The following is a 54,096-nucleotide window of genomic DNA, read 5'->3' on the forward strand; positions in this document are numbered from 1 at the left end:
ACGCTCTTGGCTGAAAATACAGCTCTGTCTGCCACCTCCCAGCACCAGCCCCTCCCTCTGAGGCTGACACCGCGGAGGCTTGTAGCTCAGGAGCAGGAGTGAGAACAATAGTAATATACTGAAAATGATGATCACAGAAGTAGAACAACTGACTGCTTACTAAACGCTAACGACCTGCCAGGCACTGCTTAAGCGCAGCACTGTGCTTGCTTTGCACAGCAGCAGGTTTCAGTTACCACCGTGTTGTTTAATAGCGTCAGCCTCTCAACAACACACGTGAAACGTGTTACCACAGGATAACTGTAATTTCCCCTCCCTCTCTCCCTCCCTCCCTTTTTCTTTCTTTTTAAAAAATATATCTTCATTGATTTCAGAGAGAGGAAGGGACAGGGAGAGAGAGATGGAAACATCAGTGATGAGAGTCATGGATCGGCTGCCTCCTGCACGCCCCCCACTGGGGGTCGAGCCCACAAACCAGGCATGTGCCCTGACCGGGAATCGACGCGCGATCTCCCGGATCCTGGGTTGACGTTCAATAGCCGAGCCACGCCAGCCGGCCTGTAATTTCATAAGTACAAACTTCGCAGCTAGCTTTTTCCAGTCCACAGAATATCCATGCAAATCGCAGACCTACGTCAAGACCAGTGACCACTTGTGTCACTTCTTGGACCCGGCGTCTGTTGGCGACTGGTCACTGGGATCTGTTGTTCCCTTTAGGCACAGAGAGCAAAGCATGTGGTTGCACTGCCCCCTTACCACCCAGTGATCAACCCATGCGCTATTTACAAAAATAGGTAACAGAGAGAACCGGCCGACGAAGATGACAGTAAACAGAACGGGATCCCAGAGGGAGTGAAGTTCAAAGCAAAGGTAAGCGGAGGTAGAGAGGCGGCTGGCGCGGGGGCAATGATTCTGCTCTAGACGGGCAGCCAGAGGAAGTTAGTAAAAGTGAACTTATGAACATAAATAAGGAAAGTGGTGGCGATGAAAGAGACGCAGATGTTCCGAGTGAGCAAACATTCACCCTAAAGGGAGTCTCGGAGATGTTGTGTGACACTGAAAGTATGAAGCATGAACAACGGGCAGGTGCCCCAAACCGACAGGAGCGCGGCCGTTCGCCAAGGCGCAGGGAAGACGCTTGCTCTGAGCCGTGAGTTATAAAGAAGGTACTCTTGGTAAGTTTTACACGAAAATTAAAAAACACTTCATTCTCGATGTTTCTAGTGTTTTAAATTACAGTATGAGAAATAGATATTAGGTCTACTAATTTTTCATTTCCCTAGACATTTAAAACCTGTTAAGAGAGTTTTAAATATTTTGACAAAGATTTTAAAGGTCACAGAACTACTGTGATTTTTCCCCTGAGAATTAAGGCCACTTTGCAGCCTTAGGCGGTTTGGCTCTGTGGCGAGAGCGTTGGCTGAAGGGTCCCGGGTTCAATTCCAGCCAAGGGCACAGGCCTCAGTTGCAGGCTCGATCCCCAGCCCCAGTGGGGCGCGTGTGGGAGGCAACCAACTGGTGTCTCTCTCACATTGATGTCTCTCTCTCTCTCCCCCCCTCCACCTTCTCTCTGAAAAACAATGAAAAAAATATCCTCAGGTGAGAGGATATTTTTTTTTAAAAAAAGACCACTTTCCAGTGTTTCAGTTTGCATGGTCATTTTTTTTGTTGTTAATCTTCACCAAAGGATATTTTTTCCATTGTTTTTCAGACAGAGCGAAAGGGAAGGGGGGGGAGAGAGAAACATCACTGTGAGAAGACACATCAACTGGTTGCCTCCCATGCTCGGCCCAACCGGGGCAGCCCAAGTACGTGCCCTTGACTAGGAAGCGAACCTGCGCACTGCGCAGGCCAACGGTCTAACCTCTGAGCCGCACCGGCCAGGGTCTGCGTGGTCGTTGTTACAGAACTGCACTGCCATGCAAAGCAAGGACTGCCTGTGTTTTACATATATTCTCTCATTTGATCTTTAAAATAACCCTCAGCAATAGATGCTATTCTCTTCCCCACTTTATAAAGAATCTGAGGCTCAAAGACGACAAATAATTTGACCCAGGCCACACAGCTAGTACAAGGCTGCACCTGCTGGATTCTAAGCCCCATGATCGTAACCCCTGTGCTGTACTGTGAGCCCGGGCGCGTGATGGATACTGGAGACGCGGGAGAGGCGTGGAGGGGAGAAAGTGGTGAGAGGTGAAGGCACCTTCTCCAATGTAACCTAAAAAGGCTAGAACAGCATTTTCCAAAAGAGCTTTCTGTTCTCTATATTTATAGGATAGAAATACTTAATTTATAATGATTATGCAGAAATATAATATATCCAGCCTTAGTATGCATGTAAACCTACATGTACTTCTTTATCTTTTCTTGGTCTTCCAGGATCTTGCTCCATTAAGTTTCAGCTCTTCCTGAGGCAGGCCCAGTTGGTTAGCTCAGTCTGCTCTCATTTCCAACCTTCTTCCTTGCCTGCTTCTCATGACTGAGGCTGAAAACAAACAAAAAACCAAACCAACTTCCTCCTTCCCTCCCTCCCTCCCTCCCACCTTTTGTAAGATGACCCCTAGAGTCTGCTCTCTTCTTCTTTCTCTGTAAGAGAACCTTGAATATTACCTGGGCAAATGGCCAATCTAAATAAAAACTACATTTCCCGGCCCTGGCTGGTGTGGCTCTGTTGGCTGGAACGCAGTCCCCGTACACCAGAAGGTCGCAGGTTCAAGTCCTGCTATACCCAGGTTGTGGGTTCAATCCCCGGTCGGGGTGTATACAGGAGACAACCAATCGATGTTGCTCTCTCTCCCTCTCCCTTCTTCTCTAAAAAAAAAAAAAAAAAAAAAAAAAATTAAACTAATAAAAACATCTTCAGGCAAGGACCTAAAAAACAAGCAAACTATGTTTCCCAACTTCTTCTACTAGCCTTTTGACTAAATATTGGCTTATGAGATATAAACAGAAAAAACATGTATAATTCCAGGATGTGCCCCGGAGAGGGGGATGCTCCTTTCCCTCACTGCTTCCTGCCGGCTGGACTGTGGGTGCAATGGCTTGAGCTGGAGCAGCCACCTGGGGCCATGAGTTAGGAGGAGGCACTCCAAGCCATAAAATCCACAAGTTCCTGAGGACTTGGTGAAGCAGAGCGGCCATGCCGTCTTCGGACTGCCACCTCCAAAATTTCTTTACATGGGTGAAACATCAACTTTTTTTGTTTTTTAAAAATATATCTATTGATTTCAGAGAGAAGAAGGGAGAGGGAGAGAGAGAGAAACATCAATGATGAGAGAGTCATTGATCGGCTACCTCCTGCATGCCCCCAGCTGGGGAACTGGGCCTGCAACCTGGGCATGTGCCCTGACAGGGAATCGAACAGCCATCTCCTGGATCCCAGGTCAATGCTCAAGCTCTGAGCCACGCTGGCCGGGTGAAACATCAACTTTTAAAGCCATTATTATTTTGGTATTTCTGTCGCCTCAGCTAACGTAATCTTAATGTACCAGTTCTGAAATGAGGGGCTCTGGGTGGCTTCTGGGCAAGATGCTTTTCCTCCCTGTAACAGGAGGGTTCTGTTTCCCCATCCTGGCTGTCCTCTTGCTTCATGCCTTTGGCCATGGCTGTGAGGACACAATGCCCAGAGCTGCAGCAGCCCTCTGATGACCACAAAGGAGAAGTCAAAGCAGTTACCCACAACCATGACACCACCGAACGGCCGAACTAACCCTGGGCCCACCTGCCCCAGATTTCTTCTGCAAGATCATCACGAGCCTTATCATTCAGTGACTATGTGTTGGATATTCTATTTGTGGCAGAAAGCATTTCCAGATGACATTTCTCTTGCTATGTTCTGAAATGTTTGGGTCCCTCTACAAAGTCGTATGTTGAAAGCCTCTAACATTACCCCTAAGGTCATGTTATCAGTAGGCGGGGTCTTTGGTATTTTGGGGCCTAGGTGATGAGGATGGTGTCCTCACGGATGAGATTAGTGCCCTTATCAAAGAGACCCGAGAGACCTCCCTGGCCCCTGCCGCCGTGTAAAAATACAGGGAGAAGTCAGCCGTGTGCCGGCTGCAGACCCTGCCCATGCTGGCACCCTCCCCTTGGACTGCCAGCCTCCGTAACTGTGAGAAATGAACGTCTGTTGTTTATAAGCCACCGAGTCTGCAGTATTTTGTAATAGCCGCTCAAACAGAATAGGGTATCTTGGTTGCTCCTTCAGTCTTTTTTCAACTGGATCCTTCTCTGGGGCGACAATCAAGTCTCATTTATGCAAAATAATACGAACAGTCTGCCCTGTACCCATTTCTCCCCTCCCATGGGCAAGTCTCTGTAAAAAGCGGACTATAAGTGTTGTTTGCACCTCTGCACTTGTTGTTCATTCTTCGATCTCCTCTGCCTCCCTCCCGCCCCCTCCCCTGAGAATTTTAACCTAGGCCACTAACAACCTCCTGATTTTCAAATCAAATAGGTACTTCTTTGTCGCCTTCCTCTCTGACCTCTCTGTGCCTTCTGGCTTTGACAACCACTTCCGCCTCTGTGAAGTCCCCTTCGCGGCGGCTTCCCTGACATCACCTCGCCCGGTTCCCCTGTGACCTCTCTGGTCCTCCTGCTCGGTTCCTCCTCGAGTGCGGCCTCCTGTCTGTGCCTCTCACGGGCCGGCTTCCTCAGCGTGCTCTCCTCTCTCACCCTTCCCTTCCTGCGCTCTCCTCCTAGGGGCTAACTTCTGTTCCTGTAGATTCCAAGGCCGAAGGCAGCTTTTTGAGAACTGGGGACCTAGTCTGGGTGTCTCACGTAAGCAGAGTTGAGTCAAAGCTGCTCTGGTAGAATAGCCTCCCCGCTGGAGTTGAGTCAAAGCTGCTCTGGTAGAATAGCCTCCCCGCTGGAGTTGAGTCAAAGCTGCTCTGGTAGAATAGCCTCCCCGCTGGAGCCAGCACTGAGTCAGGGTTGAGCTGTGTACCCCCAGAAGGTATGTTAAAGTCCTAACACCCAGCCCCTGTGGACGCCGCCTTACTTGGACGTAGGGTTTGTGTAGAGGTAATCAAGCTAAGATGAGGTCATTAGCATGGGCCTTAATCCAGTACGACTGGTGGACTTCTAAGAAGGCAAGAGACGCAGACGCACGCGGACAATACCCTGCGATGGTGGAGGCAGAGACCGGGGTGCGGCAGCCACGAGCCAAAGGATGCCCAGGACTGACGGGCACCGCCAGCAGCTGGTCACGGACGCACTCTCCCCGATGGGTTTCAGAGGGACGGCCCTGCTGGCACCCTGGTTCTGGGTTTCTAGTCTCCCCAGAGCTGAGAGACAGCCAGAGCCTGTCGGTTCAAGCCACCCGGCGGGCGGTCCTTTGTTGCAGCCGCCCGAGGAGACAGATACATACTTTCCCCGCCGCCCTGCAGCCACTTATCACCTGCAATCGCTTTTGTCTTAAGGCTACACTTTCCCTTCATCTTCCTCCTAGTCCAGGCATTTTCGGACTTTCAAGTATCATAGGCCAGTTTTGTTTGCTTAACTTAAATACCAACACTGGGTGTGCAACTTTATAATTCTGCCCTTCATCTTTTTCTGTAAACAAACAAAACCAAAACAAGTATTAAAACCGTTGCCATCTATTTACAGCATCTTTCATAGAAGTTAGGACGTTCTAACACGAAATACTCTCAGAATACAGTACAGGTCTTTAAATACTTTTAAGTTTTATGAAAAACTCACTGCTGCAGCCCGACGTCTCCATAAAAACTTTGTAACAGAAACCTGTGTATGTGACACGGCCAATTACTACGCAAGTATTCCTGCCCTCCTGTTTCTAGCCTTCCCGTTCAGTTCCCGAATGTTCTTTGACCATGTTTTGAAACTGGGGTAATAGAGCGAGAACTTGAGAAACAGGAGTTGGGAAAAAAAAAAAAATAGAGAAAACCCCTTTTAGGAAGGCAGAGGGTCACCCGTGAGAAGGCGGAGGCGGCGGGCTCGGCTCGGGGGCGCGGACTGAGCCAGGCCGGGAGGCACTGACAATGGTAAAAGGTGAGGAAAAGGGGACTTGAGGAAACTGGATGCATGCTGTGTGTACCCCTCCTTGAGAGTGTGCGGCAGGGACTTAAACTGCTTTCAACTGTTGTTCTCCGGGCTTGGCTGTGTCTCGGGGAGCCGGCGGGCCGCTCGCGGGCAGCTGAGGCTCGCGGGCTGCGCGGGGCCCGGCGGAGGCGGCTCCGCGCGGGGGGGGCCCCCGGGACCAGCACCTCACTTCTCCGGCCTCGCCTCCCCGTCCACGGAAAGCAGGTACCAGCTCCCAGGCCGCCGGCTCGCTCGGCCCGAGGGAGCCAGGGCCCCGCGGGGCAGCGGGAGGACGCCCGGCGCTCGGTCGCGAGCAGACACCTGGGAAGCCCTCACCTGCTTACTCGGGACGGAACGGAAGCCCCGCCGCGGCGCACCGCTCCTCAGCCGCCGCACGGCCCCGGGCCCCCTCGGCCGTCGGGCTCGGCGCCGAGGCTCCCGGGCGTCCCCGCCGCAGCCCGCCCCGCGCAGGTCCCCCCTCCCGCGTCCCGCACCGCCAAGCCCTCCACGCGAGCTTTCCTCCCAGTGTTGTCATTGCTGAAGGGCCCGCCTCCCCCGCACACCGTAGACGCTCTAAGTGGCCGGAGGGGAAACGCTGTACCTTCTCTCGCAAACTCAAAACCCAGGGCTCTGGGTGGGGAGGGGAGACCTGGTCGGGAGGAAATGTCCCCCCCCCCCGCAAAAAAAACAAAACACAAACCCGTCGCCTCAGGCGCGGGGGCGGGCCACAGGGCCCGGGGGTGGGGCGGGACTCCCAGCCGGGCCCCGGGCTCCCCGCCGGCCTCCGGCCGCGCCCGAGGCGACCGCGGTCACGTGACAACCCTCCCTCTACCCCCTCCGGGCCCCCCCGCGCACAGCTGGAGGCGGGTCCCGCCCTCCCCCGGGAGCCGGGCGCCCGAGCGGGCGCGCTGCATTGTGGGCAGAGGGGCGGGGGTTGGGAAGATGGCGGCTCCCAGCCTCCTCAACTGGAGGCGGGTATCTTCCTTCACGGGGCCGGTCCCCCGCGCCCGGCACGGACACCGGGCCGTGGCCATCCGGGAGCTGATGATCATCTTCGGTGGGGGCAACGAGGGCATCGCGGACGAGCTGCACGTCTACAACACCGGTAGGCGCGGCGGCGGAGGCGGCGGCGGCGGCGCCCCGGCCCCGCCTGTGGGAGCTGCGGAGGGGGAGGGGAGGCGAGGCGGCGGCCGGGGCCCTGACAGCTGTCACCGCCGGGTCAGCGCCTCCTTCCGCGGGCGGCGAGGGGCGCGGCTCGGCCGGGCGGCCCGGGTCCCACAGTGTCCCGGGAGCAGCTTCGTGTGCCCGGTGCCCGCGGGGCGGAACCGGCCCCGAGCGGGACGCGCCGGCCCCGCAGCAAGCGGTCCCGAACCTCCGGCCGCATCCCCGGCGGACGTGGGCTCGCGAGCGAGACTGTTTCTAACGGCCCGGCCCGGGGCTCCGAGATCCCTCTCCTGTCAAACCCCCACCCTGCTCCAAACCAACGCGCCTCCTTTCCCTCCTCAGGACGGAGAGAATCTAGGGGCCGGGGTGCGGAGGGACAAGCAGAGGCGCCTGGGCTTCCACTCCAGGACAGCCGCGCCTCCGGCAGGTGGCCGTTTAGCGTTGTCCCCGTTGGTAACCCTGTTAACCGTCGGGGAAGTGGTTGGTGGGTGAGACCGGCGCCCGCCTCGGCGCCGCTGGCTGCGCGCGGCTCGTCCCCGAGGCCGGCCCGGCGGCCGCGGCCCGGCTGAGGCGCCAGCGCCCCCGGCCCGAGGCCCTGCCCCCGAGCACCTGCGTGCGCTGGGGACGACGCTGGGACTTCACGTTTCCACCTGTGAACGCGCCAGCGTCGCGCGCAGCCTCGTTTCCTCGGCGCCAGGCTAATGACTGAAGGTTGGGTCTGCACCGCCACAACTCTTCTTTGACCCAACAACTGGATCGTGGTGGTCGTTTAGAGGTTAATAAAAGAGGGGAGTAGGGGAAGTTTTTATCTTTTCACCCTCTCTCCTCCTCCTGGGCACCCTGCCCTATAAAGTTAAAAAGCTATTTGGTAATTTGGTGTCGTATAAAGTCCTAGCTTTGGAATAAGTTAGACCTGGTTCGAGTTTTCTCCTGCCGGTTTCCCAGGATCGGCCAGTGCTGTGTGTCAGACTTTTCACTTGTAAAATGGAGATGCTGGTATCCAGCGGGGTTTTTGTAACAACCAAATGATACAGATCAGGGTTTTTCAACAGCGGCGCTGTTGACGTTGGTGGAGGGGGCTGCGCTGCACTCCGCTGTAGGTTTGGCAGGACCCACAGCCTCTACCCACCCACTGGTAGGCAGTAGCCATCCCCCGCCCTTCCGTTATGACAACTAGAAAAGTTTAGTTTGCCCCGCGGGGGAAAATCATCCCCGGTTAAGAACCACTGGTACAGATGATACATGTAAAGTACATATTCATAGTTTGTGATAACTGTTTATCATCATTGTTTTTAGGCCCTGTCCAGGTAGCTCAGTTGGTTAGAGCATGCAGATCAAAGTTGCAGGTTTGATACCTGGTCAGGGCATATACAAGAAGCAACCAATGAATGCCTGAATAAGTGGAACAACAAACCTCCTTCCTCCCCCACCCCCCAAAAAAATCAATGAATAAAAAAATAATGACTTTTAATTTTATTTTGGCAACTAGTTACAAATCAGTGGTTTCTACCAGCTGTTCGAGGAGACATCCCTCCAGGCTGCGCTGCCCATGGATTTGTCTGTGATGGTACCAGAATATTAGTATTTGGGGGAATGGTTGAATATGGAAGATACAGCAATGAGTTATATGAGTTACAAGTAAGTGTATTTCAGATTTACTATTTCAGTCTGAAGCTGTAATAATGGTATCGCTCATAATTCTTCAAAAGATTGCAAAATATTTCGTTAACATACTTAAAATAGTGTGTGTCACCTTTAATAGTTTAGAAGAAATTGTTTCCACTTCACTAAAAAACTAATGTAAGTTTTTTCCCAATGCAATGGAACATTTGTAACATTAAGATATCTGTTACTTACCATCATTGTACATGTGATATGTTTAGACTTTTCTATTTTAGTTCAGTTCTTCAACTTCAGCCCCCAACAGAAGCACCTGGAGAGCTTGTGAAAACATTGCTGGGCCCTGCCTCCAGAATTTCTGATCTATATTGTCTGTAGTGGGCCCTCCCTATTTGCATTCCTACAAAGTTCCCACCTACTGCTGCTGGTCCTCAGACAATACTTTGAAAACCTTTGCCTTTAGTTATAGAAATTGTTACCCTCACACTAATAATCTTTTTTTCCCCCCAGCGAGACATACAAAAGAGGAATAGCAGTTTTATATATCCTTTCTAAATTTGACTCTCAACCAAACCAGGCGCAGAGCCCTCTGTGACAGCCTTAATTGACTTTTTTTCCTGAACTGTGCCAATGTTCTCAGGGCTGTTGACCTATGTTTTAACAGCCCTCCTGTTGCTTCTTTTGGGGGCTGAAGTTGAAAAACTGCTCTAAAATACAAAAGCCTAAACATATAACACGAGAGCATCTGGTAATTGTCAGATGTAGGTGGATTATACCTATTTACAAACAACTCATTTAAAAAATAGTTTTAGGTAAAGAAAGCATCTATAGCCAGAGACTAGGTTTTGGAGTTTGGTTTGTTAAATGACCTTTGTGCTTCTTTAAAGGTTAAACTATGTACCATTACCTAATTTCAGAAAGTAAAACTACACAAGTTACATTTAATCTTAAAGCTATATATAATATTTAATTTTTCATTTGGAAAATATTTTAGGACTGTTAGTGTGTATTATTATAAGCTTAGTTTGCTGTAGTGGAAAGTTGCGAATATGGAAGACTAGACTGGATTTCTATTGAATCATTTATTTTCATTCCAGAAGTTATCTGCTTAATTGTCATTTGTCCCCAAAGTACCTTTTTGGAGCCTTCTGATTGGATATAGATTTAAATGCATTATATTAGTATGATGTTACACTATTAGCAATATAGGAATTCTTTCCTGATTTTGTCTGAGTGTATTTATGCTATTTTTTAGGCAAGTCGTTGGTTATGGAAAAAAGTGAAGCCCCATGCCCCTTCTTCTGGTTTACCTCCTTGCCCTCGGCTTGGACATAGCTTTTCTTTGTATGGGAATAAATGCTATTTGTTTGGTGGCCTGGCAAATGAAAGTGAAGATTCAAACAATAATGTTCCCAGGTATGCCTACCCTTTTTCAGACCAAATGCTTATTTTATGATTTAGATTGACATTTAATTTCTTCCATCTTTAATTATTAAAATAGATGAATCTTAGCCTTTTTTGCACTTAAACTTAACAGAGAAGAAATTTTGTGTGCATTTGTGGTTTCCTTAGTGCCTGAAGTATATGTTTTCGAAACTATGCCTTTTCTAATCAGAAACCCTTATGAAACTGTTACTAATATAACTGCTTGTAACAATATATTTGTATCCTTTGAGCCTGCTAATGTATTTTAGTTGTCATAAGTGATCATGAAAAGTAACAAATGGTTATTTTCACATTCGGTTTCTCTGGGAATTTGGTGACAAAAATCTGACTATAAAACGAAGGCCATCGTTTCCATTTTTCATACAGGAAGCTATTAGAGTGGTTCACACAAGCGAATACTTTTTGAATCAACCCTTTCTTTTTCCAAACAGAATGAATCACTACTTCTTTTCTTTCCACATAGTGTTTTGATCACATTGTCATTATAGTTCTCAGGATTTGGAGATTTAGAATCCAAAAGGCTGTTTTCTGACTCACTGCTTACTATGTGTGCCCTTTAGTAGAAGTAATCTAAGCCCGTTTTCCTTCACTGAAATCACAGTGATTAAATGCCTACCTTTCAGTGTCATTGTGATGGCTAAATAAGGTCATTGACATAACTTTCAAAGCACTTTAAGGTTGCCACCAAGTATATAGTACAGTAGTTATTATTACCATGATAATGTATCTTTTTACTACATTAAATTAACGACAGAGTCTTAATTTTTTTCAAAATTTTAAAACTAACATTTACTAAAACATGGAAATTTTGGAAACCGGAGAAGAGGAAAAATAACTTATCCTACCACACTAATGCAGATATTTTTACTTTTAGCATGTCTTTTTTCATTTTTCTATTAAACAGATTTTTTTAGAGACTAATAAAAATTAGAGAGTATATAAAGTTCTTTCTCATGGCATCACTGTCCCTGACATAGGCAAATGCATAATTCAATTTGATATGTATCTTTTGGACCTTTTTCATGTAACATATTGTATTAGTCAGCTTTTCTTAGGTTATTGTATATAATGGGCAAGCTTCTCAAGTTTATGCTACTGGAGGGTGCAAATAGATACATTCAGTGCTTTTCAAAGCCTCTGATTAAAGCTAGTACATTCATTTCTGTTCACATTCCATTGGTCTAAGCAAGCCATGGGCCAAGCCCTCAGTAATGATCCAAGGATAAAAGTTCTGCTTACTGGGAGAGGAAAGTTGGGAACATTAATCTGATCCAACACAGACGTGTTTTCTTTTACAGAAGTGGAATCTTTCTTTTTGCTTTGCAACTTTGGGTGTTTACTTGTTTGTTTTTGTTGTTTTATCCCTTTAAGGGTGTATCTTGGAGCTCTTTTCCTGGCAGTAGGTATATATTGACCTTATTTTTTTAAAGGCTGAAAAGTAGTCTGAATTATTCAGATAACCATTCCCCTACTGATGGACATTTATTTTTTTTATTTATTTATTTTTTTAATATATCTTTATTGATTTCAGAGAGAGGAACGGAGAGGGAGGGAGAGAGATAGAAACATCAATGATGAGAGAGTCATTGATCAAGCCCACAACCGGGCATGTGCCCTGACTGGGAATCGAACCCTGATCGCCTGGATCCTAGGTCGATGCTCAACCGCTGAGCCACACCCAGCCGGGCGCGGATGGACATTTAAATATTTCCTTTTTTCTTTTCTTCTTCTTTTTTTTTTTTTTTTTTTTTGCACTTAGTCTTTGCACATGTATAAATATTTTTGTAAGATTGATACTTATAAGTGTAATTTGGAGTGGTGCCAAGGAGTATTTACATTTTTTTTTTTTTAAATGTATCTTTATTGATATCAGAGAGAGGGAAGGAGAGGGAGAGAGAGAGAGATAGGAACATCAATGATGAGTCATTGATCGGCTGCAGCCCAAAACCTGGGCATGTGCCCTGGCTGGGAATCGAACCCTGATCGCCAGGATCCAAGGTCGACACTCAACCGCTGAGCCACGCCCAGCCGGGCAGGAGTATTTACATTTAAGTTAAGTTTATTAGGTACTTCTGAAGACTCTTCTACCCCAAAACTATAAAAACAATTTTTCAGGTATTTTCTTCTAGTACATTCACAGCTTTGTTATTTGTTTAAAACATTAATACATTTAGAATGTATTTTTGTGACTACTGTGAGGCTTTTTACTTTTCTTCCTAATGGATTTACAATTCTCTCACCACCATTTATTAAATAAGCCATTTTTTCTTGTTAATTTGAAGCCCCATCTTGGTCATATCTTTATCCTCATATAAATGAGGCTCTTTAGACCAGGGGTTAAAAACTATACTTACTCTGTGAGACAAATTTGGCCTGCTGCCTGTTTTTGTTAATAAAGTTTTATTGGAACATAGCCATGCCCATTCATTTACATATTATCTCTGACTGCTTTCTATTGAAAGAGCAGAGTTGAATAGTTGTGACAGAGTTTATGACCTACAAAGCCTAAAATATTTATTATCTGACCCTTTACAGAAAAAGCTTGTCAACTCTTGTTCTAGACTCTATTCTGTTTTATTAATAACATATTTACCTTTTTATCATTAATTGTGAGGTTTCTTGTATATGTCTTTAATCAGATTAAGGTAGTTTTCTTAAAAATCATTGGGGAATAGATTACTATCTTTAACTTTAGGCTTTTTTTTTTTCTTACCTCCTTTTTCTGTATGTTCCATATATTCTTGAATCTTATTTTAGATTAAAATAATGTTAAGAAAATTCTTTTGGTCAGTCTTTCTTAGTAATTATTTACACCTCACAACCACAATTACCAACATCATTTTATTTTATTTATTCATTTTTTAAAATCCTCACCTGAGGATATTTTCCATTGATTTCTAGAGAGAGTGGGAGGGAGGATGGGGGGCGGAGAGAGAGAGAAACATTGACGTGAGAGAGACACATCAATTGGTTGCCTCCTGCATGCACCCTGACCAGGGACGGGCTACCTGCAACCGAGGTACGTGCCCTTGACCAGGAATTGAACCTGCGACCCTTCAGTTCTCGGGCTGATTCTCTGACCACTGAGCCAAACCAGCCAGGGCTCAACATCAATTTAAATGTAATTATAAATTACTATTTAATTTACAGTACCATTTCTCTTACTCAATGTATTTTTTCTTGGATTTCTTTTTATTTTTCTTGATTGACATCTAGTCACTTTTCCCCAAAACAATTATATGGCTAAACTTTGAAGTTTTATATACCCTCAAATGTTTTCATTTAGCTCTTATACTTGAGTAGTAATTTGATAGGAAATAGGTTTCTGTAAATGTCATTTTGCCGAGAACATTGAAAACATCCATGTGACAGATAAGTTTATGACAGATTCTAGAGTAAAAAAGTTATATAGGAAGGACATTGTTACGATATTATAGAGTGAACATTTAGAAAGAAAGAGAACTTGCAAAGCAACATTTTTAGTATTCCTCATTTATACATATGTGGATATTCAGAGAGAGAGTGAGGTCTTACCAATTATGGTCAATAGTGATTTTTCTGGTAATCTCGTACTGTGTTATAAACTGCCCCAAAAGTTAGTGATGCAGAATAACAACCATTTAATTATGCTCATGGATTCTGTGCATTAGGAATTCAGACAGAATATAGCAATAATGACTAGGCCCTCAGATGGGAATCTGTGAATGGTCACTTGCATGTATGATGCCTCAGATGAGATGGCTGAAGGATGGACTCAGCTGGGACTGTCATCCTATGTACCTGCATATGGCTTCTCTGTGGTGGTTTTGTGATAGCCAGACTTACACTGTGGTTCAGGATTCCATAATGAAGCTGCATTGGCCTTCTGTGACAGCCTCAGAAGTCACAGTGTCATTTTATCATACACTATTGGCCAAAGTAGTCACATACCTGACCAGAATCAAGAGAGAGGACATAGACCCTGCCTCCTGGTGGAAAGAGTGTCACAGAATTTATGACTGTGTTTTGAAACCATCATGGTGGTTGTCATGGATGAGAGTGTTGGCTAAATGATGGCAGAAATTTTTTAGATCTCTTCTGTTCTACTTGTCCCCAGAAGGGTACCCTGGTACACAGTAGTGTTTGGTAAATATGTGTTGAATGAATTAGGTATGGGGTCTCTGCTCTCATAATGCCTTTCTGTACTATATGAATTTTTCATAGTAAGCATTTATTATCTTTATAGACAGAAACAAAAAAATAAAAGGTATATATTATGCTATTTTTTTCATTTGTTTCATGATATCCTAGATATTTAAATGATTTCTATGAGTTGGAGCTACAGCATGGTTCAGGCGTTGTGGGTTGGAGCATTCCAGTGACTAAAGGGATTGTGCCTTCTCCAAGAGAATCCCACACAGCTGTTATATATTGCAAAAAAGATTCTGGGAGTCCTAAAATGTATGTTTTTGGTGGAATGTGTGGTGCTCGCCTGGATGACCTATGGCAACTTGACATAGGTAAGCTTAACTTGATTCAGGTTCAGAAATTGGTTATGATTGATAAAGGCAAATATAAAAATTGCTTTGAAAAATATTTTTGATTACAGTATTTATTGAGTTGCACTTAGATTTATAATTAGCACTATGGCCATCACAGGGGCAGCGGAGTGTGATGTGAATGGTTGTTGATCATTCAGGTTGAACAAATGAATGTTTGCTTTATGACAGTAACTCTCCTGTACTTCCTGTAAGTGGGATCAACATGTGTCCTGGTTCATGCTTGTCGTCCCACATAGTTATCAATAGTATCCACTTTCACTCTATAAAGTGTCCCAATTGAGGATGAACAAATTTATATGGTTACTCTATCTACAGGAAATATAGCATTAGTAATGTTATTGCTGGTCAGTGAAAAACCCTTGGGTAGCTCTTTTTTTTTTAAATCATCACCCGAGGATATGCTCTTTACTGAGTTTAGGGAGGGAGGGAGGGAAGGAGAGACAGAGGGGGAGAGAGAGAGAGAAACATTGATGTGAGAGAAACATTAATCGGTTGCCTTCTCACACTCACCCCAACCAGGAATCAACCTGAGACCTTTCTGTGCGCAGGGCGACAGATCCTCCAACCGAGCCACACCAGCCAGGGTTTGGGTAGCTCTTTTTAAAAGAGACCTAGGAATGAATAATTGGAGAGTAGGTGTGCCTGTCACTTTTGACTATCTTCTGCATGGTGAACTCTTACTTAAAATGTTAAAATCCCTAATCTGGTCTCAATTCAAAATTGATGGCACTCTAAATTCACCTCTCTATTATTACAAGTACTGACATTCTAGTGTAAATAAATTTCTGTGACTGGCAATTTATGTTAGTTGGAAATGTTTATTTTAAGATGAAATTCAAGTAACAGTTTTGAAACATTTTTGCTTTATTTTAGTAAGTTCTTTGTGGTTTTAATTTTTAAAATTCTGCAAGTTGAGGTAATTTGCTGTTATTAGATCAAGTTACTAATATAACTTATTTTTACTTTTAGAAACTATGTCATGGTCAAAACCAGAAACTAAAGGGACAGTGCCACTTCCACGAAGCCTTCACACGGCCAGTGTTATAGGAAACAAGTATGGTGGTTTTTTGTTTTTACTTTTTAAAAACTAACTTAAGAAAGATACACACAAAGAGAAGTGATGCTACCAGTTTCTTGGAGATGTATTACTGAATTTAATAAGTTTATACTTACTGAAACTGAAAACACAGGCCTACAGAGGTTAAAATGCCTGATGTGCCATTTTCTTATCATGCCGCCTTGTATACTTCTTTGCGTTCCCTACAGTGCCGTGCACAGAGTAGGTACTGCACGGGTGCAATGCAGCATTCAGACTGGTCTGTCTCCATTGACAGACCTGATGCACCTCACTGTTTCTTTTTACATATTTTTGGGAGTGCTTGATTCGTACTCAGGTATATACTCAGTATGTACACTCAGTGTACACTCAGTGGCTATACTTTTAAAAAAATATATATCTTTATTGATTTCACAGAGAGGAAGAGAGAGGGAGAGAGAGAGAGAGATAGAAACATCAGTGGTGAGAGAGTCATTGATGGGCTGCCTCCTGCACGTCCCCTACTGGGGACTGGGTCTGCAACCAGGGCTTGTGCCCTGACAGAATCAAACCAATATCTCCTGGATTATAGATCAGTGCTCTACCACTGAGCCAGGCCAGTTGGGCTCAGTGGCTATACTTTTGATGGGGTTATGGTTAGACTACAGACTCTGTAACCAGATTACCTGTTTTGTTGTTTGTCCTCTATGACCTTGGGGCAAGGAGACTTAACCTGTCTGTACCTCAGTTTCCTGAAATATAAAATGCCAATAATAATAAAGTCTACTTCACAAAGTTGTCAGGAGGGTTAAATGGGCTAATACATATAAAATGCTTCAAACAGTGCCTGAAACATAGAGAGCACTCCTTAATGGTTAGCTATTTCTATCAAGTTCCCTTATTTATGTAACACAGGGCCAGAATTAGGAGTATTTTTTAAAATATAATTTAATTAATTATTTACTTTACTGTAAAAGTAATGTTTTAGGAAACAACTAGTTATAATTTAGAACTTCATGAGTTCTTTTTTTAAAAAAATTTATTAAATTTATTGGAGTGACATTGGTTAGTAAAATTGTATAGATTTCAAGTATATAATTCTGTAATACATCATCTGTATATTATTGCATTGTGTGTTCACCACCCAAAGTCAACTCTCCTGTCACCATATTTATTAGTTCTTTTTTTAAAAATAGAAAAACACAATATAATGTTTTAGGAAAAAACTAGTTGTAATTTATAAATTTTTAAAAAATAAATATATCTTTATTGATTTCAGAGAGAGGAAGGGAGAGGGGAGGAGAGATAGAAACACCAATGATGAGAGTCATTGATCGGCTGCCTCCTGCATGCCCCCTGCTGGGGATCGAGCCCGCTGACCAGGAATCGAACCCTGATCGCCTGGATCCTAGGTCGATGCTCAGCCGCTGAGCCACGCCTGGCCAGGCAATAGTTGTAATTTAGAACCTGATTAGTTCTTTTTATTTTTTAATTTTTATGTATTGATTTGAGAGAGAGAGAGAAAGAGAAACATCTGTTTGCTGTTCCACCCATTTATGCATTCATTGGTTGATGCTTGTATGTGCCCTGACCAGGGATCGAACCAGAAACCCTGGTGCAACGGGATGATGCTCTAACCATCTGAGCTATCTGGCCAGGGCTCATTAGTTCTTTTCAAAAAATAGACATAAACAAACATTTTTTAAAACAGCAGAACCCTTTTATAAACTGCAGCTTTTAAAAATAATATATTTTAAATATATCTTTATTGATTTCAGAGAGAAGAAGGGAGAAGTAGAGAGAGAGATAGAAATATCAATGATGAGAGAGTCATTGATAGGCTGCCTCCTGCTCGCCCTACTGGGGATGGAGCTGAAACCTGGCCATGTGCCCCTGATCGGGAATCGAATTGTGACCACCTGGTTCATGGCAACAAAGCTCAACCAACTGAGCCACAAAGGCTGAGCTAAAATGCAGCTTTTAATTGGAACTCTTATATAGAGCTGCTCTGGTTATCTTGAGGTCACGTGGACCCTAAGCTCTACCAGATGAGCCTTTCTCCTTTAGTCGCCATTAGGTATGACTCAGGAACCACTGGGGCCCTGAGGCACATAAATTTTTTTATTTGATCTCAGTGACCAGTTATATGAAACTTAATCCTCTTTGGTTACTGTATGCGTACAATTCTGAATTTGACTTTGAATGTCATGGATCATTTGAGTATCTTTCTGACCGAGATACCCTTAGTATATTACATGCAATATTGATTTTCAAATGTATAATAATCGACATATACCCCACTTCAAATAATTTGCCAGAGAGAAACAATTTTGGTTCTTTATTACTTCATAAAATTGCAAACTCTTGAAAGAAGACCACTTTATTCATTATCCTATTTCAATTACCTTGAGATTGACAAGTGAGGGAATAGTCCTGTAGCTTGGCATCAACAAACAAGACATTTAGTCTACTGTTAGCATTTTAAATCTAAAACATAAAGCTCTAGGGGAAAAATCAGGTACTTTATGTCCCCTTTTTTGGTTTGTTTTTTTAGGATGTACATTTTTGGAGGATGGGTTCCACATAAGGGGGAAAATACTGAGACTTCACCTCATGATTGTGAATGGAAATGTACCAGTTCATTTTCTTACCTAAATCTAGGTGAGTCTTTTAAGAGTTACTTGTTGAAATAAAATGTGTTAGCAAAAGAATTTTTGTTTTGTTTAAGAATAACAGATTAGTCATGGGTATTTCTATCATTTTAGATACAGTAGAGTGGACCACCCTAGTATCAGATTCTCAGGAAGATAAGAAAAATTCAAGACCAAGACCAAGAGCTGGGCACTGTGCTGTTGCAATTGGCACTCGATTGTATTTTTGGAGTGGAAGAGATGGCTACAAAAAAGCACTGAATAGTCAAGTTTGCTGCAAGGATCTTTGGTATCTTGATACTGGTAGGTAAGAGTATTTAACAGATACAATTTTCCCTTTAGGTAAATAAGTATTCAAATAATGTCTGTTTTTTGAGACTTACTGTAAATGACACTCCTTGTCTTTCCCGTAATTAAAAATACATGGGAGATGGGTGGAGGAGGGTAGAAGGCAGGAAATGGGGGACATTTGTAATACTGTCAACAATAAAAAAATTCAAAAAATAGAAATACATGGAAGAGTCCCGGCCAGTGTGGCTCAGTTGGTTGGAGCGCCGTCCCATATACTGAAAGGTTGCTGGTTTGGTTCCTGGTCAGGGCACATATTAGGTTGTGGGTTCGATTCCTGGTCAGGGCATGTATGGGAGGCATCCAGTGTCCTCTCTCTCATCAGTGTTTCTCTCTCTGTCTCTCCTTCTCTCTGTCTCTCTCTCTTCTACTCCCTCTCTCTCCCGTCCCTTCTATCTAAAATCAATAAGCATGTCCTTGGGAGAGGATTAAAAAAATGCCTGGCCCGGCTGGGCATGGCTCAGCGGTTGAGCATCGACCTAGGATCCAGGCGATCGGGGTTCGATTCCCGGTCAGGGCACATGCCCAGTTGCAGGCTTGATCAATGACTCTCTCATCATTGATGTTTCTAGCTCTCTTTCTCCCTCTCCTTTCCTCTCTGAAATCAATAAAGATATATTTAAAAAAAAAAATGCCTGGAAGGAATAATATATGTGGATACTCCCTACTCCTGGAGAGTTTCTTAATTTCCCTCTCCTTGAGAGACTAGATTTAGTGACTCCCTTCCAAAGAATAGAGTATGGAAAGAGAAAAACAGAAGCTTTATAGTGGAGAAACCTAGCAAACAGCACCTTAATCAAGCAATCAAGGTCAGCATCACTAGTGACAAGTCATGTGGATATCATTTACCCCTGCCTCCCATTGTGATAAGAAACGTCACCTTTGTGGTACGCTTCCTAAAAATGCATTACTGGGCTCTAACTGTGAGAACATGTCAGGCAAACCCAAATTGAGGGACATTCTAGACATTCTACAGTCTGTGTGAACAGTACTATTCAAATTTTCAAAGTGATGGAAAACAAGGAAAGAGTGAGAAATATTCACAGATTGGAGGAGACTAAGGAGACATGAAGACTAAATGCAAGGTGTTACCTTAGATTGGATCCTGGAACAGAAAAGACATTAATTGAAAAACTGGTGAAATCTGAATAGTCTGTAGTTTAGTTAATAGTATTACTCCAATGTTAACTTCTTTTTTTTAAATTGATTTTTTAGAGACAGAGAGGAAGGTGGGGGGAGAGAAACATCGACTTGTCACACTTAGTTATGCATTCATTGGTTGATTCTTGCATGTGCTCTGACGGGATTGAACGCGTAACGATGCCCCAACCAACTGAACTACCTGGCCAGGGCCTCCAATGTTAATTTCTTAGTTTTAACAAATGTGTTAGTATTAGTGGGAAATAGAGTATATGGGAATTCTTTGCAATTTTTCTATAAATCTAAAATTATTCCAAAATAAAAAGATTTTTTTAAAAAGTATTACAACACCAAAAAAATTTTTAAATATGGAACATCCATCTATTTTTTCAATAAATATTTATTGATTGACAGCTCTGTACCAGAAATTGTTCCAAATGCTAAAAATACAGTGGTGAACAAGCTGACAATGTCCCTGCTTTCAAAGAACTTATATTCTAAGAGACTGGGAGGGCAGGGAGATAACAACAATAATCACACAAGTTAACAAAATAACTTCAGTTTCTTGTGAGAATGTGAAGACAGTAAGAGGGAACAATGAGGGTGGTGGGGTGGTTCAGGGAATGAAGGGGGGAGAGGGCCATTTTGGGATGGGTCACAGGAAAGGATGCGATGGCGTTTGAGGTGTAATCAAGTGATGAAGGATGCTGTCCACGTGAAAAGCTGGAGGAAAACTGCAGAGGAGTGAGTGACCAGCAAGTGCAAGGTCCTTGAGATGGGAATACTTGGCAGTTTGGGAGCAGACATGAGCTGAGGGAAAGTGGAGAGAGCAGGAATGGAGGTGAGAGGTGGACCATAGGACAGATCATGTGGGGCCTCCAGCGTGGTAGTAGAGTTTAAATGGTTTTCAGAGTACAGTGGTAAGTTATTTATTAGTTTGAAGGAGAAGCATGCCATGATCTATTGAACATTTTGGGACAGTCACTGCCCTTGTGTGGAAAATAAATTATAGGGGTCAAAAGTGCACTCAGGGGAAACAAGTTAGGAGGCTTTGCAGTAGTCAAGGATGTCTTAGACGATAGTGGTGACAGTGGAGATGAGGAGAGAGGGATAAATTAAGAACATATTTTGGAGTTCTGGTTGACAGAACTGGCTGATGAATTGGCTGCGGAAGACGACAGAAAGAAAGGAGTGGGGGATGAAGTTTCCAGCATGAAAAATTTGTGGTATTTCCATTTACTGAGATGGGGAAGACTGGTGAGAAATCAGGCTTTTGGGGAAAATTGAGTTCCATTTAGGCTGTGCTAAGGCCATGAAATAACAAGACCAAGTAGGCAGGTTAGTGAATAAAGGAGTTTGAAGGCCAGTAGAAAAATCAGATCTGGAGATATAATATGTATTGTTATATGAGAAAAGCAGATGATAAAACACACCTATGATTCTAGTTTTTTAAGGGTATAAACAGAAAAATCTTGAAGGATACACTGTACCAAAGTATTATCTAAGGAGTGAGATCATACATTGTTTTAGAAGTTTTTTTCTCTTATGTTTATTTTTTTTAATAGCATGCATTACTTGGGTAATGTAAAAACAGTTTAATTTTAAAATTAAGATAATTGAAAAAATAATAAAAGGAACAAAGTTAGAGACTATAAAAGAAGCACATACTAACAAGCAGGGGGAAAATACAGAAAATCCAAGGTCCTGATTCATCTTTGAAATTGGGAATTATAACTGAAGTCCAAGGATAAGCTTTGGTCTCAGAGATTGGAAGAAAAATTGTGCATATAAATTTTCCTCAGGAGCAAATACGTCACTTTAAGCAGAGCCTCTAAAGGATCTGTGACTTTTTAAAAAATTTATTTTTATTTACTTATTGATTATAGAGAGAGAGAGGAAGGGGGAGAGAGAAAGAGAGGGAAACATTGGCTTGTTGTTCCACTTACTTATGCATCATTCATTGATTCTTGTATGTGCCCTGCCCTGAGATTGAACCCACAACCTCAGCACACCAGGACGGCACTCTAACCAGCTGAGCTACCCAGCTTGGCCCTGGATCTGTGACTTTTAAAAGGATAAAAGTCATTGGCTTTAAATGGCCAGTTTTTCCATAAATCTTTCCATTAAAGGCATTAGACATGAATATCTGAAAGTAATTGTGGCCACTACCATAAGGGCTATTTTGCTTTTCCTTTTGATAAGTTCACATCAGTTTTGTGTGTGGGAATGAGAGCTCTTCATCTTACCTTTTTTCACTTTCAAACTTTGTGCGTTTGATAATATTTAAAATAGCAATGCTATTCTATAAGGCTTTTTTATGAATAGTGGTCTTTGGCTCCCACTCCCCTCGCATTTCCCTTGCTTCACAAGCATCTGCCTTTAACTGTTAAACAATTCTTTTGGTATTTACTTCCATATGTATAACATGAATACTTCGATTTTTTTTCAGTTTAGGAATAATATGCTCACTTTCTACTATGGAAGTTAAGGATTTATCTTTACCCACCATTCCCTACTTCCTGTTCTCTCAATATAAGTACACCATAATTTTGCTAGACGAATATTCAATGTTTACGTCATGACTATATAAACGCTGTTCACAGGTGCACCATGTAGGATACTGTGAATACCTTCCTTGTACCATTTTTAATTTGCTATGGATTAGTAATTGTCACTTTTGTTTGTTTTAGATTTATATGTATTTACTACTGATTCAGTCCATACTCTGCTATTTGCTTAAAATTTCTCTCATCTCATTATGGTTAGATGCATCAGATGTTCTATCAAAGTTCATCATCTTGAAGAGATTACTTCTGCTCCAATCTGGGATGATTGCCCTCCACAAATTGAGCACAGCTATCATCTTGGAGTCTCCCTTCATCATCTTCCTGGGGATGTGTTTTGCATCTCACTTGTGCCGGATTCCCTGTTTCCTGGATCCCATATTTTCCCCTATCTTAGTTTACTTCCTCATTTTTTATGGAGCACATCCCAGGAAAAGGGTGCATAGGTGACAAATTTATTTTGAGATCTTGCATTGTTTGAAAATATGTTTAGTCTTCCTTCCCACTTAATTGGCGGTTTGCATGGAAATAGAATTCTACATTAGAAGTCATTACCCAGAAGAGTTTTGAAAACGTTGTTATATTGTATTCAAGCTTCTAGTGTTTGTGTTGAGAAATCCAAACCACTTCTAATTTTTGGTCATTTTAAATGTGACCTTTCCCCTCACTACTGATAACTTTTAGGATCTTTTTCTCCCGCCCCCCCCGCCCCCACTTGTTCTTAATTTTCATGATGATGTGCGTGTTGTGTGTCTGTTTTTAATCCATTGTGTTGAGTACTCAGTGGGCCCTTTCATTGTGGTATTTCATGGTCTTCAGTTCTGGGAGTTTTCTTGATTTATTTTATTGATTTGCACCCTGCTGTTTTCTCTCTTCTCCTGTCATTTAAGTTCTATTACATGGGTGGTGTACCTCCTGGACTTGTCTTATTGTTTGCTTTTGTACAGGTTGCCTTACTTTGAGTAACATAAATAAACTGGATTGTGAAAAGGTCATGGAGGAATTTACATGGGAATAGTTAAAGGATCTAGGCTTAATTATCCTCTAAAACAGGACCATCAAATTTTTTCTGTAAAGGTCCAAGTAATAAATATTTTAGACTGCAGGCCATAATGGTCTCTGTTATAACTACTCAGTTCTGCTGTTGTAGCATGAAAGCAGTCATGGACAGTACATAAACAAATGAGCATACCTTTGTTTCAATAAAACTTTATTTACAAAACATGCACATGAGCCATAATTTGCTGACCCGTACTCTAAAAGAGACGAAGAGATAGCTATTAGATGTGTTCTATAAGGATTAAATTATATTTTATAGATTTCAGTTCACTGGAAGAATAAACTTTCTAATGTACCTGCAAAGATGTGATGTACTACCTCTGGAATTGTGAGTTCTGTGGTTTGGTAGGTAAACTAAAATAAGGGAAGGATATCGTAGAAATAACCTCAGGTACTTTGTCCTAGTTCTAAGAGACTGTGATTGTTACTTGTTTTGAAAATGTTGGTAATATTTTATACCAATGTAATTACCCATTTTGGATAGTACAAGTTTTCATAAATGGTATTAACTTCAAAGAGGTTACATTTTTCCAAAATATCATATTCAAATCACCTAGCATTAACAGTATTTCTAACATATATATTGTTGCCTATAATTTGGCTCATAAAATTAAAAACTTAGAGAAGGTAAAATTATGTAGCTATAACTATATTAATACTTGGTTTCCCCTCACTTCTAGGATTAAACATTTTTTTCTGACTCTGATGACTCAAATAGCTTGAAACTACATTATTTATATGTATTTATATAAGAATTAAGTAAGTAAATAGAATGAGAACCCCAAACTATTTTCATTTAATTACCATAGCTGTGTTTTTCTGAGTAAATTTTCTCCCTCTTGGTAAACAGATGAAATATTCATTGCTGCCATTTTCAGAGCTCCAGGTCTACACAAACTTTGTAGGCAAACTAGTGATACATTTGAAGCTTGTAATATCAATATCAATATCAATATCAATATCAATATCAATATTCTTCTTTAGAGAAACCACCAGCGCCATCTCAAGTACAACTGATCAAAGCCACTACCAACTCTTTTCATGTCAAATGGGACGAAGTGCCTACAGTTGAGGGCTATCTTTTGCAGTTGAACACCGACTTGCCATACCAAGCTGCGTTGTCAGATACTTCAGCAGCACCAAATATGCAAGGTAACATAATTTTCACCCTTAAAATTTGTATGCTGATATGTGTGTGTGTGTTTTGAAAAGATACTGCAGAAAAAAGCCTGTGACTAAGCCGGGTTTAAGAAATTTTATATGATGTTTCTTGCCTGGTAAATCAAATACGTTGTGTTTCAACTCTGAAACTTCACTGCTGAACAATTATGATGTAGTGGAACTCAGATATTGAGGGTAGACTGTTTCTCCTGCAGTTCATTTTGATGGACTTTCTTAATTTGACAAGCTACTTGGCTTCAGGAGATGATTTTAATTTGCTTTCATAAAAAATATTTTGGCTTTCTTTCAAAAATATTTTTAACAGGCACTTGGAAAGTAAAAGCAAATTTAATTTTACATGCTCTTCCAGAAAGGATTTTAGTCAGTTATTAAGAAAACAGATAAACTTTGATAAAGATACTACTTTTTAACCGTTAATGTGTAACTTTTAAGATTTTTTATTGTAATATATTTTATTGAAGCTAATTTAGAGTATATCAGTCTGAACGTTCTTATTCTTACAGGAGTCAGGATGGACCCTCACAGACAAGACAGTAATAGCATCATTCCTAACAGTGTAAGTTTAAAAAAATTAGGATGGTGAATGAATGTTTATGGTTATAGCCATTTTTTAAATTAATATTATTAGCATATTACATTAGGACAGGAGTTCTCAATCCTGGCTACACATCAGAATCACCTCTGAGATTAAAAAGCAAGCACACAGCCCTGGCCAGTGTGGCTCTGTGGTTAGAGCATTGGTCTTTGTGCCAAAGGGTTGCAGGTCAGATTACTGGTCAAGGGCGCGTACCTGGGTTGCAGGTTTGATCCCTGGCCCTGGTTGGGGTGTGTGCGGAAGGCAACCAATCGATGTGTCACTCTCTCTCTCTTCCCCACCACCCTGTCCCTCCCTTTCACTCTCTCTAAAAATCAATGGGGAAAAAAATATCCTCAGGTGAGGATCAAAAACACACACACAAAAACCCCACACAGATTCCCAAGCCTTTCCCCAGATCTAGTAGTAGCAGAATCTTTAGGATGATGCCCAGGTAGTTCTGTTACTAAAAAAAGCTCCATAGATTATTGTGACAGTAGCCTAAACTAAAAACCCCTAGCCCCGAGATTGAAGTCTAGCCTCATTACACATAGCATGAGAGGGTAATCAATTATTTATACTTACAGTATCTTGAAATCTAAATTTTGACATTTCTAAATATACACATTTTAAATGTTTCCTTTTTGTCCCCAGTATTCTAAAATTTCAACAGTGATGTTCCTGTGTCTTCCTTCATTCATTGTGCTGAGCACTCTGCAGATCCCATCATTCTGGAAACTCATGGCTTTTATTACTGATTATTTCTTCCCTCCATTTTCTCATTTTTTAAACTCCTGCTAATTATTGAATGATGGCCCTCTTGAACTAATCCTCTGATTTTACATTCTATTTCCTATGTTCTATCTTTCTATTCTGCCTTCTGAAAATTTTCTTCACTTATATTATAAATCTATCTGTTTTTTAAATATATTCAACCACATACTTAATTTCTAAAAGCTTGGTGTTATTTTTTACTTCTTTTATAGCATTTTATTCTTTATAAATATAATATCTTTCCTCGTCTCTTTGAGAATTATGCTGTTTAAAAAATGTGGAGTTATATCTGCTCTCAGCAATATTTGTTTTTTTTTCCAAGCTCCTTTTTATTTTTATTTTTTTAAAAATATTTTTATTGATTTCAGAGAGAGGTAGAAACATCAATGATGAGAGTCATTGATCGGCTGCCTCCTGCACGACCCCTGCTGGGGATCGAGCCCGCAACCCAGGCATGTGCCCTGACCGGGAATCGAACCACAATCTCCTGGATCCTAGGTCGATGCTCAACGGCTGAGCCATGCAGGCCAGGCTCAAGCTCCTTTTTAAAAAATTTTATGTTGGTCTCAGACTTTCTTCTTTTTTTTTTAATCCTCACCCAAGGATATTTTTTCTGTTGCTTTTTCAGAGAGAGTGTGGGGGAGAGGAAGGAAGGGAAACATCCATGTGAGAGAGACCGGGGCTGGGGATGGAGCCTGCAACCGAGGTATGCGTCCTTGGCCAGAATCGAACCTGGGACCCTTCAGTTTGCAGGCCAACACTAACCACTGAGCCAAACTGGCCAGGGCTAGGACTTCATGTTAGAGGCTGTCATCAAATGTCTGGTGACAGCTGGCTGTCCTTTCATGTTTAAAGTGATGCATTTAAAGAAGTTTGGAAGATGTCTTAGTCCATTTGAGCTGCTGTAACAAAATCCCATAGACTGTGTGGCTTATAACAACAAATTTATTTGGTGTCTCTGTTCAGCATGCAGACTTCCACTTAATCCTCATTTTTAGCATGGGTGCCTCTCCTCCATCATCACCTGAGAGACACTGTACCACCATCCAGAGCCTTGAATTTCAACCTTTCTACCTATTTCTCATCTTCAGTTAGAATGGGGGAGAGAATTTGCCTGACTATGTGTGCTGGAAGAGCAGAGCTGGGGCTACAGCCACTTTTTGTAATCTTCCCTGTGTTTGTCTCTGGTGTTTACTTGCACGCTGCACCTCGGCCTCCAAAGAACCTGATGCCTCCAATTCCCAGGTCCTTCTGGGCTGTTTGGCCCAAATGGTTTGCCTCTTAGTGATTTTCCACCTACAGGTTCTTTGCTTTCAGCTTTTTGTGCTTTATATCTTCTTACCTACTCTTGTCTCTTTTTCCATTTTCTTTTTCCTTATAAGTATATACCTTTATACTTAAAAAAAAATTCCTTCTTGATTATTTGAGTTGGTTTTTTTATAGGAATCTCCTGAAACATATGTATTTAATCTGTGTTTAACCAAAAATCTCAGGGCTTAATTTATTCTCATTTTACACAATTCTAGTTAGACTGGATATCTGATTTTTAAGCAAAGTGTACATTAGAGACACTATAACATGGAGACTTTGGTGTGAAATAAATCTGGATTCAAATTCTAGCTCTGCTATTACTGGCTGCCTGACTATGAGTAGATTATTTAAGCTCTCTTGAGTCTCATTTTTTTCATGTATGATAGGGGTCATATTATCCAACTTACAGAATTCCTGTGAAGATTAATTGAAATGCAGACTTTATAAATATGTATTACAATGCTTGTCACATGATATAATGCTCCCTAATGGTTGTGGCTATCATCATTTATTAACAGTAGCACCATCACTGTCCATTAGAAGTACAGGGCATGTTATAGACAAACCTCCTTAGAGCCATGAGAAATTATAGTTAACAGTATGGTTATAATTGACAGAAAAGTAACAAAAAACAGGTAAATCAAAGGAAGCAGCAATATTGGGGTATCCGAATGAACTTGGATCATTTTTATGGTCCAGTAGACCTACTGGTATTGTAATACAGTAACTGATACACTGATGACTTGAAATAGCAAGAAGTTTAAATGTGTTCTTTGTAGTATGTTTAAGAAGATAAAGAAAATGTAATTAGGATGATTCCTATCTAAAATGTTTAATGGTGAAGCATATCAATATGTCTATGTATTAAATCTTGATATCTATATGGAGAACTCAGTTATACAGAATAATTCGTTTGCTTGAAGGTTCCATGTAACAGATTTTTTTTACTTTTAGGAGTCATCAGATCTGTAATATACATGTCTGACCTTGTTAAGAAAATCTGATCAGAATGTTAAACTCAGTAGCTATGGTATTGTCTCCTGTTACATACATATTTACTTGAATACTGTATACAACTTATAAAAATGTAGATTCCCCCCCTCAAAATATACCCTCCCTTTCCCCTTAGGGCTAGTCTAGCCTTTTGAGAATGGAAATTAAGTGAAAAGAAATTGTTTTCTTAAACTCTTATAAAAATTTTAAAATGATCCTAGACAAATTAAGAATATAATTTAAAAACTATTTTATATTTTGCTTAACTTATTTTCAAAATAATTAAGTTGTAAATTATTTTCCTTGGTTTTTTACATGTATTTTTATGTAATTGAGCACTGCTTGCTACAATAAACTGTTTTATTTCTTACAGAGCAATGATACAATGAACAGTACAAAGACTGAACACACAGCTCTGAAAGGAACTTCAGTGACAAACAGACCAGATCTCAGAGCATCAAGTGATTCTAATGCCATTTTACACTCATCTTTGGCAACTAATGCTTCTAATCATAATAGTTGTATGGTGGATGTGCTAAGGAAAAATGAAGGTATAAAGATAGTGTTTTAAATAAAGCTAAAGCTTTTTGTAATAACGGTAGGGAATTTTAGAGTCTTTGAAAAAGTAAATGTTACATGGTTTTGATCCAGTTTCAAAATAATAATATACCTACCGTATTGACCCTGGTTATAGTGACGTGTGATGTCAAGATACCAAGCAGGTACTTACGAGGTGGTGATGAGTGTTTATGAGCTGTGGAATTTAAATGAGGAAGCTCTTGTATGACATTTGCAGTTGGCCGGTGTGTTCAGTGTCACTTTCCTATTACTCTGTCTTCTTAGCATTTATAACTGTTTGATAGTATTAATTTTGGGCAGGGATTTTGTCTATCTGTTCACCTCTCTTTTCTTAGCACCCAGAGTCATGCCTGGTAAATAGTAGTCACTTAGCAAATATTTCTTTAGCAAGTAACTGGATTCTCCTCAGAAAAATAGTTCATTTGTGAGAGCTCTTGATTAGCCACTTACATTCGTGGGAAAGCTTGTAATTTGGTGATCCTTATATTTAAAATAAGTTTATTTGAATATTCTGAATGCTTTTGAGATATATTAAGCATTGCCTCTGATTTTAATATCAATTATTTTATAAAGTTCATTCTGATATGTCCCTGACATAGGAACATGTGACTTTATTTTTAATTTGAAAAAATCATGACAGCTGATTAAATTTAATTCTTCTTTAGTGATTCAAACTTAGCAAGAGGAATATTCTTTTTATTTCCATTTTTCTCCATAAGTCGATGATAAAAATATTCATGGAAAATAATTTTCTATAATTTTTGTCATTTCATTACTTGTGGAAGAGGAGAGTGTTTTTGTTTTATTGATTTTTTTGATGTAAAGGAATCATTTGGTTAAGATTACAGAAGCTTGGTTCCTAGACCTGAACTTAAATTTCTTTCTTGTAATGATTTTCTGTCAAAAGACAGAAGCTTATACTCTAAAAGAAGCTTACACTCTAAAAAACAAATATGAGCTTTGAGATGTCAAAAGACAGAAGCTTATACTCAAAAGAAGCTTATACTCTAAAAAACAAATATGAGCTTTGAGATTTCAAAATCTTAATGCACTCTAAAGTCTACATGGTAAGGCAGTTTGGATAAAATGAATATTAGGCAATGGGAAAACCACAGTAGTTACACAGTGACCGCACCTGGCACATCGTAGACGCTCAAGTGTGTGAATGAATGGCTACCCAGTCTCAGGTTAGCATGAGGAGACTGGGCTTTTTCTCTACAGGTTGGAATAGCTGGTATTTTTTCAAGAATAGAAGAGAGACATGTTTTGTTTTTTTGGCTTTTTGGTAAGGGCACTCTAGTCTCACCGTCAGGAAGAACTATAGTAGGAAATGACTGGGAGACTTGTTAGGGGTTCTTCTAAGACTCTGAGAGATGCATAGAGACTAAGACAGTGGGTGGGGTGGAGAGGAGAGAACATGCCAGTTCAGACTTTTAGAAAGCAGCATCTATTAGACTTGGAAACTGGTTGGATATGAAAGAGAAATGAGTTGAACAGGACTCCCAGTTTTTTGGGTTGGACAGTCGATGGATGATGAGAGGCAATATAGAAGCAAGAATTAATTTGGGGAAAAGATAGGTTCAACTTTGAACTTACTGTTTTGAGGCACTTGAGGAGCATATTGGTAAAGCTTTCTAATGGGTAGTTGGATGCTTAGGTCTGGAGTCTCGGAGGCAGTCCTTGTCTGGAAGTACATGTTTAGAAGTTAAGGGTGTCTGAAGTGCAAGCTCCACAGCAGGGACCCTGCTTGATGTGTTCACTGCTGTGTTTCCAGCACCTGACGCTGCCCCCGCCATGTATTTGAGAGATGTATGATCATGAATGGTGGGTAAAGTACAGAAGATATATAAAGAGAGAAAAGGCTTAGGAATGCTTGCACTTAAAGTCATGTCAAGAAGAGATGAAAAGGGATTCCTAGCAGGTTAGGAAAAGAACTGAAAAGACTGGTATCATTTTCTTCCCATCTCTAGTGGGCATCACAGTTTGTCACTAGTGTGCATGTCTCTCTCCCACGTGACTGTCAGTTCCTGAGGTATGGACCATGCCTGCTTTGTTTCAGCAATATAGAAACAAGCACAAGGTCTGGTAAATAGTAAATCAATACTGTGGAATGAATGAATGTAAGTCAGAAAGGAACAGATTCAAAAAGGAATATGTGGTCAACATGGTTTACATTGCAGAAAGGTGAGGTCAATGAAAATTGAGAAGTATCCCTTAGAAATCCTTGATGTTTGCCAGAGCCATTTCATTGAATTGTTTTAGAAACATTTGGAGAGGTCAGGGAAGTACGGACTGCTCTGAAGGGAATTAGTGAGGGGAGATAGTAACTGGAGAAGACTGGTGGGGTCAAGGAAGACGAGAGACCTGGTATGATATGGGCTGAAGGCCCAAAACTACTGAAGAAAAGGAATCTGTAAATGCTGAAGAGAGACGAATGATTGATGCAAGGGTCCCAAAATATGAGGGGAGGTATGGGACCAGGGCACAGGAACTGGATTAAACTTCCTTAGGAGAGAGGCCAGCTCATCCTCTGAGATGGAAGAGACCATGGAGAGGATGGCACAGCCATAAATACCCTTCTAGTGGAGGGCAGGAAGAAGACAGAGTTGATGGCATTCGTGCCTGATGACCTCTGTTTTTCCCCTAAAATGGGAGACAAGGCCATTTGATGTATGATTTAGTAGAGTTTGAGGGCAATGATTCAGTGTGTAGACTGGAAGAGGAGGCTGAGAAGTTGGACATCCTTTATGGATATAATACACCATTTTTCTAAATATTTTATGCCTAGTGGTTAATTAAGATGAATGACATTTGTGGTGCTCATGTTCATGATTTTAAAATTGAAAAATACCAATTGTGTGATAAGAACTATAAGATACAACAATTATCTGCAGGTATTATGCTAATAATTGATCTTTTCCTTTTAATTTTAGGTCCTCACACTTCAGCAAATATAGGTGTTCTAAGTAGTTGCCTGGACTTAAGAACAGTAATTCCTGAAACTTCTGTATCCAGTACTGTTTGCAGCGCACAAACTATGGTAACCCAGCAGACCATTAAAACTGAATCATCCAGTACAAATGGGGCAGTTGTTAAAGATGAAACTTCACTAACAACATTCAGTACCAAATCTGAAGGTTTGAAATGTGTTTCACATACTGTATTTTGAACCATTTTTGTATATAAATTCATTGAACTTATTTGTTTTAAATAGGAAATGAAATGTATTTCACATACTGTGTTTTGAACCTTTATTTGTATGTAAATTCATCAGACTTGTTTTAGATAGGAGTTGCATTTCACCTTGGATTGGATTATATATAAACATATAAAGCATTTCAGTTAAAATCATTATGTAATATGCTCTCTGCTGCCTTACATAAAATATTAAAATCTGCATACACCGAAATACAATACCGTGAATATATTCAGCAATTTTTTTCTCTTAGGAAAGATTAGTCTAGACCAGGGAGTAACAGTTCTCCCAGCTGGATTGATTTCTGAGTTTTGCAAAGTCTCTCTCTCTCTCTCTCTCTTTTTTTTTTTTTTTACAATTAGGAGTTATGTTTCATCTTTGGTAAACATTCTCTGAAGTTCTAGTTGGTTATCAAGCTGTGGAAAAATCAACTTTGTGAATTAGTTTGAATTGGAGGGTACATATTTCTAATTATTGTGATTTTTCTCCCTCTGGCTATTTTTGCATATTTATAAATTATATATTAATGTATCTGTTTTTTAAGTGATTGTATAAGTCTTATCTGATGAATTGTTTACTTTTTAGTTGATGAAACCTGTGCACTGCCTGCAACTAAGATCAGCCGTGTGGAGACACATGCTGCAGCAATGCCATTTTCTGTAAGTATATGACCTGGAGATAACGTGTGTTTACAGACGATTAAATATGTTTAAATGCTGAGCAGCCTTGACATAAATTCACAGAAAGATTCATGCATGTCCTCTAGTAATGATTTGACACAGATTGAGAAATGAAGCATTGAATAGGAAAAATGTTCACAGTAATGTTAAGTGAAAAAGCTAGATAAAAAATTATACACACACACAGATACATACATACTGTTGTCCAAATATTATTAAAAAATACACCCAGTACATACATTCATGTATTATGAGTTCACACACATCCACACTACAATGCTAGATGAATTTTTTCAGGTTGTGGGGCTACAGATAATTTTACTTGTCTTCTCTATGCTTTCAATATTTTTCTATAATGAAAGGTGTTACTTTCATAATCAGAAATGTGTGTGTACATATATATGTAAGTTACATTGATGATTTTAAGAGTAAAAGGATATGTTATGGAACATAAAGCTGGAACGGCTCTATCGCTAGCTTACTGGGAGCACAGCAGGACATTGCAGCATGGGTTAGACAGGCCTGTAGGGCAGCCCAGCACTCCCTGACGTGGACTGCCTTATGGAAGGCCAAATTGGTCTGTATGGCACCAAACTTACATATTAGCAATGGACCTCCCAAATATGCCAAGATTGTCTTAATTAGATAAATATAAGGACAATACATGTTTGTGTGCATGTGAGTGCATATACTTTTTAATTTATTTTAAAATTATCAATCATTTCAACTTTATTGCTATGAGCAAGAGTTTTTATTTGACCTAATATTATTTTTTTAGAGCCTTCAAGAATGTCTATAGTTTTAGTTTTTCCCCAATCATGATTTTATGGATTTTGATCATATATTTACCTCCATCAGCTTTTACCTTTACAGAATGCTAATTCCTAGTGTTCTTAGACTCTTCTCAGGGAAGAAAGATTAAAATGAACTTTTTTTCTCTTAAATCTATTTTGCAATACCTCAGGCAGAATGGTATTTGTTATTTCAGTTGGAGCCAGTTTTATAAAAGTTGTTGAAGAGAGTTTTTACAACAAGTTCAAAGCTGTTCCTTTTTAAAACAACCTTAAAGACTTGGTTAGCTCACTGTGTCATGTGTGATAACCTCAATAACAAATAATGTGAATTATAAGCATGTACCTCTGCTGTTATATATTTAAGACAGAAATAAATAACTGAAGTGCACATTTGTTTTGAGCTTCTGGAAACAGTGTCTCATTTATAAAGAAGATGGCTTAAAAAGGTTAGTTCCAGGGATAAGTATAATTCACTTATCACTAAAAGTAGCTTAAGGTAGAGGAAGTTTATTTGTTTTAAGGCAAGGTAAAAAATGCAAAACTGTTTAATCTGCTCCTCTCTAGTATATAGACTAAAGTATATTCAAATTGCACTTTAGTTTTGAACATTTTTTCTCCTTTTAGGTTTGGAGAATCACAGGTATTTCAAGTGCAAAGATCACTGAATTTCTGCTAATTGTTTTTGAATCTAGAAATAAGCCAGCTTGGAATGAATTTATTCTTATTAGCTCCTTATGGAGCAAGTTGTATTGTCACACTAAAAGGATTACATCTTCTGAAAGAGTCTCTGAAATGACAATGTCCTATAAAACAGCTGGCATCTTAACATCCCACTGATTGGAAAGCATGCTAACTCCAGCGAGGTCGAGAGCACAGAGCTGCTGACCTGAGAATGCCTGTCACTCCCTGTGTCTGAGGTGGCATCCCTGTTGCACTGTCAGTCGACCTAATCTGTTGAGAGTTTTTTTACTTATGAACTATTAATGTTGTGGTGTTTACCCATATACCTACTTGTAGATCAGTGCATGGACTTATTGAATCTTGGAATTTATGATATACTCAATAAGAGTCTTCATAAATTTTTCTTTCTCTGAAATTAGAAAGAGACTCCTTCAAATCCAGTGGCCACAACGAAAGCAGAACGACAGTGGTGTGATGTAGGAATTTTTAAAAATAATACCGCTTTGGTGAGCCAGTTTTATTTGCTGCCAAAAGGGAAGCAAAGCATCTCAAAGGTAGCTATCGATGTATTTTCTACATTGTGAGTTATAAGCCTCAAGAATGAGATTTTTTTAATAGCTGTGATTGAAGTCATTTGAATATGTGACATTGGGATCCGTTCACAGTCTCATTGAGAATTCTATGTACCTAATTATGTTACATCCTTTTTGTTCTAACCCTCACCCGGGGAGTGAGGATGCTTTTTCCATTGATTCTTAGAGAGTGGAAGGGAGGGGGGGAGGGAAAGGGGGAGAGAGGAGAGAGAGAGAAAAAAACACTGATGTGAGTGGATCCCTCCCATATGAGCCCCGATAGGGAGCGGGGATTGAAACTGTAACTCAGGTACATGCCCCTGACTGGTGATCGAACCTGCGACCCTCTGGTGCGCAGGATGACGCTCTAACTCTGGCCAGGACTATGTTGTATTCTTTTTAAAGGATCTTTTTGTAGGATATATCACAAGCAGGTCATTTAAAAAATCTTATACTGCCCGGCCTGCGTGGCTCAGTGGCTGAGCATTGACCTACGAACCAGGAGGTCAGGGTTTGATCCCCTGTCAGGGCACATGCCTGGGTTTTGGGCCCAATCCCCAATAGGGGGTGTGCAGGAGGCAGCCGATCAACGGCTCATCACTGATGTTTCTCTCTCTCTCTCCCTCTCCCTTCTTCTCTCTGAAATCAATTTTTTAAAAAATCTTACACAATTACTGGGCTGGATTTTGATTCACCAATAATATAGTCTGGCCAGTACAGATAAGGATTTTTTGAAATATTGTTTTGTGATGTGTTTAGAGACTAGAATATTTTTTCTTACTCCTAACTTTATTTCTGATTTCACAATTTAAAAAATTTTAAAGCCCCTGTAAGCTAATGAATACAATTTAATTTTCCCTTGATTCTGAAATCCCTTGAAGAGGACCTCATATATATAAGTGAGACATTAACCCTCTGAGAACTATGAAATAGACAACAGCCCCAAAGCATACTGAACTAATTTTTATCTGGAATGGGGAATTTCAGAGTGAATTTGAATCTCCTAAAGATCTACACAAATGGAGAACATATCATTTATCATTATATTTTAGTTTTTCTTATATCACTTCTGGTGTCCCTCTTTTTCATATTGAATTCTTCCAATTCTTGGAAAAAAAATAGAAATCTTTTCTAATCATCTGTTAGTATTATACCTAATGAAATTTCTGGCTGCAGTTTGATTTCATAAGTAAGAAAATACCTTATATTTCATATATAAGGTCCTAGCAATTACCTGTTTTTCCCAAAAGGTAAAAAGAGCTTAACATTTAGAACCCGTAAACTTGGGTTTGTCTGGTTAGTTCCAGCACTCAACAGTGTGACCTTGTGGACAAGTCACTCATTTAACCTCTCTGAGAATCTTTCCTCATCTATAAAATGGAGATGACATAGCTCCCTTAAAATGGGATGATATATTGGTGCTACATGTTTCACAGAAGTAAAGTAAGAGTTAGGGAGAATATGTAAAAATTGTTTGAAAGTTGTAAATGTTACAGTCTTTCTACCTAGAGTATATGATCCAATTATTTCACATTTATTCCGGGTGGAGATGAGATAGTTGTTACTTTTTTTACAGTAGTTGTTAATTTTTGCTACCTGTGTACTCTTCGTGTGCAGTATACCCTTGCATTTCTTTTTATAATCAGTGATTCTCAACCAGAAGGGCACTTTTCCTCTGAGTAAGAAGCACCACTTTATGGGCTCAGTTGTTTTTGTGTTGGAAGGCTCATTCCATGTGTGAAAAGGGGGAAACACATAAATGTGAACTAGAACCTTAAAACAGTTCATTCTTTAAAAGTTTTGTTTAATTAAAAAACAATTAATTGCACTTTTTCTTTACTTTTGCACATATTGCATTTTAGATAGGAAATGCAGATGTACCTGACTACAGTTTACTTAAGAAACAAGATCTTGTTCCAGGAACAGGATACAGATTCAGGGTTGCTGCTATCAATGGTTGTGGAATAGGCCCTTTCAGCAAAATCAGCGAATTTAAAACTTGTATTCCCGGTTTTCCTGGAGCTCCTTCTGCAGTCAGAATTTCAAAGGTGAGATGTTAGGTCAAGATTTGGTTATTTACATTACTTGAAACTTTTAAAAAATGTTTTTATTGATTTGAGAGAGAGAGGAAGGGAGAGGGGGAGAGAGAAAAAAAAGACATAGATGTTAGAACCGTCAATCACCTGCCTCCTGCAAGCCCCTACTGGGGATTGAGCCCACAACTCGGGCATGTGCCTGGCCCAGGAATCGAACTGGCGACCTCAGGGTCCATGGGATGATGCTCAACCAACTGAGCCTTCCCCCCTCCCTCCCCCAGCCAGGGCATTATTTGAAACTTTATACATGAAATAAAACTGTCAGTTTCAAAGGGGTGGTTAAAAGGTTAAAAAATATTTTTGCTAATCAATTACAGTATTTTTAAGGACCAAATTTCAAGCAGAATTACAGCATCCAAATTACAGAAAGGGAAACCTGGTTTGGTTCTTCATATTAATTTTGTTCTTGTTTATGGAAAACATTTGAGTTGCAAAAATTTAATAGAATATATGAAATTGGATTATATTTTATCCTAAGGTCCTGCCCCTACTTAGAGAACAAAATGTCTGCTTTCATGTAAGAAAAACCCCTTTCTTGGGACTGGAGTGGTACAGGCAGACAATTAAGCCTAGTTATGCATTTGAAAAGTAGGCATGAATTACACATTGCAGATCCAATGAAGGTAGGTTTTTAAAACTCAGTAATAGAAGTTCTAACATCTAATGCCAAAAGCATTTTGTGTTCTAAAGGTAGAATTAACATAAGTGATAGTAGAGAAAACTTCAGAACCTTTACCTGTTTTTTCCCTTCTCTCTCCAAGAACGTTGAGGGCATACACCTTTCCTGGGAACCTCCAACTTCACCTTCTGGAAATATCTTGGAATATTCAGCCTACTTGGCCATCCGCACAGCACAAATACAAGATAACCCAAGTCAGCTTGTCTTTATGAGGATTTATTGTGGTCTTAAGACATCATGTATAGTGACCGCTGGGCAACTTGCAAATGCACATATTGATTATACATCCAGACCTGCCATTGTGTTCAGGATATCAGCTAAGAATGAAAAGGGATATGGACCAGCTACGCAAGTTCGATGGCTTCAAGGTAACAATAAAAAAGCACCTTTAAATTGAATTGTTTTTACTAAAGCTATTGTGATTATGATTATTTATTAGTAACTGGTTATGAAGATTTGTCATTTAAAAGAGTATTCTTTGTATTTCTAGCAGTTATGAATTTGAATTTGTAAGCTGTTCTTAAAATGTATTTGCTCAATTCTAGATCCAAATAAAAATAGAAAAGAAGCAAAGACTCTCTGAGAATTAGTATATGGATTCTTTGTTATAGTTGTAGCTCTTTTATAAAGGAAAATAGTAAAATTAAGCTAAAAGCTAGAAGGCGTTATTACCCCAATATATTTTATAAAGGCCATGTAACTCAGTTGTCCCAGAGTTACTGAGGAGAGCCTAGTAGCTGGCTGTTGTACAGTGTGCTGTCTTATAAGTAAATGTTCTCTGCATTGTAAAGGCCCTGTCTATGAGTACTCCCTCTAACTTTATTGTATATGGGCAGCAATCCTCTATCTTCTGCTGGATAATATTTGTGATACTAATTTTAGCAGCCATTTGATTTCTTTGTTTATCTACAGTTAGCACAGAACTTAAGAAAATTAAAAAAGAAAGAGGCAAGCTCAGAAACTTTTGAATTTTATTATTGTCCAAGAATCATGTCAAAATATAATGGATTTTCTTAATTCATACCAGGGTGATATATTGGAATATATTTTTGGCCAAAGCACTTAACTTATCTGGCTTTCAATTTCCCCATTAATAGATAAGGGAGTTTTAAAATTTTACCTTTGAGGTCCCTTTCAGCACTTAAATTCTGTATTTTCATCAGAAGTGAAGTATATCCCTGACCATTTTATTTAATTTTTAAAAATATGTCTTTATTGATTTCAGAGAGGAGAAGGGACAGAGAGAGAGAGAAACATCAGTGATTGGACAGAGTCATTGATCGGCTGCCTCCTGCACACCCCTACTGGGGATCGAGTCCACAACCCAGGCATGTGCCCTGACCGGGAATCGAACCATGATCTCCTGATTCATAGGTCGATGCTCAACCACTGAGCCATGCCAGCTGGGCTATCCCTGAGCATTTTAACGTTCGTTTTTATGGCCCTAACTTTGCTTTTGCTGAAATTAAAATATTCATAATTTAAAATTAAGAATTAAAGTATCTGTCCCCCTTATTGCAGAAAGAAAGAAGCACCTTAAAAGAGCACAGATTTTGAAATAGTGTTTTAAACATTTGTAAGATTTTTGTAAATGCTCTAAATGTTTTATTTTTTCATTGTTTTTACCTCAAAATTGTATAAACTTTTTTACAACTGAAATATAAGCATTAGATAGCTTACTCAGGTTCCATTACAACCTTAAAGATGCAGATAGGCATTACGGATAGTCTGCTACAGGTAACCTGTTTTACACCTTTAAGGAATTTCATGGTTTCACTGCCTGTTCAAATTGGGAATAGACACAGAGCAGTAATTGCAAAAAAGATATTTCAAACTAGGAGCTGCAGAAACTGCAGGGGCACAGGCCTGTCTCTTATATACTGTGTAACCTTATGCCAGTTTAGATTGACTGAGTAGCTGCGCCCTCCAACTTTATGTATAATACTCCCAGCAAAGATAGATTTAATTGTGCAGAATTGATATATATGTATGTTCCAGTTACTAATTTAAAGTGTATAGAATATTTTAATATATAATTTTGTAAAGAACTGGGATTTTTATACTACAGTATTTGTAATTAATGTGTCTCACTAATTAAGTTTCTCTTGGAGAAAATATGCAAATTGTTAGATGCATAATGAGTGGTTTCCAAACTCTAAAGGTAAAATAAATGCACTACTATGGTGTTGTTAGAATACCTTTTTGTGGCTGTATGAATCCTTAATCTTTAAATGTGTACTTTACAAACAATGTTTACAAGGAGCTTCTCTGATTTGTTATCCCAGCACCGCCCTTGGTGAGAGCTTCATTCTGCATTTGTTTAACTCATATGCTTTGCTTTTGGCATATGCTTGCTTTTTGCACTAGTAGAATTTTAACTTACCTCATGATTATGTTTGTAATCATTTGTATAGCTTCCATAACGTGTCTGATGTAGGCTAAACAAATCCTTAACCAAAGTTAAAATAAATGGTAAGCAATTTTGCACATATTAAATGCTAGGGTTTGTTGTGTATGTGTGCGCGTTTAGTTATAAAGAGTAAGAATGGAAAGTTATAGTAAGTAAATGTTTCAAGCCCAATTATTTTAATGATCTGTTTGCTTTATTAGAAAAAGGTTTGGCTTTTAACCCCTTATTCTCTGCATTAATTAACAGTTTGCATCTTGAAGTACTTCTCTTAATGACAAGGAATAAGCTGATTTTAGGCAAAGAAAGGAGTATTTGTTTGAATGTGCATATTTATGCCTATTTAGTATTTGGTTTAGTTTACTTGCTTAAATGCCTGTACTGTTCTAGACCAGGAGGTGACTATGAACCTTTGGCTCTAACATCTGTCTTATTTCCCAGAGAGAAAGGCATTTTTTCTCTACCAAAGGATTTGTTAAAATGATGAATGTTTTTACTTTCAGAATTAGCCGAGAATCTGTTACCATTTTTTGGCATTTGTACATTAATTACTAGTCACATTTATCTCTCTGATAAGTGATTGGTGACTGAAAGATGCCACTGAGAAAACTCTGTGGCTCTGATATTAACAGTTAATAAGAAATCTTTGAGCTGTGTGTTTGTGACTGGAATGGATCGGGGTAAGTAATAAGAGAAGTGCATTTAGCTTCTTATGATTGGCACATTTCTAAGTGGAGATCCCCTTGAGTAGCAGTGGGCTGTGTTATGCAGATATCGTAAGAGGATGCACACTGAGTTAAATTGGTTTCTTTACTCCTCCCAGCTGGGTAAGCAGTTCAGATGTACAAATCCTTGTGTCACAGTCCTCTTCCTGGGCTCTGCAACTTTGGTTCACATATGTAGTAAAAAGATTTTGATGTTGTATGCTCTTAAAATTTATGTTTTCTAAATATTGTGTTTGTTTTAGTTTAGTTTAGTAAACTGTTTTGGCAGTTTAACTAGAAATAGTATATTATAAACTCACTTTCACCTGCATTTTTTTTTAAATAGAAATTATCTGATTGCATGTATGAGGCACTCCCTGCCCTATAACACAATTACATAAATATAATGATTTATAAGAAGGTGAAACTGTTGATCCATTATTTCAGAGACTTGCAGACTAGCAAAGATTTGTTCTGATTAGAAATATAGTCTACTATAACTGAAGACATTTTTATTTTTTAAAATTGAAGCACTTGTGGCATAAAAATCATTTGTAACATTGGCTATGAAGAGGTTATTAGTATCTAAAATTATTGTAGTGATCTGGTCATAAATGAAGTAAGTTGCAAATAGACTTTGGTCTTCTTTGACCATTTAAGGTATAAGTGACAGTTATGTTTTCCAAGACTTATTTTAGGCAGTTTTATGTATTGTGTACCAATGATATGTAAAATAAAGTACCTTTTCTACTATAACCAATGATAGGTATTTATTTTGAACTATATGAAAGAAAAATTAGTGATGGTGGAGTAAATCTGTAGAAAAGTTGTTTTTACATTAGTCACTTTAAATACTATAGGCAGGTTTGTAAAGAGATTGTGTCTAAAACTTGTTTTTAAGTTAGTGGATTGTGTTAGGGAGTAATTTTCGTGTAGAAATGTAAAGCCTAACCCTAATGTAGCTGAACTCATATGCTTGAAAGTAAAAAGGCAGTGGCTCCAAAAGCATCTAAACTTGTCACTTCTTTTTTTGTCTTCTATTTACTCTGTAAATTTTAAAAATTTAGGTGTAGTTGGCATACAATATTGTTTTAGTTTCAGGTGTACAACGTAGTGATTCAACATTTATGTAACCTACAAAGTGAGCCCCATGGTAAGTGTCGTGCCCATCTGTCCCCGTGCAGTCACTGTGACGTAACTGACTTGCTTGCTGTGCCCTGTGTGTCCCTGTGACTCATCCCCATGGCTGGGGCCTTGTGCCTCATTCCCGGGCCCTCACCATCCGCACAGCCCTCCCCTCTGGCAGCCTTCAGCTTGTGCTGTTACCTCTGAGTCTGTCTGTTCGTTCTCTTTAGTCATTTGTTTTAGATCCCAGATATAAGTGAGACCTATTTAATCTTAATTTTTTTCTTATGCTTTTCACCCATCTTTAACTCACAGCAGCCAGGCTTCTGTCCTGCTGCACCATTGAAATGGCTCTGGCAAAGGTTGGGATAGCTTCTCATTTCCCAGATCCAGTGAATTCTTTGATTATACTTAGTCTTATCATTTGAAACTTTTAACCACTCTTTTGACACTGACAGTTTTTTAGTTCCTGTGATACCACGCTCTGCCTTTCTTTATGCACCTTCTGTCCCCCTTTCCACTCCTGGTCTCCATCCGTTTTTTCAGGATTCAGGTCAAATCTTGCCCACCTGATGAAGCTTCTCCCAACATACTCCATTTCCAGTAGACTTGTCCCCTTTCTTCTTGCGCCCCACTGGCCTTTGCTGAATCTCCTGTCATAGCAGCCTCTAGACTGTGCACCCCTGTTTGTCAGAATTGTTCCTCCCCCCTGCCAGGTGGTGGGTCTCTGAGGCAGAGACTGGGTCCTTATGTCTCTCCCATGTCACCCATTTAGCTGGTACTTCAGTATTTTAACAAGTTAGTAAAGAAAACTGTCACCTTTACATCTCTGCATACTCCCACTCCCCCTTCTCAAATTGGGGTCAAAATGGGAGGGAGGCAAGCTTTGGAGGAAATGCAAACTCCATTTTTGTCTTCCTGCTATTATTACTTAGGTTCCTAAGAGAAGTTCTGGGATAAATAAGGGATGTGTCACATATTTACTAAGCTAAAAGGGATTTAAAATAGGTGTGTGTAGATGTCAAGAGGAAGTCTTTGGTCTAGAAAGATCTGAGCATTTAGTAAAATCAGTGGGCATTGCTGGAGTGTGATGTTTAACATTGGACGATTAGGGGAATGAGCTAAAAATACTGTCAAAGTTAATCTCTCTGCTTCCCATATAGGAAAGCCATGGGTAATTGTCTAACATTAGAACGAACTTCCTATTTTTGATATCTAAGCACAGGGAACTGCTGGAGGACACGGAACACCAGCATTAGAACCACACTGGATTCCGTTCCGTTCCGTATCAAGTTAGTTGTCACCTCTGAGCTTATGGGACAAAGGATTCTTACTCTGCTGGAAACCAAGATGACATTGGCACACCTTCCTTCCAAGTTTCCCAGGTATAGCTGGGAATCCCTATACTCATATTTTCCTGTAACTCAGGAAAAGACTTTCTTGTAATGCATGGAAAACCATGCAATGTAGCATTCTGGGTAGAAACAGTTCTATAAACTGAGCGAAGAAAGAAAAGGTTATAAAATCCAGCCTCCTTGTTCAAAATAGATCTTTACCTTATCAGTATCCATCTGCTTCTTTTCTGACCTTGCAGAGCTGGAACCCAGAAAATGTCCACTTGTGGGACTACTGCTCTCAGGAAAGGCGTCTGAAAATGAGGAGGATGAGGTTCTTTTGCTTTGAATAGTTGGTACTTCAATTTAGTCTTGAGTACCGCTCATGCCAGTACTTCAGATTCAAGTCTTAAGAATATAGGGTTATGAAGCCTTTGGCGTCAGATAGAGACAAGGCTAGGAAGTCATAGGTATGAGGCTGGGGAGGCAACAGAAGGATTTCCTATTTCCTAATTCGGTTTGCTGGTTCAGCAAAAAGTCTTTGCAGAGTGCTCAGAGGTGTCAGGGTGTTTACCTACAACCTCTGCAGGTAAAAGCGCAAAACGTGTGAATGGTGGCATATCAGGTAGGAAAGCTGTAACAGAGGAGATGGTCCCTCCTCCTATCCACTCCCCCTTCCTAGTCTCCACAACCCCAGAGACAAGAGGCTGAAAGAGACTTCATTCATTCCTCAGCATGGGAATTGAGGAAGGTGCAAAGAGCGCACACAAGTTAAAAATCGAAGGTAGCAGCTGGTACGTGTGTTTGAACAAAGAGTTAACTCTTTCCACTCGTAAACCATGGTGCAGTCGATGTCCAGCTCTGACCAAGAGGATTATCCATCCCTCCTCCTATCTGGGGAGATAGAGAAGTTCCCTGAGAACTTGAGAAAGATTCCCTCCTACTCCCTCTGTTTTTTGTAGAGAAAGGGAAAGCTATGAGTGTGATAATTACCATCCAGCATAACAAAGGTGTGTGTGCGCCACTCGTGGCAGCATGGAATGTAGGAGAGTGGGCATTGCTCCGAAGGTCCCACTCACAGCTTGATCCCCAGTCATCTTGCTATCAGTTGCAGGCTAGCACCCCCTGGTGGCATTGTCCGTTCCAGTTTAATATAGGGTAGGGTTTGGGTCTCCTAGCTGCCTGGGATTTTTAAAATAGCTACAGCAGTGTCTGGAACTTTCTGATGAGTTGGCACCCTTTTATTAGATCCAGTTGGGGGGATTGGACCTGAGGAATCTACTTTCTACTTCCCCATTTCCAGGGAGTGGTTTGTCAGCCATTTACTGCTGGACTTAGTCTGTCTCTTGCACCAACTCCCTAACTCAAGATAATAACTTTAGCCTGCCCTGTTTGGGTACAGGGGATACATAGAATGTTTCAAGATCTTTTCAGATTTTTTAGTTGTATATCAAAATTGATAGCTAATACCCAGAAGGAAAAGTTGCACTTTAACTGTGTCTTATATAGTCTGCAAAGTGTCACTGCCAGTGATGGTCTTGGCAAACACATGACTGCAAAATTGTTTATGGCATTTGTGTGATCAACCTGGCACTCATGACTGATGGATGTGGAGAAACTGCCAGCAGCTGTGCACTTTCCGTATTTTGGGATAACTTAACACATAAATGCATTATTAGAAGGATGTGCCAAAGAGAATTTGTACTTCTGAAAGTCAGCAGAATTCAGTAAAGAGGTGGTAAGTTTATTTTGGAATTTGCATCATCTGTCATTTCATTCTCGCTTTATATAAATAATTATACCCAGTGAACAAAGTAACCAGTTAACCAGAATTATGCCAGTGACTCCAAGCCTACTTGGCAGAGTAGTACTTTAACACTTCTTATAATATAACCTCATAGGATCCCAACCCTGTGGGAACTCAGTCAACTTCTGTGATGAGTGGCCCGTGCTCACTCCTTTTTTCATAGTATCATGTACTCCTTCCCCACCAGTTACAATAATTGGCTGATTTGCCGTGCACAGCAGCGGCTGAAATATTGGGGAGATGTTCTGTCTCTTTGTTGATGAAATTATGTATTACATAATCTTGTACCTTTTTTCTTTTATAATATTTGTTGTGAAATAAGTGATCGTGCATATGTGCGCAGCCGTCATCTTAAGAACGAGAACATCCTCAGATGCCTAGAACCCTCCATTTGTTCTCCCTCCTCACACACCACATGGGGTAAACTACTCTGGATTTTTTGTTAATAATTCCCATGTTTTTATTTATGCTTCCACCATCTATGTCTGTATCCCTAACATGTTGCTTAGCTTTACCTGTTTCTGAACTGTTATGTACGTGGTATTGTGCAGTATGTATTCTTCTGTGACTTTTTTCTGACAGTTGTTTTTGAGATTCCCATCCATGTTTATGCATGTAACTGTATTTTGTTTGTTTTCATTGCTGCATAGTATTCCATCACATGATTATACCACAGTTTATCTGTTCTTCTGTTCACGAAGATTTGAGTTGTTTCCAGTTTTTGGCTATTACAACCAATGCTGCTATGAACATTCTGCCAGTTACAGTGTAAGCTCCGTGCGGGCAGGGACTTTGTCTGTTTAGACATTCACAATGTCTAGAACAATGCCTGGCACATGGTAGATGCTCCATGTATATTTGAGGAATGAATTAATTATTGTGCATGTATCCTGATGGCAAGTGTGCAGCAGTTGCTGTAGGGCAGTTGTTTTCAAAGTGTGGTCCAGGGACCTCTTAGGGTCCCTGAGGCCCTTTCAGGGGGTCTGTGAGGACAAAGCTATTTTCATAAAAATACTAAGACATTATTTGTCCTTCTCATGCTTCACGAGTTTACATGTTTTCCAGATTTATGACATCATCACACTGACAGCTAATCAAGTGTGTACTTGTGCATTTTTGTGTTTTGAAAATGCCACTTAATTTCTAACACAGCAATTGTTGATAAATATAACCCACATGAACAGCAGCAGTTTGAGATCCTCAGTAATTGTTAAGGATGTAAAGAGGTCCTAAGACCAAAAATTTGAGAACCGCTGCTCGAAGAAGCGGGCTTTCCTTGGCCGAGCTGAACTGCTCTCTAAAGCATTTGCATTGTTTACACTCCCGCTGGCAGTGTTGAGCGTCCTTGCTCCATGTCTTAGCAGACACTTGGTCCCAACTGTCTTTTATACTTGCCCATTGGACGGCTATCATGTTATATCTTACTGTGGGTTTTGTTTGCATTTCCCTGGTTACCAATGAAATTTAATTTTTTCCATATATGAAAAGGTTTCCTCTTCTGTGAAATACCTGTTCATGTCTCTTGCCTATTTTTCTGTTGGGTGTGTGTCTTTTTTCATGGATTCACATGATTTCTTTATGTATTCTGGATGCCAATCCTTTGTCATTTAAACACGTTGCATATATCTTCTACCAGTATGTATATTATATTTTGTAATTGTATTGAATCTATTGACTAACTATGAGAAAATTGATTTATCTTTTCAATGATGAGTCTTCCTAGCCAAAAACATTGTATGTCTCTCCATTTATTTGGTCTTTTAATATTGCTCAATAAACTTTAATAATTTTTCTCCATAAAGGCCTTCATGTCTTATATTAGATTTCTTCCGAGGAGTTTTATATTTTTAATACTATGGTAAGTTTCTTTTTAATTACACTTTCTGTTCTAACTGGTTGTTGCTGATTAGGTATATTCTTGCTATGTGTTGATTTGGATCCAGCAACCATGCTAAACTTTTACTTGTTTTAATAATGTCTCTAGATGTCCTTTTGAATTTTTTATGTAATCATATCTGAAAATAGTAAGTTTTCTTCCTTTCTGATCCTTATACCTTTTTAAAAATTTCTTCTTATATTTCTGCACTGGCTACGACCTATAGTACGGTCTAAAAGAACTGATAATGAACATCCTTGTCTTAGTCCTGATTTAAAGGGAATGATTTCAACATTTCAGTTCAGTATTTTTCCCCCCACAAAAGGCCTTTATCGGATTAAGGAGATTCTTCTAATTCTAGTTTGCTAATAGTTTTATTATGAATGGATGTTTAATTTTATTTCATTTAATAATCTATTTAAATGGTGGAATTGTTTTCTTGTTAATGTATAAAATTATGGTAGTTGACCTTTTATATTCAACCAATCTTTAATTCCTAGGATAAACCAACCCGGTCATGGGTGTGTGTGTGCTCGTGCATTTTAATACATTGCTGGACTCAGTTCGCCAGTGTTTTGTTTAGGATATTTGCACCTATCTTGGTGAGTGAATCGGCCTGTAATACTCCTTTCATGTCTGGTTGTGGTATCAAGGTTAGACTAACCTCATGAAATGAAATGAGTTTTTCAGTCGTTTGGAAGAGTTTCAGATATTCTTTAAAGCCATGTCATTAAGAGGAGAATTTTAACCCTGGCCGGTTTGGTTCAGTGGTCAGAGCGTCGGCCCAGGGACTGAAGGGTCCTGGGTTTGATTCCAGCCAAGGGCATGTACCTCGGTTGCAGGCTCGATCCTGGCCCCAGTCGGGGCAAGTGCAGGAGGCAGCCAATTGTGTCTTTCTCACGTCGTCGTTTCTCTCTCCCTCTCCCTTCCGCTCTCTGAAAAGCGGTGGAAAAAATACCCTCGCATGAGGATTAAAAAAAAGAGAGAAGAATTTTAACTACTGCTTCCATTTCCTTAGGGATTGTAGGATCATTAGGGTTTTACATTGAGCCAGTTTTGTATATGTGCTGCCAAAATGTGCTCACAGTCAATTTTGATTAATAATTTTTTCTAGCGATTTCTCCATTTCATCTTAAAGTTTTTTGATATGAAGTTAGCCATATTATCTTTACCTTTTTATTTCTCCAGCATCTCTAGTTATGACCCTTTCACCTTCTTTTGTTTTTTTATTAATCCTTCCAGAGCTTTGAATGTTTAACCCACTAGTTCTTTTTAAAGTTATTTTAAGCCCGGCCGGGCGTGGCTCAGCGGTTGAGCCCGGGTTGCAGGCTCGATCAATGACTTTCTCATCATTGATGTTTCTATCTCTCTCTCTCCCTCTCCTTTCCTCTCTCTGAAATCAATAAAGATATATTTAAAAAATAAATAAATAAATAGTTATTTTAAAATGCCAGGATGTGTTATAGCTATTTGTTTTTTGTTAGAGATGCTGGGGACTGAAGCGTTACAGTTGTTTTAATCTTTATTATCCTTTTGCCAGAGGATATGAGCTATAAGGTTTCCGTTTTCTGAAATTTGAGAATAGCTTTATGATTTATCATGTGATCAGTTTTCATACATGTTCCACACATACTTGAGAAGAATGTGTGTTCCCTGGTGGTGGAGCACAGTGTCCATTAGATCAGTCTTGTTAGTTGTGCTGTGCAGATCTTCTCTGCACTGATTCACCTTATATTTGGTTTCTTATTTCCTAAAGTCTCAAGATCTCATTATGGTAGATTTCTCAGTGTCTCTTGAAGTTGTCATTATTTGCTTTCTTTCTTTTTTGGGTTTATTATTAGATGCATACTAATTTAGAATTCTGTCTTCCCTGGTGAGTGAACCCTTCATAATCATGCAGTGACTCTGTGAATGCTTGTTGCCTTGGTTTTGTTGTTATGGCTATTTACTATGGCAAGATTTTGGTTAGTCTTTTTCTGAATATCTTAGATCTTTCTTTGGTTTTATATTTTGAGTTTGCAGGAGACACACTTAAAACCTTGCTGACAGGTCATGAGATAACTCGTGTCTGCACTTATATTAAGTAATTTTAAACACCTTGCAGACTGGACACGACGGAAAAGTAGCCAGCTGCACGGGCAAGTTCTGGCTCAAAATAGCCAGTCGGCAAGGTTAAAAGACCAAAGAGAATCTACCTTTTAAACTGGGTAGTTTTGTACATTTATGCAGGGTGTACCCCCCAAAATGTATGTACATGTATGTACACTTTAACAGCTAATAGCTCAATTTTGAAAATGAAATATATTTTAATAAACACTGCCTTTATAATTAAAGTATGGGTATACATCTTTGGGGGGACACCCTATGTTTATTGCAATTACAAATATAAGTTGGATTTATTTCTAGGTCCTCATCATAAATTGTGTCTTGAGGTTTTTTGCCTACTCACCCCTTCTTGCCCTGTCTTTACTTTTCCCCTTTTCCCCTGTGTATTTGTTGGGTTTGTCCTTTCTTTTTTTAATCCTCACTGGAGGATATGTTTTTGTTGATTTTCAGAGAGAGAGAGAGAGAGAGAGAGGGAGGGAGGGAGAGAAACATTGATGTGAGATAGAAACATTGAGCAGTTGTCTCCCATACGCACCCTGACTGAGGATCAGACCCCCAACCTATGCATGCGCCCTCTAATCGAACCTACAACCAACCAAGCCACCCAGCCAGGGCTTTATTTTCAAATCTATTTTTTCTAATGAGTTCTATTTGGTTTACAAACCTCCTCATTTGTTCTGTGTAATCTTTTGCTTGTTACTAATATTTTCCATGCTCCTATCCCTTTACACATCATTACTTTTTCCTGTAGAGCCCTTGGGGGTGATTCCACTGTTGTATAAATTGTATTTTTCACTCATGGTGCCCTTTCCCCTTGAGTTCAGTGATATTTTTCACTTGTTTTCCTTGGAAAATTGGAAGTATTTGAAGTATGGACTGAAATTGAGGCCCTTGAGAGAGTCTACTCTGCCAGCTACTGTGGGGCTACCAGCCTGAAACCACTCGATCAGCTTGAGGTTCTGATTTCAGATCACAAACCTTGAGGGTGGGCCTGTATGAGTTTGAGGGTGCTGGTGATTTATCCCCTCCACCCAGCACCAAAATGGAGACAGGCCAGTTTCCTAGCTGCCCACTTTTCTGTGGGAGCCTTTCTAGACTCCAGTGAGCCTCAGGCTTTAGGTCCAGTCCCCCCACCACTGCTGTTTCATGGTCTCCAGAGTTGAGTAGAATTCTCAGGGCAAAGCAGGCTTTGGTACTGGCTTACCTCGCAGGTTTCCCTACTTTCACTTCATTTTTGGAGTTTTGCGATAACTTACTGTCCAGTCAACTCAGTGGTACATTTTAGAAGATACTGTGTATTATTTAATATTACTCTACATTGTTGCTAATGTTTTATCCAGCATTTGGTTTTGTAAACTGGGAGTTACTGAGGGTATCCGGACTGCCTTACAATCGGAAATGAAATCTAAATTAAAGCTTGCTTTCCTGGCTGGCATGGCTCAGTGGTTGAGCATTGACCTATGATCCAAGAACGTGAGGATTGATTCCCGGTCAGGGCACATGGCTGGGTTGTGGGCTCGATCCCTGGCAGGAGGCAGCCGACCAATGACTCATCATTGATGTTTCTCTCTCCCCCCCTCTCCTTTCCTCCCTCTGAAACCAATAAAAAAAACCCACAAAAGCCCCCACAAAAAACTTTACTTTGCCCTTGATGTAAGTAGGAAACATGGAATATGGTAGTTTGTAGTCTGTGCAGAATTACATGGTGCCAAGCTCCCTTTTTTTTGCACTGTCCTAAAAGATAGCACTATGATGAGACTGCTGCTTGCAAGGTTAGAAATGTACAGCAGGAAACCTTAGTTATACTCTTCCTCCAAAGGAACTGCTCTGCCATTTCCTTAAATGGCCGTGAGCCCAAATATTACTCCTTTGTGTTCTTTGATTAGTCATTACTTTGGTCTGAAAAAAGGATTTGGACCTGGTTTCTTGTAAACCTAGCATTGGGGATTATATATGCATAAATAAGCCTCTTGGCATACCTGTCCTGGCTGAAAGGCACTGTCTGTTATGACTTATCTTTGCCCAGCAACTTGTTTTCAATTACCCAGTGTTTTAAGGTTTGGAAATATCTTTCATTCACATGTACACTGAAACGGACTCCAGTGAGCCTCAGGTGCAAAAGACACAAAATTGTTTGTTTTAGAGGACACTCAAAAAAGATATAAATTATACCTTAAAGAGGCAAAAGTTTATGCTGTAGTGTCAGAATTTTTAAATCTTATGTATTTTTGTGGAAGGTAGAGGAATTACCTATCAGCTTACAACTTCCACCACTAAAACTGATCCATGGCCATTAGGTTACTACAGACAGAACCAGCACATATTTTACTGACTTTGGGGCACACTTGCTGGCATTAACCTTACATAGTCTTTATAGTGCACTGCCTTGCACAAGTATCTATTTAATATTCAATGCAAAAGAAAATTGTTTCTGGAAGGTCAGGGAAAGTGGTGACTGTACTATTGCCCAAGTTCACAGCTTGAGGTGATGGCCAGAAGCCAGAAAATCCATCCCAGTGCCACTTGTGGCACATGATTCAAAGGGATTCTGGCTTATGGTTTTAAAATCCTTAAAACCAGGTATAAAAAAGTCTTGAAACAAACATCTAAGGGGCTATAGCTTCTTCTTTAGTAGCTTCTATCCATCCCCTCACTACATCATAATGGAGATACTCTACTCCAGGAGTCTTACCTTCCTCATGTCATATACTTGGCTATGATGTTTCTAGCTATTTGTATTTCTTTTCCTCCTACAGTGTAGTATCTACTCAATATTCTCCTTTCTTCAAAAACACGCTTTGTTGCGTTTTCTGGATGGCCTTGGTGGATTAAAGGAGAACCAGTTACCTTTAATAGTCCTAATTGAACATAGTTATGAGGATCCAACTAAAAGGATTTCTGCAGCAGTAGCGATTAGGCATGAAACACACACAAAAAAAGCTCCAACCATTTGCTAAGAGTGAAATCTTGCAGTGCAAGATTTTTTAAAAAAATACTTTTTCTCTTAGGGAAAGTTTTCAAGTCTGAAACAAGACAATGTTTGTTGCTTATGTGATAAAATATTTTTGAGTCACTTAAGTGATATATTGGGTAAGATCTATACCAAAAGCTAGTCTACTTTAAATACATATTTTTGGTCTCCCTGAATTAGATCATTTATATACTAATTTTTATCTATATTCTATGACTTGGTCTCTGAAGCCCACCTCTCTCTAGCAGCATGTACAAAGTTATTTTTTTTAAAAAAACAAAACACTTCTAGGTTAATGTAGGACGTACATAACTTAGGAAGTTCCAGAGGGGAAGAACGATTTTCAGTTCAGTGCAACGTAAGCCAAGAAAGTCGCCATCGCTAAAGGGAGGCTGAACTGACCCACGAAGAATGCTAAGGTCCTGGCACCACCAGCTAATTATTAAATTTAGGAATGTTTTTGTATATATTGCTATAACTTTTAAAGTCGGATTTTTCTTTATCTTGACTCTTAAACATAATGAGATCTTTACACTAGTTTTAAAGGAAGACTCGGATAACCAAAGACCAGGTGCTTTTTATCAGTTATGTAGTCACGTACTGCCTGGGTCAGGTGGGAGACACTGCACAATACACTTGTGAGGGTCAAAGCCTAACATTTTTGCATATCAACCCAGCAATTCTTCTAAGAAATTATTATTATTTTAAAAATATATCTTTATTGATTTCAGAGAGAGGAAGGGAGGAGGAGAGAGAAACAGAAACATCAATGATGAGAGAGTCACTGACCGGCTGCCTCCTGCACGCCCCCTGCTGGGGGTCGAGCTGCAACCCGGGCCTGTGCCCTGACCGGGAATCGAACCCCGATCTCCTGGATCCTGGGTCAGTGCTCAACTGCTGAGCCATGCCCGCCAGGCTCTAAGAAATTATCTTAAGAAAACAGTCATGGATGTACACAAGATTCAGGGAGGTGTTGTTTATAACTGTGAAAAGATGTATACAATCAAAATGTCCTATGGAGGATTAAATAAATTATGGTTCAGTGATACAACAGGAGGAATAAAAATAGAAGACTAATGACCTGGAAAAGATATTCACAATATATTCAGTGAAAAAAGCAGGTTATGAAACAGTTAAGCAAGCAAGCATGAGCCTATTTTTATAAAAATATATTTAGCAAAGTAAAAGGACAAATGATATTTACCAAAATATTAACACTGGTTATTTCAACACAGTAGTAGGCTGATGGCTGATTTTGTTTAACCACCCCTCCCCTTCTTTGCTTCCTTGAATTCTCTGTGATGATTATTTTTTAAATGGGAGGGGTAGTAAGGGAGTTATTAACCTCAGATTAGCCCAAATATGCCCCCAAAGGCGCCTTTTGGCAAAGTAAATGTTTCTGTTCAGCCTACGCCTGGGAAGCTGCTTCCACCTCATAAATATGAGTGTCCTTCCAAGAGCGCATTCAACCACACGCTTTCCCTTTTAGGCAAACTGTACAAGAGCAATTATTGATACATTTTTTTAAAAAACCACACTCAAGTTAATTATCACCTAAAAGAATAGATGAAAAAATACAAATCCTTTCTTTAAAAAAGGAACAACCCAAGTACATACTACTAAGTTATACAGTTACATTATCTAAGTTCACTTTATTGCAGAGATCAAGACAGCACACTAGAAGTTGGCGGCTTCTGTCCCACACCACCTGTGGCGCTCACGCAGTTCATTTCACTCACTCACCCATGCAAAAAATGTCAGTATACAGACAGCGATGTCTGATGTTTCTTGGTTCCTATATTATAATAGGAAACTTGACATTTCAGTTAGAAAGGTAAAATGAGGACATCTACCATCAGACTATAAAGTCCCTCTGTTGGAAGAGGGATAGTATAGTATTTGAAGATATGTTTTGGAAAAATCTTATATATAAAATGAAAGGGGCACCATTTCAAGAGCACTAGGACTACATTAAACTTAAATGAATTCCAACACTTGTAATAAACAAATGCAGTCTTAACAAAATCTCCAATAAGCTTAAAATTAC

At 40.0% G+C, this 54,096-nt stretch overlaps 1 protein-coding gene across 1 annotated transcript; it reads left to right on the forward strand.

The window, feature by feature from the left end:
* The first annotated feature begins 6,981 nt into the window (after positions 1-6,981).
* Positions 6,982-42,339, forward strand: HCFC2 (host cell factor C2). The gene is made up of 15 exons (XM_087814864.1): positions 6,982-7,144; positions 8,693-8,841; positions 10,079-10,239; positions 14,560-14,768; positions 15,780-15,864; positions 18,401-18,507; positions 18,612-18,800; positions 24,593-24,760; positions 25,294-25,346; positions 28,816-28,993; positions 31,955-32,158; positions 32,803-32,876; positions 34,792-34,926; positions 36,807-36,992; positions 37,802-42,339. Exons 1-15 carry the CDS (start codon positions 6,982-6,984, stop codon positions 38,114-38,116), a joined length of 2,376 nt encoding a protein of 791 aa, XP_087670990.1. The 3' UTR covers positions 38,117-42,339.
* The last annotated feature ends 11,757 nt before the right edge of the window (positions 42,340-54,096 follow it).

This window comes from Miniopterus natalensis, chromosome 2 (assembly GCF_054644295.1).
Source record: "Miniopterus natalensis isolate mMinNat1 chromosome 2, mMinNat1.hap1, whole genome shotgun sequence".
Taxonomy (NCBI): domain Eukaryota; kingdom Metazoa; phylum Chordata; class Mammalia; order Chiroptera; family Miniopteridae; genus Miniopterus; species Miniopterus natalensis.

Excerpts from the sequence above, each read along its gene's own strand:
- HCFC2 (XM_087814864.1), top strand. The coding sequence starts at position 6,982 with ATGGCGGCTCCCAGCCTCCTCAACTGGAGGCGGGTATCTTCCTTCACG. Across the intron at positions 10,240-14,559 it reads TCAAACAATAATGTTCCCAG|ATATTTAAATGATTTCTATG; the intron begins GTATGCCTACCC and ends ATGATATCCTAG. Across the intron at positions 18,508-18,611 it reads ATTTTCTTACCTAAATCTAG|ATACAGTAGAGTGGACCACC; the intron begins GTGAGTCTTTTA and ends CTATCATTTTAG.